The sequence below is a fragment of the Myxine glutinosa genome, unplaced genomic scaffold, assembly GCF_964187855.1.
Source record: "Myxine glutinosa unplaced genomic scaffold, kmMyxGlut1.1 SCAFFOLD_544, whole genome shotgun sequence".
NCBI classification, from domain to species: domain Eukaryota; kingdom Metazoa; phylum Chordata; class Myxini; order Myxiniformes; family Myxinidae; genus Myxine; species Myxine glutinosa.
Window position 1 is genome coordinate 151,505 of NW_027616641.1, and position 71,496 is coordinate 223,000.

The following is a 71,496-nucleotide window of genomic DNA, read 5'->3' on the forward strand; positions in this document are numbered from 1 at the left end:
GGTTTTTCAACACTAACACAAGTGCGAAAAGTGGTTTTTCAACACTATCACAAGTGCAAAAAGTGTTTTTTCCACACTAATACAAGTGCGAAAAGTGGTTTTTCAACACTAACACAAGTGCGAAAAGTGGTTTTTCAACACTAACACAAGTGCGAAAAGTGGTTTTTCAACACTAACACAAGTGCGAAAAGTGTTTTTTCCACACTAATACAAGTGCAAAAGTGGTTTCCTGCACCAACACAAGTGCGAAAAGTGGTTTTTCAACACTAACACAAGTGCGAAAATTGGTTTTTCAACACTAACACATGTGCGAAAAGTGGTTTTTCAACACTAACACAAGTGCGAAAAGTGCTTTTTCCACACTAATACAAGTGCAAAAGTGGTTTCCTGCACCAACACAAGTGCGAAAAGTGGTTTTTCAACACTAACACAAGTGCAAAAAGTGTTTTTTCCACACTAATACAAGTGCGAAAAGTGGTTTTTCAACACTAACACAAGTGCGAAAGGTGGTTTTTCAACACTAACACAAGTGCGAAAAGTGGTTTTTCAACACTAACACAAGTGCGAAAAGTGTTTTTTCCACACTAATACAAGTGCAAAAGTGGTTTCCTGCACCAACACAAGTGCGAAAAGTGGTTTTTCAACACTAACACAAGTGCGAAAATTGGTTTTTCAACACTAACACATGTGCGAAAAGTGGTTTTTCAACACTAACACAAGTGCGAAAAGTGTTTTTTCCACACTAATACAAGTGCAAAAGTGGTTTCCTGCACCAACACAAGTGCGAAAAGTGGTTTTTCAACACTAACACAAGTGCGAAAAGTGGTTTTTCAACACTAACACAAGTGCGAAAAGTGGTTTTTCAACACTAACACAAGTGCGAAAAGTGTTTTTTCCACACTAATACAAGTGCAAAAGTGGTTTCCTGCACCAACACAAGTGCGAAAAGTGGTTTTTCAACACTAACACAAGTGCGAAAAGTGGTTTTTCAACACTAACACAAGTGTGAAAAGTGGTTTTTCAACACTAACACAAGTGCGAAAAGTGTTTTTTCCACACTAATACAAGTGCAAAAGTGGTTTCCTGCACCAACACAAGTGCGAAAAGTGGTTTTTCAACACTAACACAAGTGCGAAAAGTGGTTTTTCAACACTAACACAAGTGCGAAAAGTGGTTTTTCAACACTATCACAAGTGCAAAAAGTGTTTTTTCCACACTAATACAAGTGCAAAAGTGGTTTCCTGCACCAACACAAGTGCGAAAAGTGGTTTTTCAACACTAACACAAGTGCGAAAAGTGGTTTTTCAACACTAACACAAGTGCGAAAAGTGTTTTTTCAACACTAACACAAGTGCGAGAAGTGGTTTTTCAACACTATCACAAGTGCAAAAAGTGGTTTTTCAACACTAACACAAGTGCGAAAAGGGGTTTTTCAACACTAACACAAGTGCGAAAAGTGTTTTTTCCACACTAATACAAGTGCAAAAGTGGTTTCCTGCACCAACACAAGTGCGAAAAGTGGTTTTTCAACACTAACACAAGTGTGAAAAGTGGTTTTTCAACACTAACACAAGTGCAAAAAGTGTTTTTTCCACACTAGTACAAGTGCAAATGTGGTTTCCTGCACCAACACAAGTGCGAAAAGTGGTTTTTCAACACTAACACAAGTGCGAAAAGTGGTTTTTCAACACTAACACAAGTGCGAAAAGTGGTTTTTCAACACTAACACAAGTGCCAAAAGTGGTTTTTCAACACTATCACAAGTGCAAAAAGTGTTTTTTCCACACTAATACAAGTGCAAATGTGGTTTCCTGCACCAACACAAGTGCGAAAAGTGGTTTTTCAACACTAACACAAGTGCAAAAAGTGGTTTTTCAACACAACACAAGTGCGAAAAGTGGTTTTTCAACACTAACACAAGTGCGAAAAGTGTTTTTTCCACACTAATACAACTGCAAAAGTGGTTTCCTGCACCAACACAAGTGCGAAAAGTGGTTTTTCAACACTAACACAAGAGCGAAAAGTGGTTTTTCAACACTAACACAAGTGCGAAAAGTGTTTTTTCCACACTAATACAAGTGCAAAAGTGGTTTCCTGCACCAACACAAGTGCGAAAAGTGGTTTTTCAACACTAACACAAGTGCGAAAAGTGGTTTTTCAACACTATTACAAGTGCAAAAGTGGTTTCCTGCACCAACACAAGTGCGAAAAGTGGTTTTTCAACACTAACACAAGTGCGAAAAGTGGTTTTTCAACACTAACACAAGTGCGAAAAGTGGTTTTTCAACACTAACACAAGTGCGAAAAGTGTTTTTTCCACACTAATACAAGTGCAAAAGTGGTTTCCTGCACCAACACAAGTGCGAAAAGTGGTTTTTCAACACTAACACAAGTGCGAAAAGTGGTTTTTCAACACTAACACAAGTGCGAAAAGTGGTTTTTCAACACTATCACAAGTGCAAAAAGTGTTTTTTCCACACTAATACAAGTGCAAAAGTGGTTTCCTGCACCAACACAAGTGCGAAAAGTGGTTTTTCAACACTAACACAAGTGCAAAAAGTGGTTTTTCAACACTAACACAAGTGCGAAAAGTGGTTTTTCAACACTAACACAAGTGCGAGAAGTGGTTTTTCAACACTATCACAAGTGCAAAAAGTGGTTTTTCAACACTAACACAAGTGCGAAAAGGGGTTTTTCAACACTAACACAAGTGCGAAAAGTGTTTTTTCCACACTAATACAAGTGCAAAAGTGGTTTCCTGCACCAACACAAGTGCGAAAAGTGGTTTTTCACAACACTAACACAAGTGTGAAAAGTGGTTTTTCAACACTAACACAAGTGCAAAAAGTGTTTTTTCCACACTAGTACAAGTGCAAATGTGGTTTCCTGCACCAACACAAGTGCGAAAAGTGGTTTTTCAACACTAACACAAGTGCGAAAGTGGTTTTTCAACACTAACACAAGTGCCAAAAGTGGTTTTTCAACACTATCACAAGTGCAAAAAGTGTTTTTTCCACACTAATACAAGTGCAAATGTGGTTTCCTGCACCAACACAAGTGCGAAAAGTGGTTTTTCAACACTAACACAAGTGCAAAAAGTGGTTTTTCAACACTAACACAAGTGCGAAAAGTGGTTTTTCAACACTAACACAAGTGCGAAAAGTGTTTTTTCCACACTAATACAACTGCAAAAGTGGTTTCCTGCACCAACACAAGTGCGAAAAGTGGTTTTTCAACACTAACACAAGTGCGAAAAGTGTTTTTTCCACACTATTACAAGTGCAAAAGTGGTTTCCTGCACCAACACAAGTGCGAAAAGTGGTTTTTCAACACTAACACAAGTGCGAAAAGTGGTTTTTCAACACTAACACAAGTGCGAAAAGTGGTTTTTCAACACTAACACAAGTGCGAAAAGTGTTTTTTCCACACTAATACAAGTGCAAAAGTGGTTTCCTGCACCAACACGAGTGCAAAAAGTGGTTTTTCAACACTAACACAAGTGCAAAAAGTGGTTTTTCAACACTAACACAACTGCGAAAAGTGGTTTTTCAACACTAACACAAGTGCGAAAAGTGTTTTTTCCACACTAATACAAGTGCAAAAGTGGTTTCCTGCACCAACACAAGTGCGAAAAAGAGGTTTTTCAACACTAACACAAGTGCGAAAAGTGATTTTTCAACACTAACAAGTGCGAAAAGTGTTTTTCCACACTAATACAAGTGCAAAAGTGGTTTCCTGCACCAACACAAGTGCAAAAAGTGTTTTTTCAACACTAACACAAGTGCGAAAAGTGGTTTTTCAACACTAACACAAGTGCGAAAAGTGTTTTTTCCACACTAATACAAGTGCAAAAGTGGTTTTTCAACACTAACACAAGTGCGAAAAGTGGTTTTTCAACACTAACACAAGTGCGAAAAGTGGTTTTTCAACACTAACACAAGTGCGAAAAGTGTTTTTTCCACACTAATACAAGTGCAAAAGTGGTTTCCTGCACCAACACAAGTGCGAAAAGTGGTTTTTCAACACTAACACAAGTGCGAAAATTGGTTTTTCAACACTAACACATGTGCGAAAAGTGGTTTTTCAACACTAACACAAGTGCGAAAAGTGTTTTTTCCACACTAATACAAGTGCAAAAGTGGTTTCCTGCACCAACACAAGTGCGAAAAGTGGTTTTTCAACACTAACACAAGTGCGAAAAGTGGTTTTTCAACACTAACACAAGTGCGAAAAGTGGTTTTTCAACACTAACACAAGTGCGAAAAGTGTTTTTTCCACACTAATACAAGTGCAAAAGTGGTTTCCTGCACCAACACAAGTGCGAAAAGTGGTTTTTCAACACTAACACAAGTGCGAAAAGTGGTTTTTCAACACTAACACAAGTGTGAAAAGTGGTTTTTCAACACTAACACAAGTGCGAAAAGTGTTTTTTCCACACTAATACAAGTGCAAAAGTGGTTTCCTGCACCAACACAAGTGTGAAAAGTGGTTTTTCAACACTAACACAAGTGCGAAAAGTGGTTTTTCAACACTAACACAAGTGCGAAAAGTGGTTTTTCAACACTATCACAAGTGCAAAAAGTGTTTTTTCCACACTAATACAAGTGCAAAAGTGGTTTCCTGCACCAACACAAGTGCGAAAAGTGGTTTTTCAACACTAACACGAGTGCGAAAAGTGGTTTTTCAACACTAACACAAGTGCGAAAAGTGTTTTTTCAACACTAACACAAGTGCGAGAAGTGGTTTTTCAACACTATCACAAGTGCAAAAAGTGGTTTTTCAACACTAACACAAGTGCGAAAAGGGGTTTTTCAACACTAACACAAGTGCGAAAAGTGTTTTTTCCACACTAATACAAGTGCAAAAGTGGTTTCCTGCACCAACACAAGTGCGAAAAGTGGTTTTTCAACACTAACACAAGTGTGAAAAGTGGTTTTTCAACACTAACACAAGTGCAAAAAGTGTTTTTTCCACACTAGTACAAGTGCAAATGTGGTTTCCTGCACCAACACAAGTGCGAAAAGTGGTTTTCAACACTAACACAAGTGCGAAAAGTGGTTTTTCAACACTAACACAAGTGCCAAAAGTGGTTTTTCAACACTATCACAAGTGCAAAAAGTGTTTTTTCCACACTAATACAAGTGCAAATGTGGTTTCCTGCACCAACACAAGTGCGAAAAGTGGTTTTTCAACACTAACACAAGTGCAAAAAGTGGTTTTTCAACACAACACAAGTGCGAAAAGTGGTTTTTCAACACTAACACAAGTGCGAAAAGTGTTTTTTCCACACTAATACAACTGCAAAAGTGGTTTCCTGCACCAACACAAGTGCGAAAAGTGGTTTTTCAACACTAACACAAGAGCGAAAAGTGGTTTTTCAACACTAACACAAGTGCGAAAAGTGTTTTTTCCACACTAATACAAGTGCAAAAGTGGTTTCCTGCACCAACACAAGTGCGAAAAGTGGTTTTTCAACACTAACACAAGTGCGAAAAGTGGTTTTTCAACACTATTACAAGTGCAAAAGTGGTTTCCTGCACCAACACAAGTGCGAAAAGTGGTTTTTCAACACTAACACAAGTGCGAAAAGTGGTTTTTCAACACTAACACAGGTGCGAAAAGTGGTTTTTCAACACTAACACAAGTGCGAAAAGTGTTTTTTCCACACTAATACAAGTGCAAAAGTGGTTTCCTGCACCAACACAAGTGCGAAAAGTGGTTTTTCAACACTAACACAAGTGCGAAAAGTGGTTTTTCAACACTAACACAAGTGCGAAAAGTGGTTTTTCAACACTATCACAAGTGCAAAAAGTGTTTTTTCCACACTAATACAAGTGCAAAAGTGGTTTCCTGCACCAACACAAGTGCGAAAAGTGGTTTTTCAACACTAACACAAGTGCAAAAAGTGGTTTTTCAACACTAACACAAGTGCGAAAAGTGGTTTTTCAACACTAACACAAGTGCGAGAAGTGGTTTTTCAACACTATCACAAGTGCAAAAAGTGGTTTTTCAACACTAACACAAGTGCGAAAAGGGGTTTTTCAACACTAACACAAGTGCGAAAAGTGTTTTTTCCACACTAATACAAGTGCAAAAGTGGTTTCCTGCACCAACACAAGTGCGAAAAGTGGTTTTTCAACACTAACACAAGTGTGAAAAGTGGTTTTTCAACACTAACACAAGTGCAAAAAGTGTTTTTTCCACACTAGTACAAGTGCAAATGTGGTTTCCTGCACCAACACAAGTGCGAAAAGTGGTTTTTCAACACTAACACAAGTGCGAAAAGTGGTTTTTCAACACTAACACAAGTGCCAAAAGTGGTTTTTCAACACTATCACAAGTGCAAAAAGTGTTTTTTCCACACTAATACAAGTGCAAATGTGGTTTCCTGCACCAACACAAGTGCGAAAAGTGGTTTTTCAACACTAACACAAGTGCAAAAAGTGGTTTTTCAACACTAACACAAGTGCGAAAAGTGGTTTTTCAACACTAACACAAGTGCGAAAAGTGTTTTTTCCACACTAATACAACTGCAAAAGTGGTTTCCTGCACCAACACAAGTGCGAAAAGTGGTTTTTCAACACTAACACAAGTGCGAAAAGTGTTTTTTCCACACTATTACAAGTGCAAAAGTGGTTTCCTGCACCAACACAAGTGCGAAAAGTGGTTTTTCAACACTAACACAAGTGCGAAAAGTGGTTTTTCAACACTAACACAAGTGCGAAAAGTGGTTTTTCAACACTAACACAAGTGCGAAAAGTGTTTTTTCCACACTAATACAAGTGCAAAAGTGGTTTCCTGCACCAACACGAGTGCAAAAAGTGGTTTTTCAACACTAACACAAGTGCAAAAAGTGGTTTTTCAACACTAACACAACTGCGAAAAGTGGTTTTTCAACACTAACACAAGTGCGAAAAGTGTTTTTTCCACACTAATACAAGTGCAAAAGTGGTTTCCTGCACCAACACAAGTGCGAAAAGAGGTTTTTCAACACTAACACAAGTGCGAAAAGTGATTTTTCAACACTAACAAGTGCGAAAAGTGTTTTTCCACACTAATACAAGTGCAAAAGTGGTTTCCTGCACCAACACAAGTGCGAAAAGTGTTTTTTCAACACTAACACAAGTGCGAAAAGTGGTTTTTCAACACTAACACAAGTGCGAAAAGTGTTTTTTCCACACTAATACAAGTGCAAAAGTGGTTTTTCAACACTAACACAAGTGCGAAAAGTGGTTTTTCAACACTAACACAAGTGCAAAAGTGGTTTTTCAACACTAACACAAGTGCGAAAAGTGTTTTTTCCACACTAATACAAGTGCAAAAGTGGTTTCCTGCACCAACACAAGTGCGAAAAGTGGTTTTTCAACACTAACACAAGTGCGAAAATTGGTTTTTCAACACTAACACATGTGCGAAAAGTGGTTTTTCAACACTAACACAAGTGCGAAAAGTGTTTTTTCCACACTAATACAAGTGCAAAAGTGGTTTCCTGCACCAACACAAGTGCGAAAAGTGGTTTTTCAACACTAACACAAGTGCGAAAAGTGGTTTTTCAACACTAACACAAGTGCGAAAAGTGGTTTTTCAACACTAACACAAGTGCGAAAAGTGTTTTTTCCACACTAATACAAGTGCAAAAGTGGTTTCCTGCACCAACACAAGTGCGAAAAGTGGTTTTTCAACACTAACACAAGTGCGAAAAGTGGTTTTTCAACACTAACACAAGTGTGAAAAGTGGTTTTTCAACACTAACACAAGTGCGAAAAGTGTTTTTTCCACACTAATACAAGTGCAAAAGTGGTTTCCTGCACCAACACAAGTGCGAAAAGTGGTTTTTCAACACTAACACAAGTGCGAAAAGTGGTTTTTTCAACACTATCACAAGTGCAAAAAGTGTTTTTTCCACACTAATACAAGTGCAAAAGTGGTTTCCTGCACCAACACAAGTGCGAAAAGTGGTTTTTCAACACTAACACAAGTGCGAAAAGTGGTTTTTCAACACTAACACAAGTGCGAAAAGTGTTTTTTCAACACTAACACAAGTGCGAGAAGTGGTTTTTCAACACTATCACAAGTGCAAAAAGTGGTTTTTCAACACTAACACAAGTGCGAAAAGGGGTTTTTCAACACTAACACAAGTGCGAAAAGTGTTTTTTCCACACTAATACAAGTGCAAAAGTGGTTTCCTGCACCAACACAAGTGCGAAAAGTGGTTTTTCAACACTAACACAAGTGCGAAAAGTGGTTTTTCAACACTAACACAAGTGCAAAAAGTGTTTTTTCCACACTAGTACAAGTGCAAATGTGGTTTCCTGCACCAACACAAGTGCGAAAAGTGGTTTTTCAACACTAACACAAGTGCGAAAAGTGGTTTTTCAACACTAACACAAGTGCCAAAAGTGGTTTTTCAACACTATCACAAGTGCAAAAAGTGTTTTTTCCACACTAATACAAGTGCAAATGTGGTTTCCTGCACCAACACAAGTGCGAAAAGTGGTTTTTCAACACTAACACAAGTGCAAAAAGTGGTTTTTCAACACTAACACAAGTGCGAAAAGTGGTTTTTCAACACTAACACAAGTGCGAAAAGTGTTTTTTCCACACTAATACAACTGCAAAAGTGGTTTCCTGCACCAACACAAGTGCGAAAAGTGGTTTTTCAACACTAACACAAGAGCGAAAAGTGGTTTTTCAACACTAACACAAGTGCGAAAAGTGTTTTTTCCACACTAATACAAGTGCAAAAGTGGTTTCCTGCACCAACACAAGTGCGAAAAGTGGTTTTTCAACACTAACACAAGTGCGAAAAGTGGTTTTTCAACACTATTACAAGTGCAAAAGTGGTTTCCTGCACCAACACAAGTGCGAAAAGTGGTTTTTCAACACTAACACAAGTGCGAAAAGTGGTTTTTCAACACTAACACAAGTGCGAAAAGTGGTTTTTCAACACTAACACAAGTGCGAAAAGTGTTTTTTCCACACTAATACAAGTGCAAAAGTGGTTTCCTGCACCAACACAAGTGCGAAAAGTGGTTTTTCAACACTAACACAAGTGCGAAAAGTGGTTTTTCAACACTAACACAAGTGCGAAAAGTGGTTTTTCAACACTATCACAAGTGCAAAAAGTGTTTTTTTCCACACTAATACAAGTGCAAAAGTGGTTTCCTGCACCAACACAAGTGCGAAAAGTGGTTTTTCAACACTAACACAAGTGCGAAAAGTGGTTTTTCAACACTAACACAAGTGCGAAAAGTGGTTTTTCAACACTAACACAAGTGCGAGAAGTGGTTTTTCAACACTATCACAAGTGCAAAAAGTGGTTTTTCAACACTAACACAAGTGCGAAAAGGGGTTTTTCAACACTAACACAAGTGCGAAAAGTGTTTTTTCCACACTAATACAAGTGCAAAAGTGGTTTCCTGCACCAACACAAGTGCGAAAAGTGGTTTTTCAACACTAACACAAGTGCGAAAAGTGGTTTTTCAACACTAACACAAGTGCAAAAAGTGTTTTTTCCACACTAGTACAAGTGCAAATGTGGTTTCCTGCACCAACACAAGTGCGAAAAGTGGTTTTTCAACACTAACACAAGTGCGAAAAGTGGTTTTTCAACACTAACACAAGTGCCAAAAGTGGTTTTTCAACACTATCACAAGTGCAAAAAAGTGTTTTTTCCACACTAATACAAGTGCAAATGTGGTTTCCTGCACCAACACAAGTGCGAAAAGTGGTTTTTCAACACTAACACAAGTGCAAAAAGTGGTTTTTCAACACTAACACAAGTGCGAAAAGTGGTTTTTCAACACTAACACAAGTGCGAAAAGTGTTTTTTCCACACTAATACAACTGCAAAAGTGGTTTCCTGCACCAACACAAGTGCGAAAAGTGGTTTTTCAACACTAACACAAGTGCGAAAAGTGTTTTTTCCACACTATTACAAGTGCAAAAGTGGTTTCCTGCACCAACACAAGTGCGAAAAGTGGTTTTTCAACACTAACACAAGTGCGAAAAGTGGTTTTTCAACACTAACACAAGTGCGAAAAGTGGTTTTTCAACACTAACACAAGTGCGAAAAGTGTTTTTTCCACACTAATACAAGTGCAAAAGTGGTTTCCTGCACCAACACAAGTGCAAAAAGTGGTTTTTCAACACTAACACAAGTGCAAAAAGTGGTTTTTCAACACTAACACAACTGCGAAAAGTGGTTTTTCAACACTAACACAAGTGCGAAAAGTGTTTTTTCCACACTAATACAAGTGCAAAAGTGGTTTCCTGCACCAACACAAGTGCGAAAAGAGGTTTTTCAACACTAACACAAGTGCGAAAAGTGATTTTTCAACACTAACAAGTGCGAAAAGTGTTTTTCCACACTAATACAAGTGCAAAAGTGGTTTCCTGCACCAACACAAGTGCGAAAAGTGTTTTTTCAACACTAACACAAGTGCGAAAAGTGGTTTTTCAACACTAACACAAGTGCGAAAAGTGTTTTTTCCACACTAATACAAGTGCAAAAGTGGTTTCCTGCACCAACACAAGTGCGAAAAGTGGTTTTTCAACACTAACACAAGTGCGAAAAGTGGTTTTTCAACACTAACACAAGTGCGAAAAGTGGTTTTTCAACACCAACACAAGTGCGAAAAGTGTTTTTTCCACACTAATACAAGTGAAAAAGTGGTTTCCTGCACCAACACAGTGCGAAAAGTGGTTTTTCAACACTAACACAAGTGCGAAAAGTGGTTTTTCAACACTAACACAAGTGTGAAAAGTGGTTTTTCAACACTATCACAAGTGCAAAAAGTGTTTTTTCCACACTAATACAAGTGCAAAAGTGGTTTCCTGCACCAACACAAGTGCGAAAAGTGGTTTTTCAACACTAACACAAGTGCGAAAAGTGGTTTTTCAACACTATCACAAGTGCAAAAAGTGTTTTTTTCCACACTAATACAAGTGCAAAAGTGGTTTCCTGCACCAACACAAGTGCGAAAAGTGGTTTTTCAACACTAACACAAGTGCGAAAAGTTGTTTTTCAACACTAACACAAGTGCGAAAAGTGGTTTTTCAACACTAACACAAGTGCGAAAAGTGTTTTTTCCACACTAATACAAGTGCAAAAGTGGTTTCCTGCACCAACACAAGTGCGAAAAGTGGTTTTTCAACACTAACACAAGTGCGAAAAGTGTTTTTTCCACACTAATACAAGTGCAAAAGTGGTTTCCTGCACCAACACAAGTGCGAAAAGTGGTTTCCTGCACCAACACAAGTGCGAAAAGTGATTTTTCAACACTAACACAAGTGCAAAAAGTGGTTTTTCAACACTAACACAAGTGCAAAAAGTGTTTTTTCCACACTAATACAAGTGCAAAAGTGGTTTCCTGCACCAACACAAGTGCGAAAAGTGGTTTTTCAACACTAACACATGTGCGAAAAGTGTTTTTTCCACACTAATACAAGTGCAAAAGTGGTTTCCTGCACCAACACAAGTGCGAAAAGTGGTTTTTCAACACTAACACAAGTGCGAAAAGTGGTTTTTCAACACTAACACAAGTGCGAAAAGTGTTTTTTCCACACTATTACAAGTGCAAAAGTGGTTTCCTGCACCAACACAAGTGCGAAAAGTGGTTTTTCAACACTAACACAAGTGCGAAAAGTGGTTTTTCAACACTAACACAAGTGCCAAAAGTGGTTTTTCAACACTAACACAAGTGCGAAAAGTGTTTTTTCCACACTAATACAAGTGCAAAAGTGGTTTCCTGCACCAACACGAGTGCAAAAAGTGGTTTTTCAACACTAACACAAGTGCAAAAAGTGGTTTTTCAACACTAACACAACTGCGAAAAGTGGTTTTTCAACACTAACACAAGTGCGAAAAGTGTTTTTTCCACACTAATACAAGTGCAAAAGTGGTTTCCTGCACCAACACAAGTGCGAAAAGAGGTTTTTCAACACTAACACAAGTGCGAAAAGTGATTTTTCAACACTAACAAGTGCGAAAAGTGTTTTTCCACACTAATACAAGTGCAAAAGTGGTTTCCTGCACCAACACAAGTGCGAAAAGTGTTTTTTCAACACTAACACAAGTGCGAAAAGTGGTTTTTCAACACTAACACAAGTGCGAAAAGTGTTTTTTCCACACTAATACAAGTGCAAAAGTGGTTTTTCAACACTAACACAAGTGCGAAAAGTGGTTTTTCAACACTAACACAAGTGCGAAAAGTGGTTTTTCAACACTAACACAAGTGCGAAAAGTGTTTTTTCCACACTAATACAAGTGCAAAAGTGGTTTCCTGCACCAACACAAGTGCGAAAAGTGGTTTTTCAACACTAACACAAGTGCGAAAATTGGTTTTTCAACACTAACACATGTGCGAAAAGTGGTTTTTCAACACTAACACAAGTGCGAAAAGTGTTTTTTCCACACTAATACAAGTGCAAAAGTGGTTTCCTGCACCAACACAAGTGCGAAAAGTGGTTTTTCAACACTAACACAAGTGCGAAAAGTGGTTTTTCAACACTAACACAAGTGCGAAAAGTGGTTTTTCAACACTAACACAAGTGCGAAAAGTGTTTTTTCCACACTAATACAAGTGCAAAAGTGGTTTCCTGCACCAACACAAGTGCGAAAAGTGGTTTTTCAACACTAACACAAGTGCGAAAAGTGGTTTTTCAACACTAACACAAGTGTGAAAAGTGGTTTTTCAACACTAACACAAGTGCGAAAAGTGTTTTTTCCACACTAATACAAGTGCAAAAGTGGTTTCCTGCACCAACACAAGTGCGAAAAGTGGTTTTTCAACACTAACACAAGTGCGAAAAGTGGTTTTTCAACACTATCACAAGTGCAAAAAGTGTTTTTTCCACACTAATACAAGTGCAAAAGTGGTTTCCTGCACCAACACAAGTGCGAAAAGTGGTTTTTCAACACTAACACAAGTGCGAAAAGTGGTTTTTCAACACTAACACAAGTGCGAAAAGTGTTTTTTCAACACTAACACAAGTGCGAGAAGTGGTTTTTCAACACTATCACAAGTGCAAAAAGTGGTTTTTCAACACTAACACAAGTGCGAAAAGGGGTTTTTCAACACTAACACAAGTGCGAAAAGTGTTTTTTCCACACTAATACAAGTGCAAAAGTGGTTTCCTGCACCAACACAAGTGCGAAAAGTGGTTTTTCAACACTAACACAAGTGCGAAAAGTGGTTTTTCAACACTAACACAAGTGCAAAAAGTGTTTTTTCCACACTAGTACAAGTGCAAATGTGGTTTCCTGCACCAACACAAGTGCGAAAAGTGGTTTTTCAACACTAACACAAGTGCGAAAAGTGGTTTTTCAACACTAACACAAGTGCCAAAAGTGGTTTTTCAACACTATCACAAGTGCAAAAAGTGTTTTTTCCACACTAATACAAGTGCAAATGTGGTTTCCTGCACCAACACAAGTGCGAAAAGTGGTTTTTCAACACTAACACAAGTGCAAAAAGTGGTTTTTCAACACTAACACAAGTGCGAAAAGTGGTTTTTCAACACTAACACAAGTGCGAAAAGTGTTTTTTCCACACTAATACAACTGCAAAAGTGGTTTCCTGCACCAACACAAGTGCGAAAAGTGGTTTTTCAACACTAACACAAGAGCGAAAAGTGGTTTTTCGACACTAACACAAGTGCGAAAAGTGTTTTTTCCACACTAATACAAGTGCAAAAGTGGTTTCCTGCACCAACACAAGTGCGAAAAGTGGTTTTTCAACACTAACACAAGTGCGAAAAGTGGTTTTTCAACACTATTACAAGTGCAAAAGTGGTTTCCTGCACCAACACAAGTGCGAAAAGTGGTTTTTCAACACTAACACAAGTGCGAAAAGTGGTTTTTCAACACTAACACAAGTGCGAAAAGTGGTTTTTCAACACTAACACAAGTGCGAAAAGTGTTTTTTCCACACTAATACAAGTGCAAAAGTGGTTTCCTGCACCAACACAAGTGCGAAAAGTGGTTTTTCAACACTAACACAAGTGCGAAAAGTGGTTTTTCAACACTAACACAAGTGCGAAAAGTGGTTTTTCAACACTATCACAAGTGCAAAAAGTGTTTTTTCCACACTAATACAAGTGCAAAAGTGGTTTCCTGCACCAACACAAGTGCGAAAAGTGGTTTTTCAACACTAACACAAGTGCGAAAAGTGGTTTTTCAACACTAACACAAGTGCGAAAAGTGGTTTTTCAACACTAACACAAGTGCGAGAAGTGGTTTTTCAACACTATCACAAGTGCAAAAAGTGGTTTTTCAACACTAACACAAGTGCGAAAAGGGGTTTTTCAACACTAACACAAGTGCGAAAAGTGTTTTTTCCACACTAATACAAGTGCAAAAGTGGTTTCCTGCACCAACACAAGTGCGAAAAGTGGTTTTTCAACACTAACACAAGTGCGAAAAGTGGTTTTTCAACACTAACACAAGTGCAAAAAGTGTTTTTTCCACACTAGTACAAGTGCAAATGTGGTTTCCTGCACCAACACAAGTGCGAAAAGTGGTTTTTCAACACTAACACAAGTGCGAAAAGTGGTTTTTCAACACTAACACAAGTGCCAAAAGTGGTTTTTCAACACTATCACAAGTGCAAAAAGTGTTTTTTCCACACTAATACAAGTGCAAATGTGGTTTCCTGCACCAACACAAGTGCGAAAAGTGGTTTTTCAACACTAACACAAGTGCAAAAAGTGGTTTTTCAACACTAACACAAGTGCGAAAAGTGGTTTTTCAACACTAACACAAGTGCGAAAAGTGTTTTTTCCACACTAATACAACTGCAAAAGTGGTTTCCTGCACCAACACAAGTGCGAAAAGTGGTTTTTCAACACTAACACAAGTGCGAAAAGTGTTTTTTCCACACTATTACAAGTGCAAAAGTGGTTTCCTGCACCAACACAAGTGCGAAAAGTGGTTTTTCAACACTAACACAAGTGCGAAAAGTGGTTTTTCAACACTAACACAAGTGCGAAAAGTGGTTTTTCAACACTAACACAAGTGCGAAAAGTGTTTTTTCCACACTAATACAAGTGCAAAAGTGGTTTCCTGCACCAACACAAGTGCAAAAAGTGGTTTTTCAACACTAACACAAGTGCAAAAAGTGGTTTTTCAACACTAACACAACTGCGAAAAGTGGTTTTTCAACACTAACACAAGTGCGAAAAGTGTTTTTTCCACACTAATACAAGTGCAAAAGTGGTTTCCTGCACCAACACAAGTGCGAAAAGAGGTTTTTCAACACTAACACAAGTGCGAAAAGTGATTTTTCAACACTAACAAGTGCGAAAAGTGTTTTTCCACACTAATACAAGTGCAAAAGTGGTTTCCTGCACCAACACAAGTGCGAAAAGTGTTTTTTCAACACTAACACAAGTGCGAAAAGTGGTTTTTCAACACTAACACAAGTGCGAAAAGTGTTTTTTCCACACTAATACAAGTGCAAAAGTGGTTTCCTGCACCAACACAAGTGCGAAAAGTGGTTTTTCAACACTAACACAAGTGCGAAAAGTGGTTTTTCAACACTAACACAAGTGCGAAAAGTGGTTTTTCAACACCAACACAAGTGCGAAAAGTGTTTTTTCCACACTAATACAAGTGAAAAAGTGGTTTCCTGCACCAACACAAGTGCGAAAAGTGGTTTTTCAACACTAACACAAGTGCGAAAAGTGGTTTTTCAACACTAACACAAGTGTGAAAAGTGGTTTTTCAACACTATCACAAGTGCAAAAAGTGTTTTTTCCACACTAATACAAGTGCAAAAGTGGTTTCCTGCACCAACACAAGTGCGAAAAGTGGTTTTTCAACACTAACACAAGTGCGAAAAGTGGTTTTTCAACACTATCACAAGTGCAAAAAGTGTTTTTTCCACACTAATACAAGTGCAAAAGTGGTTTCCTGCACCAACACAAGTGCGAAAAGTGGTTTTTCAACACTAACACAAGTGCGAAAAGTTGTTTTTCAACACTAACACAAGTGCGAAAAGTGGTTTTTCAACACTAACACAAGTGCGAAAAGTGTTTTTTCCACACTAATACAAGTGCAAAAGTGGTTTCCTGCACCAACACAAGTGCGAAAAGTGGTTTTTCAACACTAACACAAGTGCGAAAAGTGTTTTTTCCACACTAATACAAGTGCAAAAGTGGTTTCCTGCACCAACACAAGTGCGAAAAGTGGTTTCCTGCACCAACACAAGTGCGAAAAGTGATTTTTCAACACTAACACAAGTGCAAAAAGTGGTTTTTCAACACTAACACAAGTGCAAAAAGTGTTTTTTCCACACTAATACAAGTGCAAAAGTGGTTTCCTGCACCAACACAAGTGCGAAAAGTGGTTTTTCAACACTAACACATGTGCGAAAAGTGTTTTTTCCACACTAATACAAGTGCAAAAGTGGTTTCCTGCACCAACACAAGTGCGAAAAGTGGTTTTTCAACACTAACACAAGTGCGAAAAGTGGTTTTTCAACACTAACACAAGTGCGAAAAGTGTTTTTTCCACACTAATACAAGTGCAAAAGTGGTTTCCTGCACCAACACAAGTGCGAAAAGTGGTTTTTCAACACTAACACAAGTGCGAAAAGTGGTTTTTCAACACTAACACAAGTGCCAAAAGTGGTTTTTCAACACTAACACAAGTGCGAAAAGTGTTTTTTCCACACTAATACAAGTACAAATGTGGTTTCCTGCACCAACACAAGTGCGAAAAGTGGTTTTTCAACACTAACACAAGTGCAAAAAGTGGTTTTTCAACACTAACACAAGTGCGAAAAGTGGTTTTTCAACACTAACACAAGTGCGAAAAGTGTTTTTTCCACACTAATACAACTGCAAAAGTGGTTTCCTGCACCAACACAAGTGCGAAAAGTGGTTTTTCAACACCAACACAAGTGCGAAAAGTGGTTTTTCAACACTAACACAAGTGCGAAAAGTGTTTTTTCCACACTAATACAAGTGCAAAAGTGGTTTCCTGCACCAACACAAGTGCGAAAAGTGGTTTTTCAACACTAACACAAGTGCGAAAAGTGGTTTTTCAACACTATCACAAGTGCAAAAAGTGTTTTTTCCACACTAATACAAGTGCAAAAGTGGTTTCCTGCACCAACACAAGTGCGAAAAGTGGTTTTTCAACACTAACACAAGTGCGAAAAGTTGTTTTTCAACACTAACACAAGTGCGAAAAGTGGTTTTTCAACACTAACACAAGTGCGAAAAGTGTTTTTTCCACACTAATACAAGTGCAAAAGTGGTTTCCTGCACCAACACAAGTGCGAAAAGTGGTTTTTCAACACTAACACAAGTGCGAAAAGTGTTTTTTCCACACTAATACAAGTGCAAAAGAGGTTTCCTGCACCAACACAAGTGCGAAAAGTGGTTTCCTGCACCAACACAAGTGCGAAAAGTGATTTTTCAACACTAACACAAGTGCAAAAAGTGGTTTTTCAACACTAACACAAGTGCAAAAAGTGTTTTTTCCACACTAATACAAGTGCAAAAGTGGTTTCCTGCACCAACACAAGTGCGAAAAGTGGTTTTTCAACACTAACACATGTGCGAAAAGTGTTTTTTCCACACTAATACAAGTGCAAAAGTGGTTTCCTGCACCAACACAAGTGCGAAAAGTGGTTTTTCAACACTAACACAAGTGCGAAAAGTGGTTTTTCAACACTAACACAAGTGCGAAAAGTGTTTTTTCCACACTAATACAAGTACAAATGTGGTTTCCTGCACCAACACAAGTGCGAAAAGTGGTTTTTCAACACTAACACAAGTGCAAAAAGTGGTTTTTCAACACTAACACAAGTGCGAAAAGTGGTTTTTCAACACTAACACAAGTGCGAAAAGTGTTTTTTCCACACTAATACAACTGCAAAAGTGGTTTCCTGCACCAACACAAGTGCGAAAAGTGGTTTTTCAACACTAACACAAGTGCGAAAAGTGGTTTTTCAACACTAACACAAGTGCGAAAAGTGTTTTTTCCACACTAATACAAGTGCAAAAGTGGTTTCCTGCACCAACACAAGTGCGAAAAGTGGTTTTTCAACACTAACACAAGTGCGGAAAGTGGTTTTTCAACACTATTACAAGTGCAAAAGTGGTTTCCTGCACCAACACAAGTGCGAAAAGTGGTTTTTCAACACTAACACAAGTGCGAAAAGTGGTTTTTCAACACTAACACAAGTGCGAAAAGTGGTTTTTCAACACTAACACAAGTGCGAAAAGTGTTTTTTCCACACTAATATAAGTGCAAAAGTGGTTTCCTGCACCAACACAAGTGCGAAAAGTGGTTTTTCAACACTAACACAAGTGCGAAAAGTGGTTTTTCAACACTAACACAAGTGCGAAAAGTGGTTTTTCAACACTATCACAAGTGCAAAAAGTGTTTTTTCCACACTAATACAAGTGCAAAAGTGGTTTCCTGCACCAACACAAGTGCGAAAAGTGGTTTTTCAACACTAACACAAGTGCGAAAAGTGGTTTTTCAACACTAACACAAGTGCGAAAAGTGGTTTTTCAACACTAACACAAGTGCGAGAAGTGGTTTTTCAACACTATCACAAGTGCAAAAAGTGGTTTTTCAACACTAACACAAGTGCGAAAAGGGGTTTTTCAACACTAACACAAGTGCGAAAAGTGTTTTTTCCACACTAATACAAGTGCAAAAGTGGTTTCCTGCACCAACACAAGTGCGAAAAGTGGTTTTTCAACACTAACACAAGTGCGAAAAGTGGTTTTTCAACACTAACACAAGTGCAAAAAGTGTTTTTTCCACACTAGTACAAGTGCAAATGTGGTTTCCTGCACCAACACAAGTGCGAAAAGTGGTTTTTCAACACTAACACAAGTGCGAAAAGTGGTTTTTCAACATTAACACAAGTGCCAAAAGTGGTTTTTCAACACTATCACAAGTGCAAAAAGTGTTTTTTCCACACCAATACAAGTGCAAAAGTGGTTTCCTGCACCAACACAAGTGCGAAAAGTGGTTTTTCAACACTAACACAAGTGCGAAAAGTGGTTTTTCAACACTAACACAAGTGCGAAAAGTGTTTTTTCCACACTAATACAAGTGCAAAAGTGGTTTCCTGCACCAACACAAGTGCAAAAAGTGGTTTTTCAACACTAACACAAGTGCGAAAAGTGGTTTTTCAACACTAACACAAGTGCGAAAAGTGGTTTTTCAACACTAACACAAGTGTGAAAAGTGTTTTTTCCACACTAATACAAGTGCAAAAGTGGTTTCCTGCACCAACACAAGTGTGAAAAGTGATTTTTCAACACTAACACAAGTGCAAAAAGTGGTTTTTCAACACTAACACAAGTGCAAAAAGTGTTTTTTCCACACTAATACAAGTGCAAATGTGGTTTCCTGCACCAACACAAGTGCGAAAAGTGGTTTTTCAACACTAACACAAGTGCGAAAAGTGGTTTTTCAACACTAACACAAGTGCCAAAAGTGGTTTTTCAACACTATCACAAGTGCAAAAAGTGTTTTTTCAACACTAACACAAGTGCAAAAAGTGGTTTTTCAACACTAACACAAGTGCGAAAAGTGGTTTTTCAACACTAACACAAGTGCGAAAAGTGTTTTTTCCACACTAATACAAGTGCAAAAGTGGTTTCCTGCACCAACACAAGTGCGAAAAGTGGTTTTTCAACACTAACACAAGTGCGAAAAGTGGTTTTTCATCACTAACACAAGTGCGAAAAGTGGTTTTTCAACAATAACACAAGTGCGAAAAGTGTTTTTTCCACACTAATACAAGTGCAAAAGTGGTTTCCTGCACCAACACAAGTGCGAAAAGTGGTTTTTCAACACTAACACAAGTGCGAAAAGTGGTTTTTCAACACTATCACAAGTGCAAAAGTGTTTTTTTCCCACTAATACAAAGGCAAAAGTGGTTTCCTGCACCAACACAAGTGCGAAAAGTGGTTTTTCAACACTAACACAAGTGCGAAAAGTGGTTTTTCAACACTAACACAAGTGCGAAAAGTGGTTTTTCAACACTAACACAAGTGCGAAAAGTGGTTTTTCAACACTATCACAAGTGCAAAAAGTGGTTTTTCAACACTAACACAAGTGCGAAAAGTGGTTTTTGAACACTAACACAAGTGCGAAAAGTGGTTTTTCCACACTAACGCAAGTGCAAAAAGTGGTTTTTCAACACTAACACAAGTGCGAAAAGTGTTTTTTCCACACTAATACAAGTGCAAAAGTGGTTTCCTGCACCAACACAAGTGCGAAAAGTGGTTTTTCAACACTAACACAAGTGCGAAAGTGGTTTTTCAACACCAACACAAGTGCGAAAAGTGGTTTTTCAACACTAACACAAGTGTGAAAAGTGTTTTTTCCACACTAATGCAAGTACAAAAGTGGTTTCCTGCACCAACACAAGTGCGAAAAGTGGTTTTTCAACACTAACACAAGTGCCAAAAGTGGTTTTTCAACACTAACACAAGTGCGAAAAGTGTTTTTTCCACACTAATACAAGTACAAATGTGGTTTCCTGCACCAACACAAGTGCGAAAAGTGGTTTTTCAACACTAACACAAGTGCAAAAAGTGGTTTTTCAACACTAACACAAGTGCGAAAAGTGTTTTTTCCACACTAATACAAGTGCAAAAGTGGTTTCCTGCACCAACACAAGTGCGAAAAGTGGTTTTTCAACACTAACACAAGTGTGAAAAGTGGTTTTTCAACACTATCACAAGTGCAAAAAGTGTTTTTTCCACACTAATACAAGTGCAAAAGTGGTTTCCTGCACCAACACAAGTGCGAAAAGTGGTTTTTCAACACTAACACAAGTGCGAAAAGTGGTTTTTCAACACTATCACAAGTGCAAAAAGTGTTTTTTCCACACTAATACAAGTGCAAAAGTGGTTTCCTGCACCAACACAAGTGCGAAAAGTGGTTTTTCAACACTAACACAAGTGCGAAAAGTTGTTTTTCAACACTAACATAAGTGCGAAAAGTGGTTTTTCAACACTAACACAAGTGCGAAAAGTGTTTTTTCCACACTAATACAAGTGCAAAAGTGGTTTCCTGCACCAACACAAGTGCGAAAAGTGGTTTTTCAACACTAACACAAGTGCGAAAAGTGTTTTTTCCACACTAATACAAGTGCAAAAGAGGTTTCCTGCACCAACACAAGTGCGAAAAGTGGTTTCCTGCACCAACACAAGTGCGAAAAGTGATTTTTCAACACTAACACAAGTGCAAAAAGTGGTTTTTCAAAACTAACACAAGTGCAAAAAGTGTTTTTTCCACACTAATACAAGTGCAAAAGTGGTTTCCTGCACCAACACAAGTGCGAAAAGTGGTTTTTCAACACTAACACATGTGCGAAAAGTGTTTTTTCCACACTAATACAAGTGCAAAAGTGGTTTCCTGCACCAACACAAGTGCGAAAAGTGGTTTTTCAACACTAACACAAGTGCGAAAAGTGGTTTTTCAACACTAACACAAGTGCGAAAAGTGTTTTTTCCACACTAATACAAGTACAAATGTGGTTTCCTGCACCAACACAAGTGCGAAAAGTGGTTTTTCAACACTAACACAAGTGCAAAAAGTGGTTTTTCAACACTAACACAAGTGCGAAAAGTGGTTTTTCAACACTAACACAAGTGCGAAAAGTGTTTTTTCCACACTAATACAACTGCAAAAGTGGTTTCCTGCACCAACACAAGTGCGAAAAGTGGTTTTTCAACACTAACACAAGTGCGAAAAGTGGTTTTTCAACACTAACACAAGTGCGAAAAGTGTTTTTTCCACACTAATACAAGTGCAAAAGTGGTTGCCTGCACCAACACAAGTGCGAAAAGTGGTTTTTCAACACTAACACAAGTGCGGAAAGTGGTTTTTCAACACTATTACAAGTGCAAAAGTGGTTTCCTGCACCAACACAAGTGCGAAAAGTGGTTTTTCAACACTAACACAAGTGCGAAAAGTGGTTTTTCAACACTAACACAAGTGCGAAAAGTGGTTTTTCAACACTAACACAAGTGCGAAAAGTGTTTTTTCCACACTAATATAAGTGCAAAAGTGGTTTCCTGCACCAACACAAGTGCGAAAAGTGGTTTTTCAACACTAACACAAGTGCGAAAAGTGGTTTTTCAACACTAACACAAGTGCGAAAAGTGGTTTTTCAACACTATCACAAGTGCAAAAAGTGTTTTTTCCACACTAATACAAGTGCAAAAGTGGTTTCCTGCACCAACACAAGTGCGAAAAGTGGTTTTTCAACACTAACACAAGTGCGAAAAGTGGTTTTTCAACACTAACACAAGTGCGAAAAGTGGTTTTTCAACACTAACACAAGTGCGAGAAGTGGTTTTTCAACACTATCACAAGTGCAAAAAGTGGTTTTTCAACACTAACACAAGTGCGAAAAGGGGTTTTTCAACACTAACACAAGTGCGAAAAGTGTTTTTTCCACACTAATACAAGTGCAAAAGTGGTTTCCTGCACCAACACAAGTGCGAAAAGTGGTTTTTCAACACTAACACAAGTGCGAAAAGTGGTTTTTCAACACTAACACAAGTGCAAAAAGTGTTTTTTCCACACTAGTACAAGTGCAAATGTGGTTTCCTGCACCAACACAAGTGCGAAAAGTGGTTTTTCAACACTAACACAAGTGCGAAAAGTGGTTTTTCAACATTAACACAAGTGCCAAAAGTGGTTTTTCAACACTATCACAAGTGCAAAAAGTGTTTTTTCCACACCAATACAAGTGCAAAAGTGGTTTCCTGCACCAACACAAGTGCGAAAAGTGGTTTTTCAACACTAACACAAGTGCGAAAAGTGGTTTTTCAACACTAATACAAGTGCGAAAAGTGTTTTTTCCACACTAATACAAGTGCAAAAGTGGTTTCCTGCACCAACACAAGTGCAAAAAGTGGTTTTTCAACACTAACACAAGTGCGAAAAGTGGTTTTTCAACACTAACACAAGTGCGAAAAGTGGTTTTTCAACACTAACACAAGTGTGAAAAGTGTTTTTTCCACACTAATACAAGTGCAAAAGTGGTTTCCTGCACCAACACAAGTGTGAAAAGTGATTTTTCAACACTAACACAAGTGCAAAAAGTGGTTTTTCAACACTAACACAAGTGCAAAAAGTGTTTTTTCCACACTAATACAAGTGCAAATGTGGTTTCCTGCACCAACACAAGTGCGAAAAGTGGTTTTTCAACACTAACACAAGTGCGAAAAGTGGTTTTTCAACACTAACACAAGTGCCAAAAGTGGTTTTTCAACACTATCACAAGTGCAAAAAGTGTTTTTTCAACACTAACACAAGTGCAAAAAGTGGTTTTTCAACACTAACACAAGTGTGAAAAGTGGTTTTTCAACACTAACACAAGTGCGAAAAGTGTTTTTTCCACACTAATACAAGTGCAAAAGTGGTTTCCTGCACCAACACAAGTGCGAAAAGTGGTTTTTCAACACTAACACAAGTGCGAAAAGTGGTTTTTCATCACTAACACAAGTGCGAAAAGTGGTTTTTCAACAATAACACAAGTGCGAAAAGTGTTTTTTCCACACTAATACAAGTGCAAAAGTGGTTTCCTGCACCAACACAAGTGCGAAAAGTGGTTTTTCAACACTAACACAAGTGCGAAAAGTGGTTTTTCAACACTATCACAAGTGCAAAAGTGTTTTTTTCCCACTAATACAAAGGCAAAAGTGGTTTCCTGCACCAACACAAGTGCGAAAAGTGGTTTTTCAACACTAACACAAGTGCGAAAAGTGGTTTTTCAACACTAACACAAGTGCGAAAAGTGGTTTTTCAACACTAACACAAGTGCGAAAAGTGGTTTTTCAACACTATCACAAGTGCAAAAAGTGGTTTTTCAACACTAACACAAGTGCGAAAAGTGGTTTTTGAACACTAACACAAGTGCGAAAAGTGGTTTTTCCACACTAACGCAAGTGCAAAAAGTGGTTTTTCAACACTAACACAAGTGCGAAAAGTGTTTTTTCCACACTAATACAAGTGCAAAAGTGGTTTCCTGCACCAACACAAGTGCGAAAAGTGGTTTTTCAACACTAACACAAGTGCGAAAGTGGTTTTTCAACACCAACACAAGTGCGAAAAGTGGTTTTTCAACACTAACACAAGTGTGAAAAGTGTTTTTTCCACACTAATACAAGTGCAAAAGTGGTTTCCTGCACCAACACAAATGCGAAAAGTGGTTTTTCAACACTAACACAAGTGCGAAATGTGGTTTTTCAACACTAATACAAGTGCGAAAGTGGTTTTTCAACACCAACACAAGTGCGAAAAGTGGTTTTTCAACACTAACACAAGTGCGAAAAGTGTTTTTTCCACACTAATACAAGTGCAAAAGTGGTTTCCTGCACCAACACAAGTGTGAAAAGTGGTTTTTCAACACTAACACAAGTGCGAAAAGTGGTTTTTCAACACTAACACAAGTGCGAAAAGTGGTTTTTCAACACTAACACAAGTGCGAAAAGTGTTTTTTCGACACTAATACAAGTGCAAAAGTGGTTTCCTGCACCAACACAAGTGCAAAAAGTGGTTTTTCAACACTAACACAAGTGCGAAAAGTGATTTTTCAACACTAACACAAGTGCGAAAAGTGTTTTTTCCACACTAATACAAGTGCAAAAGTGGTTTCCTGCACCAACACAAGTGCGGAAAGTGATTTTTCAACACTAACACAAGTGCGAAAAGTGGTTTTTCAACACCAACACAAGTGCGAAAAGTGGTTTTTCAACACTAACACAAGTGCAAAAAGTGTTTTTTCCACACTAATACAAGTGCAAAAGTGGTTTCCTGCACCAACACAAGTGCGAAAAGTGGTTTTTCAACACTAACACAAGTGCAAAAAGTATTTTTTCAACACTAACACAAGAGCGAAAAGTGGTTTTTCAACACTAACACAAGTGCGAAAAGTGTTTTTTCCACACTAATACAACTGCAAAAGTGGTTTCCTGCACTAACACAATTGCGAAAAGTGGTTTTTCAACACTAACACATGTGCGAAAAGTGGTTTTTCAACACTAACACAAGTGCGAAAAGTGGTTTTTCAACACTAACACAAGTGCGAAAAGTGTTTTTTCCACACTAATACAAGTGCAAAAGTGGTTTCCTGCACCAACACAAGTGCGAAAAGTGGTTTTTCAACACTAACACAAGTGCGAAAAGTGGTTTTTCAACACTAACACAAGAGCGAAAAGTGGTTTTTCAACACTAACACAAGTGCGAAAAGTGTTTTTTCCACACTAATACAACTGCAAAAGTGGTTTCCTGCACTAACACAATTGCAAAAAGTGGTTTTTCAACACTAACACAAGTGCGAAAAGTGGTTTTTCAACACTAACACAAGTGCGAAAAGTGGTTTTTCAACACTATCACAAGTGCAAAAAGTGTTTTTTTCCCACTAATACAAAGGCAAAAGTGGTTTCCTGCACCAACACAAGTGCGAAAAGTGGTTTTTCAACACTAACACAAGTGCGAAAAGTGGTTTTTCAACACTAACACAAGTGCGAAAAGTGGTTTTTCAACACTAACACAATTGCGAAAAGTGGTTTTTCAACACTAACACAATTGCGAAAAGTGGTTTTTCAACACTATCACAAGTGCAAAAAGTGGTTTTTCAACACTAACACAAGTGCGAAAAGTGGTTTTTGAACACTAACACAAGTGCGAATAGTGGTTTTTCCACACTAACGCAAGTGCGAAAAGTGGTTTTTCAACACTAACACAAGTGCGAAAAGTGTTTTTTCCACACTAATACAAGTGCAAAAGTGGTTTCCTGCACCAACACAAGTGCGAAAAGTGGTTTTTCAACACTAACACAAGTGCGAAAGTGGTTTTTCAACACCAACACAAGTGCGAAAAGTGGTTTTTCAACACTATCACAAGTGCAAAAAGTGTTTTTTCCACACAATTCACAAGTTTTTTCACAAATTCCACAAGTTTTCACCTGTTTGTTTGTTTGTTACTTGCAAAATTGAAGATTTTTCAAGTATGTTGGTTGGTCTTGTGCGTTATTCTGTCTGTTTGTCTGTCTGTCAATTGCCTACAGGTCACAATTTTAAACCGATCTTCACGAAACTTCCCCAGATGGTAGAGTTGGTCATACGGAAGAAGCCTATTGATTTTGAGGTCAAAGGTCATCTTGAGGTCAAATTTCTAAAATTGTCATTTTTCATCCAATTGACCTGAAAATTAAACAGCAATTGTTTTGCTGTTTAAGTACCTCACTGAATTGGGAAACCAACTATTTTAAGGTCAAAGGTCAAATCAAAGTCAAACTTCTAAAATCAATTTTCATTTGAAAATCATCAATTTTTATCCTATCAAATTGAAAATTAAACAGAAATTACATAGTGCATCACTGAATTGCAAAAGCAACTATTTTAAGGTAAAAAGGTCAAAGGTCAACGCAAGGTCAAACTTCTAAAATCAATTTTCATTTGAAAATCATCAATTTTTATCCTATCAAATTGAAAATTAAACAGAAATTACATAGTGCATCACTGAATTGTAAAAGCAACTATTTTAAGGTAAAAAGGTCAAAGGTCAACGCAAGGTCAAACTTCTAAAATCAATTTTCATTTGAAAATCATCAATTTTTATTCTATTAACTTGAAATTAAACAGCAATTACATAGTTCGTAATTGAATTGGGAACCCAACTATTTTTGAGGTCAAAGGTCAAAGTACAACTCAAGGTCAAACTTCTAATATCAATTTTCATCTGAAAAATCATCAATTTTAATCTGATTGACCCGATCTATGATCAAGATGGTCAATTTTAATCTTAATGAAATGGACAATTTGATGTAACTATGGCAACTTTTTTTGGGGGGTGGAGGTGGATTTTGCAAGTAGTGCTCTGCATGGCATCTTCCTGTTTGTTTGTTTGTGAGCATGATATTTCTGGTTATCTCCCTTTGTAAATTGCTATTTAAACATGCGACTAGCTGTGCTCGTACAATGATGTTTTTTCAGCGTTTAAGGGTTACGCGTGTGTTAGCAAGACTTTCCCTAAACGCCTTTCATATATTTGGCCCTTAGTGTTTATCTAAAACCGAGTACAAAACGTCCCTCAGACCTTTCATTGTGTAATAGGTCATCTTGTTTAAGTCATTTAAATTTTGTTTATTATTTTCACGTCATTTTGTTTCTTTTTTTGAAAGAAGAACATCAAATATGACCAGACTTTCTTCTCGATATTCAATAGAAATCGTGAGCAAGCTTTAATACCACACCTTACTACTGGCATCAGAGATTAAGTTGGGATTCTGTACCAGCAATGTTATAACTGATTGTCATTTGTGTCATGCGTATTCATTATGCAAAATGTTAGATATTTCATGTCATGGCAAGAAGGAAATCACAAAACAATATTTATCCATGCCAATCAAACAACTTTCCATCTTTGACAACAAGCAGATATGAAAAGAATCCATCCTAAATTGATTTTCTCGACTATGTATACAAAAACTAGAGGTTCCAGGGAACCTGAACAAAACTGGTCTATGGTTAGAATATGCATAATAGAACCACAAACTATATAGTTTATATGTGCTAAAAATATATGACAAAAATTGATTTTTCAATATGGCCGTCCTGCCGTGCCCATTTTTGGGCGTGTAACGCCCAAATGCAATCCCAAATTAGTTTATGTCTTAAAGATGCTGCATAACAAGTTTCATCAAATTTCATCAATATTTGTGTCTTTCAGAGCGTAGACGTCAAATTGTTTACAGACGACAGACAGACAGACAGACAGACGGACGACGGACACTGGGTGTCGACAAAAACTCAGCTGGACATAGTCCAGTTGAGTTTTTTAAAAGTACAACTACAAAACCACACCACCACAACCACCACCCTGAAAAATTTGGTTGGTATGCGGCAAATGTCAATTATATTGTCTCACCGACAGCACAAATACGTTTAATTACAGCTAGAACAGCGCTCGGTAGAACACATAGCTCGGATCTGGATCTGGACCTGAACAAAAATCGAATCGGCTTGTTCTGGACACCTACCCAACTCATTGACCTAGTTTTGTCACAACTCGTCAATAACTTTATGGTATATCGTGCTATTTATCGTTTTACACTCAATGGTGTCGATTAATTTACAAAATTAAAAACATCTCTTATGCAGAGCAGGTTTGGATCTTCATGAAAATCAAATCGATTCCTCTCTGTCACACATCCTGTTCGTCCGAATCGTCCATAACTTTTTGAGATATTGTGCTACATATTATTATTGGCCCGAACTCAAAATGGTGAAGAATCACTTGTAAATTCTAGTATCCAGATCTGGATCTTCACCAAAATCTAATGAATTTGTCCTCACATACCAAACCTTTCGACCAAATTTCGTACGAATCCGTCCACAACTCTTTGAGATATCCTGCTCACAGACAGACAGGGGTGAAAACATAACCTCCGTCCATCCACCTTAGGTGGTGGAGGTAATAACAATATGGTCATAATGATACAATTTTATACTGAAATTCAATCAAAAATCAAGTTGATATTAAACCCTAAGATTTGAGTGAGTGAAATCCTCATTAATCTACTTCCTATACAAGTACATACACCACACTTCAAACAGGCAAACGTGTTCTCACCCTGATAACATTCAGTTTGGGTAGGAGAGTGCAGTCTGCCAGTGTGAGATGGTTTCCATCTAGAAACGAACGTTTTGATGGACCTTCACCAGGTTCTCCGGGCAGTGGACTCGTCAGGTACAAATCAAGGATCTCCAAGGTATGCATGAGTGCCCGCTGCTGTGCTATAGCCATAGAACCGGAAAGAAAACACAAAACCAAAATGGACAATGTGAAAATGAATGTTTGACTGAAATTATCATCTCTGAAAAAATTCTCTGAAAACAGATGTGTTTCTGGGTCACTGGTCATCATCAGTGTAGAGTTTATTTACCAGAAATTGAGCTACTAACCTGTCCCTCTTAAGATTATATCTATAGATGACACATTAAATGTTGAGAGCATTGACTCTGTGCCACACCAACACTTGACTCCAAACATCATGACCAGTGGGACATCTGCCACCCGTCCATCCTGTTTGCGCATCAATTATATAGTTAAGCGGCTTTCTGAATTTCAAGCGGGAAAGCAGATATTAAAGATAAAGTGCACTTTTGGCTTAGTTGCTGTCAGTTAAAGACACAGAGACATCCATTGCACATAATCTACATAAAAGTGGCTTTTGCTTGAATTATTCAATAAATAAATCAATTAATTGAAGAATGCGTGAGCAGTACTCGTACTCTTTAAAAACTGTGTGTACAATCCAAGGCCCACTCTCCCTCCCCCCAAACTCCTTTCTCCCGGCTGAGGTACGCACAACTCGCACAGTCCCAGGTCCACCACTCTCCCAGCCGAGGGAGCGAAGCTCGACTGGCCAATTTGTATTTACGGATATTTTCATTTATGGAGTTTTGTGATTTTTTCTCCTGGAATTGTGTTTTGGAGTTACATCAGTATGTGAAATTTATACTTTCTAGCCCATCTAGAAGGCACTAAACATTTATATCAGTGAGTGGGTGGTTATGTCATGGAGCTTTATCTATAAGATACACATCTATAAATGGATTGAGGTGTTTGCTGGAATGTTTGTACCAGCATTGCTCGCCAGGCTGGTGTTCCGAATGTATGCCGAAAATATTGAGAAGATGTCACGACCTGCAGAGTTTGATCCTGGGTACTGCACCGCCAGCTTGGGATACCTTGAAGGAAAACAGGGTTGTGAAAGGCAGAGACATGTGCAGTTAATTTGAGTGTTTTTGAAAATGCAAAATAAAAACGAAAGGTAATTTTTTTTATAGCAGGGCTGTTTGGGGGGGTGGGGGGGGGGAAATATAGATATGATAAATAAATAAACTAAAACAATTAAAATATAATAGATATTTAAAATAGGAGAGAACAGAAAGGAGAAATGTGAAGGGGAGAGAGAGAGAGAGAGAGAGAGAGAGAGAGAGAGAGAGAGGAGGAAAGATATATATAAAATAAAAGTGGAAAAACAGAGTGGGGAAAAAGATTTTTCACGACAGCGGATCTAACTTTCCACCATCAACTTTTCCATCCTCACCAAAGAATCATGCACTTAAATCTATCTGGAAATGGGAGAATGCCATCAAACAGGGGACAAAGGCACTCCAGTGGTAGAGTGGCGACAATATTCAATATCTACCCGACATAATCAAGGATACCCATCACATCAACCTGGACTTATTCAATATCTTCCCCACATAATCAAGGATACCCATCACGTAAACCTGGACTTATTCAATATCTACCCGACATAATCAAGGATACCCATCACGTAAACCTGGACTTATTCAATATCTTCCCAACATAATCAAGGATACCCATCACATCAACCTGGACTTATTCAATCTCTTCCCAACATAATAAAGGATACCCATCACATAAACCTGGACTTACTCAATCTCTTCCCCACATAATCAAGGATACCCATCACGTAAACCTGGACCTATTCAATATATACCCGACATAATCAAGGATACCCATCACATAAACCTGGACTTACTCAATCTCTTCCCCACATAATCAAGGATACCCATCACGCACCCAGGATCTTATTCAATCTCTTCCCAACATCATCAAGGATACCCATCATGTAAACCTGGACTTATTCAATATCTACCCGACATAATCAAGGATACCCATCACGTAAACCTGGACTTATTCAATATCTACCCGACATAATCAAGGATACCCATCACATAAACCTGGACTTACTCAATCTCTTCCCCACATAATCAAGGATACCCATCACGCACCCAGGATCTTATTCAATCTCTTCCCAACATCATCAAGGATACCCATCACGCACACAGGATCTTATTCAATCTCTTCCCAACATCATCAAGGATACTCATCACGTAAACCTGGACTTATTCAATCTCTACCCTACATAATCAAGGATACCCATCATGCACCCAGGATCTTATTCAATCTCTACCCTACATAATCAAGGATACTCATCACGTACCCAGGATCTTATTCAATCTCTACCCTACATAATCAAGGATACTCATCACGTACCCAGGATCTTATTCAATCTCTACCCTACATCATCAAGGATACCCATCACGCACACAGGATCTTATTCAATCTCTTCCCAACATCATCAAGGATACTCATCACGTAAACCTGGACTTATTCAATCTCTACCCTACATAATCAAGGATACCCATCATGCACCCAGGATCTTATTCAATCTCTACCCTACATAATCAAGGATACTCATCACGTACCCAGGATCTTATTCAATCTCTACCCTACATAATCAAGGATACCCATCACGCACCCAGGCTCTGATTCAATCCTCTACCCTACATAATGAAGGATACCCATCACGTAAACCTGGACTTATTCAATCTCTACCCTACATAATCAAGGATACCCATCATGCACCCAGGATCTTATTCAATCTCTACCCTACATAATCAAGGATACTCATCACGTACCCAGGATCTTATTCAATCTCTACCCTACATAATGAAGGATACCCATCACGTACCCAGGATCTTATTCAATCTCTACCCTACATAATCAAGGATACCCATCATGCACCCAGGATCTTATTCAATCGCTTCCCTACATCATGAAGGATACCCATCACGTCCCCAGGATCTTATTCAATCTTTACCCTACATAATCAAGGATACCCATCACGCACCCAGGATCTTATTCAATCTCTACCTTACATAATGAAGGATACACATCACGTACCCAGGATCTTATTCAATCTCTTCCCTACATAATCAAGGATACCCATCATGCACCCAGGATCTTATTCAATCTCTACCCTACATAATGAAGGATACCCATCATGTACCCAGGATCTTATTCAATCTCTACCCTACATAATGAAGGATACCCATCACGTACCCAGGATCTTATTCAATCTCTACCCTACATAATCAAGGATACCCATCATGCACCCAGGATCTTATTCAATCGCTTCCCTACATCATGAAGGATACCCATCACGTCCTCAGGATCTTATTCAATCTTTACCCTACATAATCAAGGATACCCATCACGCACCCAGGATCTTATTCAATCTCTACCCTACATAATGAAGGATACACATCACGTACCCAGGATCTTATTCAATCTCTTCCCTACATAATGAAGGATACCCATCATGCACCCAGGATCTTATTCAATCTCTACCCTACATAATGAAGGATACCCATCATGTACCCAGGATCTTATTCAATCTCTCCCCTACATAATGAAGGATACCATCACGTACCCAGGATCTTATTCAATCTCTGCCCTACATAATCAAGGACACCCATCACGTAAACCTGGACCTATACAATCCTTACCCTACATAATCAAGGATACCCATCACGCACCCAGGATCTTATTCAATATCTTCCCAACATAATCAAGGATACCCATCACATCAACCTGGACTTATTCAATCTCTTCCCAACATAATAAAGGATACCCATCACATAAACCTGGACTTACTCAATCTCTTCCCCACATAATCAAGGATACCCATCACGTAAACCTGGACTTATTCAATATATACCCGACATAATCAAGGATACCCATCACATAAACCTGGACTTATTCAATCTCTTCCCCACATAATCAAGGATACCCATCACGCACCCAGGATCTTATTCAATCTCTTCCCAACATCATCAAGGATACCCATCATGTAAACCTGGACTTATTCAATATCTACCCGACATCATCAAGGATACCCATCACGTAAACCTGGACTTATTCAATATCTACCCGACATAATCAAGGATACCCATCACATAAACCTGGACTTACTCAATCTCTTCCCCACATAATCAAGGATACCCATCACGCACCCAGGATCTTATTCAATCTCTTCCCAACATCATCAAGGATACCCATCACGCACCCAGGATCTTATTCAATCTCTTCCCAACATCATCAAGGATACTCATCACGCACCCAGGCTCTGATTCAATCCTCTACCCTACATAATGAAGGATACCCATCACGTAAACCTGGACTTATTCAATCTCTACCCTACATAATCAAGGATACCCATCACGCACCCAGGATCTTATTCAATCTCTACCCTACATAATCAAGGATACTCATCACGTACCCAGGATCTTATTCAATCTCTACCCTACATAACGAAGGATACCCATCACGTACCCAGGATCTTATTCAATCTCTACCCTACATAATCAAGGATACCCATCATGCACCCAGGATCTTATTCAATCGCTTCCCTACATCATGAAGGATACCCATCACGTCCCCAGGATCTTATTCAATCTTTACCCTACATAATCAAGGATACCCATCACGCACCCAGGATCTTATTCAATCTCTACCTTACATAATGAAGGATACACATCACGTACCCAGGATCTTATTCAATCTCTTCCCTACATAATCAAGGATACCCATCATGCACCCAGGATCTTATTCAATCTCTACCCTACATAATGAAGGATACCCATCATGTACCCAGGATCTTATTCAATCTCTACCCTACATAATGAAGGATACCCATCACGTACCCAGGATCTTATTCAATCTCTACCCTACATAATCAAGGATACCCATCATGCACCCAGGATCTTATTCAATCTCTACCCTACATAATGAAGGATACCCATCATGTACCCAGGATCTTATTCAATCTCTACCCTACATAATGAAGGATACCCATCACATACCCAGGATCTTATTCAATCTCTACCCTACATAATCAAGGATACCCATCATGCACCCAGGATCTTATTCAATCGCTTCCCTACATCATGAAGGATACCCATCACGTCCTCAGGATCTTATTCAATCTTTACCCTACATAATCAAGGATACCCATCACGCACCCAGGATCTTATTCAATCTCTACCCTACATAATGAAGGATACACATCACGTACCCAGGATCTTATTCAATCTCTTCCCTACATAATGAAGGATACCCATCATGCACCCAGGATCTTATTCAATCTCTACCCTACAGAATGAAGGATACCCATCATGTACCCAGGATCTTATTCAATCTCTCCCCTACATAATGAAGGATACCCATCACGTACCCAGGATCTTATTCAATCTCTGCCCTACATAATCAAGGATACCCATCATGCACCCAGGATCTAATTCAATCGCTTCCATACATCATGAAGGATACCCATCACGTACCCAGGATCTTATTCAATCTCTACCCTACATAATGAAGGACACCCATCACGTAAACCTGGACCTATACAATCCTTACCCTACATAATCAAGGATACCCATCATGCACCCAGGATCTTATTCAATATCTTCCCAACATAATCAAGGATACCCATCACATCAACCTGGACTTATTCAATCTCTTCCCAACATAATAAAGGATACCCATCACATAAACCTGGACTTACTCAATCTCTTCCCCACATAATCAAGGATACCCATCACGTAAACCTGGACTTATTCAATATATACCCGACATAATCAAGGATACCCATCACATAAACCTGGACTTACTCAATCTCTTCCCCACATAATCAAGGATACCCATCACGCACCCAGGATCTTATTCAATCTCTTCCCAACATCATCAAGGATACCCATCATGTAAACCTGGACTTATTCAATATCTACCCGACATAATCAAGGATACCCATCACGTAAACCTGGACTTATTCAATATCTACCCGACATAATCAAGGATACCCATCACATAAACCTGGACTTACTCAATCTCTTCCCCACATAATCAAGGATACCCATCACGCACCCAGGATCTTATTCAATCTCTTCCCAACATCATCAAGGATACCCATCACGCACCCAGGATCTTATTCAATCTCTTCCCAACATCATCAAGGATACTCATCACGCACCCAGGCTCTGATTCAATCCTCTACCCTACATAATGAAGGATACCCATCACGTAAACCTGGACTTATTCAATCTCTACCCTACATAATCAAGGATACCCATCACGCACCCAGGATCTTATTCAATCTCTACCCTACATAATCAAGGATACTCATCACGTACCCAGGATCTTATTCAATCTCTACCCTACATAATGAAGGATACCCATCACGTACCCAGGATCTTATTCAATCTCTACCCTACATAATCAAGGATACCCATCATGCACCCAGGATCTTATTCAATCGCTTCCCTACATCATGAAGGATACCCATCACGTCCCCAGGATCTTATTCAATCTTTACCCTACATAATCAAGGATACCCATCACGCACCCAGGATCTTATTCAATCTCTACCTTACATAATGAAGGATACACATCACGTACCCAGGATCTTATTCAATCTCTTCCCTACATAATCAAGGATACCCATCATGCACCCAGGATCTTATTCAATCTCTACCCTACATAATGAAGGATACCCATCATGTACCCAGGATCTTATTCAATCTCTACCCTACATAATGAAGGATACCCATCACGTGTCAAGTAGTAGATTTGTTATTGCCTAAAGTTCAGTTATAGACGTTGGTTGCTAATGTGTTATGATTTAAATGTTGTTTAAAAATGCTATTTTCATAAAGTTAATAAAGGGTTTTTGCTTCGTTTTAGTTTTGGATGAGGAAAGGCTCGCTGAGGTCATGCTGGACAAATTGTATACGTGTGCTTTTTCGAGGCTAGATAACATAAACCTGTTGTTTTTACCATATATATTTTGTATTAATCACAGCGACGCCTGACTCTGTATAAACATGCTTTGAATTACTCATGTGAACCCATATATTTGCTCTGGGCTTATCTGGCCAAGCATGCACTCTTTGTGAGTTACATTTCTGTTTTCTCGGAGCCCAGAGAAACATTTGGTCCGAATGATAAGGAAGGGCTGACTCCCCCGAATAACAGAGCGGATGACGGTGGGGGCTTGGCCCACCGGGGAGGAACCTCTCCCAGTTTTGTTTGTTCCCTCGGAGATTTCCTGATAAAACGTGTCCCTATATAAATGGACTGGGAATCAATGTGTTTTCAGGAAGGCTTGACTTGGCATGAGACTGGCTCTTGCTGTAGATGTCTTGGCTTCTTCCGGATCTGTATAAGTTGGTTTTAATTAAAAAGCTGCGTCATTTTTCAGGCTATTTGTGGACTTCTTTTCCAAACGAAGAGCTGATTCTTCACAGATGGTACCAGGAGTGGGGTCAGCACCGGACGACGGGAAACGGAGCCCGAGGGACAGGAGGAAGGCTGCCTGAGGCGCGCCGGCACGCGGATTTGATTAAAGGTGGGAGTTGTTTTATATCAGAGGGCTATTATTCCAAATTCGTACCTTCCTCCCTCAAGCGGGTTCAGTCTCCTTGTCTTCCGCGCTGCCTGCACTCGAACAGAGATTGTAAGTAAAGGCTCATTTTAGGCCTCAGAATGACGTAGCTTTGTTAAAGCCAGGATAAACAAGTAAGGACTTAACAGTAAGCTTAAAGTTACAGTTAGCACCAGGAGGGGAAAATGAGGTCGGACAGCCATATAGGCTGAAGCCAGGTGGCCAAGATTTTTCCAGGAAGGAACAGCCCAGAGACAAGATGGGGTATGCCATTGCATGCCAGGGAACGAAGGGCTGTGGCTAACTTAGATAGAAGGCCATAGGAACATAGAGGGCCATAGGAACATGGCCAGTAAAAGGATTTGCGCAGGATATCGGTGAAGATAACGTTCGGTACAAGCAGCCCGGAGCAATAAGATGGGAAGCAAGCTAATGAAAGAAAGGGAACCCCTTAAGGGAACCCCGGCATCTTTCATGTTTAAGAGGCATCATTTTGCCGCGGTAAGACCATTAAAGGACTGGGCTGGGTTAACTAAAGATTTAAATAATCCCTGGCCAGAGGACAAGTAAGTAAGCAGTTAAACAAGTAAAACAGCGAGTGATGCCGCTGGACCAGATGCCAGACCAAGACCCCCCAACCCCCCCAAGACCTGAGCTCAGTCCCGGGGCTCTAGGCAACACCCCCCAACCCCCCAAGACCTGAGCTCAGTCCCGGGGCTCTAGGCAACACCCCAACACCCCGCCCTGCCTTCCTTTTTTTTCACCTCAAACCACCCCCGTCCAACCCGTCCCAAAAATCCTTTTCCTTGAATGAGAGACGTAACATGAATGAGCAAAGATTGTTTGGGAGTGGCTGGAGAAAGGCATGATTTGAGTCGATCTGAGTTTCGCGCGAAGTCTGGGAGACTTCTATGAGTATATGAATGAGGAATGAATGTATATTGGGATGTTAATTGACGTGTGTATCTGGCCAATGTACCTGTCTGTATGACATATGCAAAGCAGAGGGTTTCGGTGTGAAGCTTTGTAAGTGGTCTGCTCGACATGGGGGAAATTCAGGCCGGGAATGTCCATTTTAGCGTCTATCCGAGAGAACAGGCGAGGTCCTGAACTGAGTCCGGATTTTCATCTGTTTGGGAGTTGTTTGGGAAGCGAATTGATATAAATCGGGTCAGGAAAGCACTCGGAGTGCCCTTGTCGATCTACTGTTGATATGAAGCGGTTTCTTGGAGATGGTTGCAGGATGGGCTGTTTTTTTCGCTAAATTCAGAATTCGAATCAATATGTGTGTTTTACTTGAATTGAAGAGTTCATTCAATGGCAGATATTGTGGATTGTATGTGTGGGATGTATCGCTGAGGCAGCTCACCTTTGGAATTGGTGTCATATAGTGCATTTTGGGTCAGAGAGGTTAAGCGTCGGAGATCCTGTTTTTTGCGATGTTTACGAGCTAGGGATGAGTTCTGACAGCTCAATGTTCTGACAGCTCACTACATGTCAGGTCGCAGATTTGTTATGACAGCTTTTCGCACTTTGTTATGACAGCCGACTGCATGTCCCAACGTGAGGTAAACCCCGCCGTGAACGCGAATAGAGCGGCGTGCAGGGAGTGTTGGGATTCGTGTGGAGGCACGAGGGTGCGCGCCAAGACGGGGGGCGGCGTGGCGTCGTCGCGTTGAGATGGTTGTGCCAGGTCGATCGGCGATCTCTGAATTTAAATCGGATCTTTGTCATGTGTGTTGTGAAATTAACGTCTATCCGAGAATCCTGGCGATGTTCGTTTAATTAAAGTGTGGTACAAACCTGTGTTTCCGCCGTGCGGCTCCGTGGAAGTTTGGGTAGAGGGATATTGTGCGTTCGGGCAGGAGCCGAGCGAGCCGCGAGTCACGGGTGTGCTGTATGAGATTTGCTCAGAGTGCCGGCGATAACTCGCCCACTCTCAGAGGAGGATGTGTGCCCAAATGCATTGTGGGTCATTTCGACTTTGCTGGATGTCGGACGTTCATGTCAGACGAGCCATGTCGGAATAGTGGCCGGCTGCGACATATATGCCAGGCAATGTCACAGGACGAATACGTTATAAGATGGATTTTTATTTAAGATGGATTTATAAGATGGATAGATGGATGGATTTATTTAAGATGGCTAAAATAAACGATTTCAAGACAGAGTAATTAATTTCCGGAGCCAAGTTCCAACAGGAAGTCTTGTTCATACAGTAAGGTACAGTGCGGAGTGGCGGCTGGAAGATGCATCGATGCATTTGTGTTGATCGATGCGGACACAGATTTAGTATGCTGGTAAGGTTAAGTTATTAAAATTGGAAATTCAATAATTTGAGCAGAAATGTCACGTTTCAACAGAACGCTGATCCGAGGAAGGAGGACGGTTGAGGTTTCAACTGTCGGTATGTGGTGTGGCTTGTGCCAAGGTGTGGGCGCGAGGAGGTGTGTTGATGAAGCGTTGTGCGAACGAGGAGGGATGTGCGAAAGGTGCACTAGGTAGCAAGGGTGCTGCATTGTGAAGCACGCCTCGTACGGAAGTTCCTGGACGGATTGTGACGGTTGTTGGATTCGTAGGAGCTAGCATTTTGCGATGTAGAGCCTCAATAAGGGTCATTTGTCTGTCTGGATGTGGTTCTTGCAGGGAATGACGCCGGACTTGTATTATTTGCGGAAAAATAAAGTGCTGGTTACCCCAATTCGAAGTTTGACCTTTTAAAGTTTAGTTGACCTTTGTTCGAGATATGCAAGGGAAAGGTCAGAGGTAATTCACTAACCTTGGAAGAACGACAGGCGGAGTCAGTCTACAGGGTGTTGCTTTAACGACAGGATATATAGGACTTAAATCTGGAGAATATCGGGACATTATATTGTGGGTAAAACCAAAATCATGTACATAATTAGTGGACAGAGAATATCGAGTTTTTTGTTGTTGTGGAAGCGTCAGGTACAGTACGCTTGGAATTTAATTTAACCGGGCCGAGTACAGTAACGTGTTCGATCGAGCTGTGGGGATTTGAGATGGATTTGAGTCACGTTAAATGGAGGACATTTGGGAGGATGAAGAGATGCAAGTAACGTGGATTAAATTGTGGTATCACGAGTTGGGTGCCAGAGATATTGTGGTTATTATAACTCACTGATTATAGGGGGCGCCGGGCGCACCGAGTACAGATCGGGTTGCATGATGGAGCACGCATGCATGGATTTTGGCTTTGCGAGGCTCCGGATAGAAATTGGCATTTCGATGCTGTGGATTATATTGTGCCTGCCCGGAAAGGTGATGTCCTGTGCTGGGGCTGGCGACATGCCTCTGTTATTTGTCTGTCTGTCGGTCTGATTGTAAGTCTTTGGTACTGGGAGGGCTAATTGAGTGCTTAGGCGTCATTGTTCCATGGAGGCAGGATCTGCGAGTCACAAAATGTAAACGGGAACTTTGTGTAACTTTGCACCGGATCCACAAACAGAGAGATGGACAGGACAACAATGGAGTTTATATGGACGGGTTTGGGGCAGGTTCAATCTGACGATTACAGAGTGCTTTGTTCTGTTCACGAAACATGTAAAATTCATGGAGTTGAAGTGGTTTGCAAGAAGGTAGCAGAGTCAGTACTGGGATGCAACCTCGTCCAGGGGTTTTGGTCCAGCCTGCAAGGAGTCCAGGGGCTTGTTTCAGGGCTGGGTCGCCAAAAACGGGATGCTGTGCCCATCTGGATGTAAAATTATCCATCAAGGACGGGGAATGATGTGCAGTGTGATTGATTGGAGGTAATAAGGATTTGTGTTGATTTCCTGATTTGAGTTCATCTGGAAACAAAGACAGATGGGATTAATGTGTATATCAGGAACAATTTGGAAAAGAAATATGGATATATGACATTACTAAAATATAACCAAGCAATTGAGAGTTCTTGGGTTAATGGGATATAAATAAATGCATCTACAAATTGACGGTTTAAAAAAAAAAAAAATTTAGTTCTGGATGATACTTAAACGATGAACAATGTTGGCAATATACAAAGAATGTGACTTGTTTTTTGGGGGGAAAACATGTGGTTTAAAATTGGTTGGCTAAGTTTTAAAGATGGAGATGTTTCGCAGAACTCTTATGATTATTTATATGAGTGGTGGACTATTCCATGGCGAAGCATTTTCCAGTTTATTGAAAGTTGGATTTTGTAAAATAATGGTTTAATATAACCACAGTAGAAAATAATATACAGATTTGGGACATTTTGTAAACTTTCAAATAATGAGAAGATTAAAAAAAATTCATTTTATTTATTTCATGGAAAATATTTGGGTTGCAAGTGGAGAAGCATGGTATGGTATAAAAATAAAGAGGGAGTATCCAGGAAAAGGATGTTCAAGTGAACTTTGTGCTGTGAAAAGAACGTCGAGTTAATGGAAGTGTTTTGTTCGATTAATTTTGTTCAATTTGTGTTCAAATGACCATCGATGTTGGGGGCAAAGTTATGGGTGGATTTGGTGAGTGGTTGTGGGCAAACGAAGATTAATTTAGATTTATCATAGTTAAGGTCGAGGAAGTTGATTTGAAGCCAGAATTTCATTTGGATGCCAGAAAGGAGAAAGGAGATGCTGAAAGCCAGAAAGGAGATGCTGTTGTCTACTCTGAATGACAGGTGGTGGTATCCAGGGCGCTGAGGAGTTTTGTTCACGCTGTAAAGTTTGTTTATTTATTTGTTTATTTAGTTTGTTTATTGTAGAGAAGAGTGCTTTTGGGATTCCGGAGCCAGAGTGGATAATTTGAGAGTAGTAGGTGGTCCTTGTGGGCTTGGGAGTGAACTGATTTGGGTTTAATAGGCACAAGCTGGTCTAAACAGGGTGAGGAGGATGGTGTGATTGATGATGTCAAAGGAGGCGTTGAGGTGAGGAGGATGAAAATGTTGAGGTTGCCGGCATCAGAGGAGAGAAAAGGTCGCTGGTGATTTTGAGGAGAGCAGTTTCAGTACTGTGGCTGGAGCAGAATCCGGATTGGGATGTTTCATATAGGTTATTGGCAGAGTGGTGATGTTTGAGTTGAGTGGCCACAGCACGTTCCAAAACTTTTGACAGAAAGGGTAGATTGGAGATGGGTCTGAAGTTATTTAGGGTGTCAGGGTTTAGTCCAGGGTTTTTCCAGAATGGGGGTGAAGTTTCACGAGTTTTTGGGGAAATCGGTATGTGAAGCTGGATTAAGTTGGAACTGCTTGATGAGCCATGGAGATGGATTGGGTTTTGTTGTTGGTTGTCTGGGAGTTCGGTTGTTGCATTGCCAAAGGTTTCTGTGTGGTGGACACACTGGTTGGCTGTTGTCTTGTGTGACGTGGGTGGAGATGTATGTGGCTGTGTGTGGCTGCCTGGAGGGGAAGGCGGCTACAGTGGTTGATATTGGTTGTGGGTTGTCCGGGGTGCTTCGATTTGCATAGGGGGTGAAGATTGGGATATTACATTATTTTAAGTAAGTATTGGTATGAGTAATTACATAAGTAATTATGAGTTATTATGAGTAATTAGTGGTATGAGTATTAGTTATGAGTAAGTGATTATTTTAGTAAAGTTACATGTTTCGCTGTGTTGTGGATCTGGGGATAAGCTAGTTTGATGGGTACCCTGGGGTCTTCAGCGTGTCTATGTGTTTGGCTATCTGTTACACCGGACTCTTGAATGGGTTTTCATGAGACGAATTTCAGACATAACAGTGAGAATCTATTTTGAGCGAATCACAGTGGGTGAGGAAAACATTGTGTGTGACCAGACACCAGAACTGACCAGAATTGAAATTGGAAGTAGACCAGGTTATTTCTATTATTTGTTTATTCGTGAAAATAAATAAATAATAGGGGGAGGTTAATGGAGGTTAATGGTGGTTTGTTTGTGTTAATGGAGGTTAATGGTGGTTTGTTTGTGTTAATGGAGGTTAATGGTGGTTTGTTTGTGTTAATTCTAGTTGAAACTCTCGCTGAAGTAATTTTCGTTTATTTTTATTTTTTGATTCGATTTGAGAGTTGAGATGATTGATTTTTTATTAATTTTATAATCTTATTTTTATTGATGTTGGAAACAGGTAATGGGATGCTGAGAGAAGGATTGAATTTAATTTGAATTGGACTGGATTAAATGGGATTGAATTTAAAAATTGAATATTGGATAAAATTGGATCCACTTGAAAAAAAGTGGATTAGGAAATTGGAGAAAAGGTGTTCTATGAAACTATGAATTGAATGAATTGAATCTATGAATTGGAGACCTGTAGACCAGGCGCTCCCAGGAGACTTGTGGACCAGGTGTTCCACCAGAGGAAAAAGACCAGGTGTTCGTAAAACACTTCACCCGCAAGAACGCCTTGGAACCAAGGTGGAAGGGACCAGTCCAGGTGTTGCTGACTACACCAACGGCAGTCTTTTGCGAGGGCAAGACCTCGTGGATCCACGCCACGCACTGTAAGTTGGCCATACAAGCACCAGACACTACACCACAGCAACCACAGTAAGGATGGGCCTAATCATAGGTACAATACTATTGATAGCGACAGCAGCTAGGGGAAACTCCGATTCCAATAGATGCGAAAACGAAACCCGACACCTCACCGTAACATGGGGACAAAGAGTATCACTACCATGTTTCGAACAGAAAGCCCTGCACACAAATTGGGTGAACATAAATTGGCTAGCACTGTCGGCAGGGCCTGGACGCGTTGGCATGGTACTACAAAAGCAACGAGAGTTCCGGGAAGACGGGCAAGCTAGCATTAAGACCTTGGCCCAACCAGGATACCAATGGGGAACCCCTGATTTTAAGCTACAAACACGCACACGCCTAGGGAAAGACATGACCATGCAGGTCCGGTGCAGCGTCTGGACCCCTGGCGCGGCCGGTGGCGAAAAGAACTACATACCATGCATCGAATACATACTCACGCCACAACCCCAGAATAAGGCCCCAAAGAAGGGTGAAAACACATATTGGAAAGTGGCCAGGGAAGTGGCAACAATTCAAAATAGGACACACTGCTGGTCGTGCATGCGCTTTCCCCAAGCAGGCACCACAGGAATACACATGATAGTGCTACCTCTGTCCCTCAATGACCTCTGCTCACAACCTATCGATTCCCCATGTTTAGTCACCACGCTGGAAAGAGAAGGGGTTGACAACGGCAAGAGTTGCAATCGACAATTTAATTATCGCCCGCCAATGATTGCCCATGTGGCCGAGAGGCCTGCCCCCGTCTGGGTCAAACCACAGAAAGGGAGGGTCTGCCTCCAGGGTTCCGGCCACTTGCGTATGGGAGAATCAGAATGCGCCTACACTCTCCCCGGGAAGCTGGGACAAGGGAGCTCGGGGATTACATTACGAATAGTACTGCAAGATAAACACAACCACAACATAACGGCTATAACATTCTCTAGGGGGGTTAGTAGGATTAATGGGGTGGTAAAGGGACTCCAGTGCTTATCCACCCACCTGGTCCCACCCCATGGGACAATGTTTATATGCGGCGACAAGGCTTACCCCTATTTACCAAATAATTGGGGGGGCACATGTTATCTGGGTTCAGTCCTTCCTGACGTTGAGATACTGGATGAGCTAGACCCAAAGTCCTTGGACAGGCGTTATAAGAGGTCAGTCATGAACGAAGATGGAACCACTAAACTACACGGGAGTCTATGGGAAAAGGTGTTTGGTTTCTTCTTCCCAGGAGCGGGCACAGTCATGGATAGTTTCCGGATAGATAAATTGGCTTTGGCCCTAGAAAAGGTGGCAAACGACACCGCTACGGCTCATGACATACTATTGGACACGGTAATTCACATGCGTACAATGGTGATGCAGAATCGGGTGGCTTTGGACATGCTCCTGGCAGAGAAAGGAGGGGTATGCGGAATTAAGGGAAACTAGCCACACCCTGACGATCGATCGGATCGCGCGCGAAAATTCTTATAAATTTAGCTGGCTCACTGACTGGTTCCAGGGATGGACGGGCACCATAGTGAAGTGGTTATTGACCGCACTGGCTGTGATAATCGGGGTAGTAATTTGGGGGGCACTAATGAAATCTCTAGTCCTCCTCTGTATGAGAAAGTATTTTACAGGATGGAAAGTGAAGAAGCCGCCGACAACGACTATGGCTCTGACCACAGAGGCCGTCGACCTGAACGGGTCCTTCAACAAGGCAGTTGCGACCGGCGCTCCAGAAAATTGCATTGAATTTTGTAATGACTGTGATACTTGTGCGGATCCCATGTGGGAACTGGCTGCTGCCTGTAACGGTGTATGAAATGACTGTGATACTTGTGCGGATCCCATGTGGGAACTGGCTGCTGCCTGTAACGGTGTATGTGATGACTGTGATACTTGTGCTATAAACCCCTTGCGTGTACTGGCTAACGCTGCTTATGTATTACAAGCTGACAGCTGCACGCCCCCTTCCGACCCAACTATGGATCTGATTGCGACACTGGGTCTGGCGGTCGAGGGACCCGACGTGGATATCCTAGACCCGCAAGCCGACCAGGCGCCCAAGGGAGACTTTGACATAAAGGAAGTTCCTCTCTTTGCTTCATATGTATTAAGTTCAAATGCTTCAAGTGAATCGGATTTTTACGCTCTGTACCCTGACCAGGAAATTGAGACACAAGATACTGACAATATTATGTATTCCCCAGAACAGCAGCACGTGAGGGACCTCATGGGCATGATCGTTGATTAACTTCGAAGATCTGCAAGGACTGGGTCTGCAAAGGGTGGGGGGAGCAAGTTCCGCAGGGGAGGTGGTGGCCCTCTGGCGGAGCAGAACCTCATCTGGACCAGACACCTTCGTTGTGGATCCGAAACGTTAATGGACTTTCATGTTCTGAGCCCTCAGGCTCCGAGCACGCACCACACGACACGTTCGCCAAATGCACGGGCGAGGCGCTTTGGGCGCACGATATGCCCTTGGGAGATACCCGCATTACACAATTATTTTTTCAATACCCGCATTACACAATTATTTTTCAATAAAGCCCGATGTGGCACGTTGTCTCTTAAGATACTTTGTCTCGACGAGACAAGAGGAAGGAATGTCAAGTAGTAGATTTGTTATTGCCTAAAGTTCAGTTATAGACGTTGGTTGCTAATGTGTTATGATTTAAATGTTGTTTAAAAATGCTATTTTCATAAAGTTAATAAAGGGTTTTTGCTTCGTTTTAGTTTTGGATGAGGAAAGGCTCGCTGAGGTCATGCTGGACAAATTGTATACGTGTGCTTTTTCGAGGCTAGATAACATAAACCTGTTGTTTTTACCATATATATTTTGTATTAATCACAGCGACGCCTGACTCTGTATAAACATGCTTTGAATTACTCATGTGAACCCATATATTTGCTCTGGGCTTATCTGGCCAAGCATGCACTCTTTGTGAGTTACATTTCTGTTTTCTCGGAGCCCAGAGAAACATTTGGTCCGAATGATAAGGAAGGGCTGACTCCCCCGAATAACAGAGCGGATGACGGTGGGGGCTTGGCCCACCGGGGAGGAACCTCTCCCAGTTTTGTTTGTTCCCTCGGAGATTTCCTGATAAAACGTGTCCCTATATAAATGGACTGGGAATCAATGTGTTTTCAGGAAGGCTTGACTTGGCATGAGACTGGCTCTTGCTGTAGATGTCTTGGCTTCTTCCGGATCTGTATAAGTTGGTTTTAATTAAAAAGCTGCGTCATTTTTCAGGCTATTTGTGGACTTCTTTTCCAAACGAAGAGCTGATTCTTCACATCACGTACCCAGGATCTTATTCAATCTCTACCCTACATAATCAAGGATACCCATCACGCACCCAGGATCTTATTCAATCACTTCCCTACATCATGAAGGATACCCATCACGTCCCCAGGATCTTATTCAATCTTTACCCTACATAATCAAGGATACCCATCATGCACCCAGGATCTTATTCAATCTCTACCCTACATAATGAAGGATACACATCACGTACCCAGGATCTTATTCAATCTCTTCCCTACATAATCAAGGATACCCATCATGCACCCAGGATCTTATTCAATCTCTACCCTACATAATGAAGGATACCCATCATGTACCCAGGATCTTATTCAATCTCTCCCCTACATAATGAAGGATACCCATCACGTACCCAGGATCTTATTCAATCTCTGCCCTACATAATCAAGGATACCCATCATGCACCCAGGATCTAATTCAATCGCTTCCATACATCATGAAGGATACCCATCACGTACCCAGGATCTTATTCAATCTCTACCCTACATAATGAAGGACACCCATCACGTAAACCTGGACCTATACAATCCTTACCCTACATAATCAAGGATACCCATCACGCGCCCAGGATCTTATTCAATCTCTACCCAACATAATCAAGGATACTCATCACGCACCCAGGATCTTATTCAATCTCTACCCAACATATTCAAGGATACCCATCACGTAAACCTGGACTTATTCAATCCCTACCCTACATAATCAAGAATACCCATCACGCACCCAGGATCTTATTCAATCTCTACCCAACATATTCAAGGATACCCACCATGCACCCAGGATCTTATTCAATATGTAACCTCCATATTGCTTTCATTGCAAAAATAAATTTTGAGTGCTTTATCATTCAGAAACCGTTGTGGCCTGTTTCAAGTTCCATTGCATTGCTGCACGGACCGAACAGCAAGAAAAAGGCAAGCCACAAAGTATACCAAAACAACAACCACAAAGGTTTATCTCTCGAGTTCTTTAAAAGTGAAATTCAAGTGGGAAATTGGTGAATTAAATTCAAATATTTATCAAGCCACAGAGCTCACAAAATGTGTTCACAGCTAGAACCAACATGGCAGAGTTCCGAACATGAGGTTTGATTCGATGTTGGGCATTTTGGGGTTTTTTAAAATCGGTATCTATATATAATGAAAGCAGATCGCACAAAAAGATGAAAAAAATGTTTATTAAATAAATTTAATTAAAGAATACCAAATGCGCCCAACCAGTTCCACCAGGCATGAAAAAAGGCCTGCAACAAAATGGCGGCTTAAGACTCCTGCGAGGTGACAGTAGACTGACCAAGATGGCGCACCGCAATCCTGGTAAGGATTTCTTTTGTATTTTGATGATGATCATCTCGCTGATTATCTTCAAAAGGTGTGTTTAAATTCACCCATACATCCGGTTTTCATTCCTGCACTCCCGTGGAGGTCCGTTCATATGCATGCAAAGCTTGGGGCCGCTAGGTTTCATGGTTTTGGAGTTATGGAGGAGACACACTGATACACATGCACACTTTATCTTTTATTATTATAGAGATGGTTGGGAGACAGTGGCCATAATTATATAATAATATGATCCCTGACAAAAGGAACTTCATTGCAGGAGAAGGCCATCAGCACCTGCACAAGGGTTGCCAACCGATGGCTGTTTGTCCATGCTATATCCTTTTTAAATGCTGAGCATCAAGCAAGTAAGCAACAAGTAGCATTTTCAAATCCATTGGTAAACTAGAACGCCACTCAGTAGAGCGCATATTCCCGCCGTGGGTTTAGTTGGAATAATACTGTTGTGGTTTTTAGAACCCTCCACTTTGTAAATATTGTAATATCCCTTATAAATAATCCCCTGTAAATATTCCCATTTTTGTGTAAAGGTCAGAGGTCGCACCCTAGCTCGGTCATATTGCAACAAGTAGGACACCATAGGCTTCTTCTTTAGTTATCTCATTAGTGTGTGTTCTAGTTAAGGATCTGTTCCCAATAGTTGAATCTGCGTTGCATTAATCAAATAAGATAGGCCCATTTCGCTCATTATGCACTCTCTCTCTCTCTCCAAATTATCATGTGGCTGGGTTAGCAGCATTCGCTGCATTGAACCGTCATCGCTGCCTCAGCGCTGGCTCCAAACGCCATTGAACACGAGGTCAGGCTTGGAGAAGAAAGGGGCGGAGCGGCAAGAACGAGGTGTGGCCATGTCAACTCACCACCAGGGCGTGGCAGGTAAGCCCCCACCAGCCAACCAGGGCTGAGGTGAGCTCGTTAGTGGGCGTAGCCCTATGAAGGCGGCTTCATTTCAACGTGCGATCATATAAGCACGAGCGCCAAGCCCTTTGACGGACTGCGCGAGGGGAGGTCATTGTGAACGAACTGCGCGGGGAGCGCTCAATTGATTGTCACTGCATTGAGCGATCTGCGCGAGGGTACCCTCTGAGACGAACGTTGGGCGAGAGAGAGTTGGCCCGAAGATTATGTACGCAGCATCCCAGTCCCTCGCATAATTATAAGGTCCGGTCGTGCGCCAACGATACGCGAAGCTGCCTGCCATTCTTTGCGGCGGATCCGGAGCCTGGACCGGACCCCATCACCTGGACCTTTCATCCCTGCTATTCCCCATTCGTGTAAGTGTGTTTGTACTGTCCTGGGCATGTGATAAAATAAGAGTGTTTAAGGATTGCCCTGTGTATCTGCTTCTTCCTCTTCCTGTACAGTCTTACCTTTCGTTTCTTCCTTGGTTTTGGTTTTGTACATAATTAATAAACCTGTGTTCTTCCTTCTTATTCTTTTGGGTTTCCTCTCATCCGGTCGCTTTAGTGATTTCTCCATTGATATACGTGGCACGATTTGGCCAACGCTCAGGAACGGGTTTGTTTTATTGCTAACGGCTCGAGCCTCGGATTGCTAAACCGCTCGGCAATCTTCCATCTTGTCCGTGGCTCGAGCAGAAGTATCGCCCTGCTTTGCAGAGAGTTTGGTAAAGGTATCTGGGAACCCGTTGACCAGTCACCCTGGTCAACCTCAACCCCGCAAAGGAGCGCGATATCTTCTAGGACTCGGACGGCCAGCTTAAAAGACGAGGGGATTAAACATCCCTCGGTAAGGGGGGCGCCGTAATCCGAGATCCGCAACAATTGGTGTCAGGGAGTGGGATTGGACCCGAACCACAGTTTTTAATTCATCTAAAAAATTTGGTCGAAAAAATTAGGAGAGGCCAAAATTATTTTTAAAACCCAAATTAAGGTCGTGCCATGGATAATCAAGGCGATTGGATGCCGGTAGGGGAGAATGAGGAGGTAGAATCGACCCAGGACCCCAGGGAAGAGGTGGGAGTAATGCAGGAGGAAAGCAAAGAAGGTGCGGTAGCGGGGGTTGCAGGTGCACAAGATGGCGGCGCCTCACACGTGGCAACGAGGGCCGCGCCCGCTGCACAAATCGGGGGGATGAATGTGCAGGACCTCATGGCGCAGATTCATGCAGCCATACAAATGGGGAATATGGGATTGAGAAATGAATTGAGGAATGATATGGCAGACCAAATTGGCAGACTAAAAAATGATTTGGGAAGCAAATTGGGGGGATTAGGAAGCAAATTGGGGGGATTAGGAAGCAGATTGGGGGGATTAGGAAACTAAATTGAGGGGTTTGGAAACAGAATGAGTGACCGCATACAAAAATGTGGGGAGAACCGAGACCACATGGCAGGCGGGAGAGGCGCATCGGTACGCAGCGAGGTAAAGCGACTCGAGGAGCGCGGGGTTGAGCGAGGCAGAGCAGAGCGCAGTTAAAATGACCGGGATAGAGATCGCGACCTGGGGTATGGGGAAGCCGGCGACCGCCGAAGTAGAAAAAATTGTAAGCGCGCCAGCGGTCGTCGGGCTTCACAAGGAAAAATAATTAATTCAAATTGGAAAAGAAATAGTGGAAATTGGGTTAGAAAAGACGCCGGACGTAGAAAAGCACTCGCGACAGGGAGAAATGGAATGTGCCCAAGGTCCATGTTCGCATCATGATGCCGTGCTTATTAACCCCAATGAAAGTTTGCAGGTGGTGGAGGAACAAAGAAGAGGAAGCGCCCAGGTGAGTCGGGTTGTGTTTGGTGCAAAAAGAATTTTCGCGTGCTTGGGGTGCAGGCGTAACCCGGGAGCTCGTAAAAGGTCCGTGGTGCGCGTTATGAATGGCAATGGCGCGCGTGTGCGAACGGCGCCGAAGCGCAAGTGTGATACCGAGTGCGAGGGAGAATGTACGGCAGAGTGTGATAGTGGGAGTGATTGTGATACAGAGGGTGAGTTGGTTGTGGCGGGTGTGCGAGAACGCACACCTGAGTTGGTTGTGGCGCATGTGCGGGAGGGCACACCAGAGCGCGTGAGTGGGTATGTGCAAGAGTAAGAGTGCACACCGTGAGTGTGGTAAGAGTGCACACCCATGAGTGAGTGGTAAGAGTGCACACCCACGAGTGTTACGGAGGACGTAACGGAGGAGAGGTGTGGAATGGAGTCTGTGAGCGGAATGAGTGTGCCTGGGTGGTGTGCACGGAGAGAGAGGGCGGTGACGAAATGTACGGAGTGTATGGAGACACCTGGATGTGTGAGTGTAAAAGGGGTCGCGTATGCATGTGAGCATGCAAGTCAAGCATCGACGTTGACCGGGACAGCGTTTAGGCCGACGTATAGCCGACGCGAGCCCTCGGTGCACGGTGTTCGTTGTGTACTGGGGGAACCGGCGAGGGTCGTAATCACGGCGGTTTCAAAAGAACCGCCGTGCGCGATCCGCGCCGGGCCCCGCCCTGCACGGTCGGTTCCGCGCTTTGCCAGGCAAAGCGGGCGGCCCGATTTGAGGGGAGGTAGGAGGGGCCGGCGTGGCGCCCCCTTGTGGTGGTGGCGCTCCACCCGGGGAAGGCTGGGCCATCGCGCGTGGCAGCACAAAGCCTTGCACCGGGATGGTGCCTTGAGCCTTGGCCCGACGAAACCTCCTCCCCTGAATCGAATGCCGGACGGACTCAACCTACAGTAGACCCAAACCACCCGCATGCATTGCTCAGCTTTGCGAAGCCGAGCTGTAAAGAATGCATGGACATACCGAGGAGGCTCAGATATAGCGGACTGTGATGATGATGGTGTTATTGTTTGGAATTGATAGGGAATTGGCTTGAAATTACTAGTGATTCGAAATTCGGAATGGTGATGGTTGGAAATTGATACCCAGTGTCGGGGGGTGATATCCCTACCATCCCTCACACGCCTGGGGCAAAGGAGCTATATTTTTATGGGGATTGGCTGTGTAAACTAGCCCGGGATGGTCAGGTTAATGATTCGGGAAATAGCTGACAATAGGTAACTGTAGCTTTAAGTAGCGACATTTATACCTGTAGTGGGGACGCAGAATAGCTTAGTTTGGATGATAACGATGAGGGAGTGATTAGTATAAGGGAAGATGGGGAGCACGAGTTTCAGAAGGGAGTAGTCAGCTTAGATGATGCTGTGTGTTTGTGGTGAGGGTGATGAAGTGAGGCAATGCTCGTGAGAGATGTGTGTCATTGCTTGGATTGAGTGAATGTGCCTGGAGGAAAGGAGGGTGCAAGTGCCACCAGGTGTGTGTGCACAAGGTGTGCAAGTGAAAGTACAGGTGTATGGAGAATGGTTGTATGGAATAGATGGTATGGAATAAATGGAGTATGGAATCGATGGTGTGGAGTGAGTAGTGTGGAATATGTGGAGTGGAGTGCATGGTGCGGAAGAGTGGATGTGGGAAGATGGACCCCTTCACGAATACCCGGGGAGGGTAGTTTAAAAGTAGGTAGAGGGAGTAGGTAAATTGTGGTTGGATATTGACATCTGTGGTGCGAGAGAAGCAGAGTACTGCTTTGAGGGGTGCATTAGTGGAGTAAATTGGCTGGGCGTGTGGCCTGTTAGTACGTATGGTTAAATGGGCACTCCGCCACTGTTAGTCTGTCGGCCAGGTGAGGCCGCAGGTAGGCTCTGGGAGCCAGTAGAGTTCAATGGGGCCTGAGGATCCGGAGGACGGACCCGGGTAGCCCGACGCCAGAGAGGGCGGTAGTGGGGTGAGAGTGCCAGAGGGCCTTCCCCATGTAGGTTAGGGTAAGGAGCAGGTAAGCTCGGGAGACAACTACAGTGGCGGAGGTGTGCAGGTGAGCAGACCTGCTGGGAGCGCCACACGACCCAGCCCTGAAATTGTGTGAGGGCACAGGGAGTAGGATCGGGGGAGTGAGACCCCAAATTGGTGAGCACCACAGTTTGGTCAATGGGAGTTCGGTTCTTAGAACCACATAGTGTAAAATGGCCAATGGTTTTGCAGGGAAAGTACCCGGCTAGAGTAAAAGTTTTAAAGTCATTTAGAAGGTAGTTAGGATTGGAAGTCTCTTGGCACCATCTGCATCCACTCACCAGGGTGACAGGACTCCCCACCACCGGTTTGTGCAAATGTCTGGTATGTAAGACGCATCATGACGTGGGTGTGACATTGCTCATTGTTCCATCTCTTCCTCCTTATGAGAGATTGATGGTAAATTTGGAATAGAGGGATTAATGAGAAATTGGGATTGATGACGAATTTGGTATAGAGGGGAGATATGGGGAAGACAAGACGTAGCGACGAATTTGTAAATTGTGTAAATACGGGGTAAGGGCAAGGGTAGATTAGGTGACAGGGGGGGGACATATGGTAGGGACGAGCTTTCTCGGCTCGCTCTCCTGCGCACCTCACCTCTGCATTACCTTGTGTTGATGTGTGCTCTTGCGCCCTTGCACCCCGCTAACCCTGCTCTGTCGTCTTTCCTCACTCATGGACCGTGGTCTTTGTGTGCAGAGGGGAAAGTGTGCAGGTGTCGCAGTTGTGTGCCCGCGCCCTCACTGCTGCCTGCCTGGACCGGTACCACACGTATGGACCGCACGTTGTTGTGGCCAAGCACCACCATATGGACCACAGGTCTGTGGCCAAGTACCACATTCATGGACCCCACATTTTGGGGCCTGGCACCTCTGCTGGGGACCGGCTATTGTGGCCAGGGAGAGCTTGCTTGCGGACCACGGTAAAGGTGGCACCTAAGCCATGCAGGTGGACCACCTTAGTTGGCCCCTGCTGGCCATAATTAAAGAAATGGACATGTTTTGTGCCTTCTTTTTAGTACCAACTAGGCAGCAAGCAAGAAGTCGTCCAGGAACATCGGCCCAGCAGCCAAAAACATCGGCCCAGCAGAGAAGACATCGCACGTCATCTGCTGATTATTATTTGAACTGTGATGACTGTGCACTGGATGGTGCTTTTTGGCATTTTGGTGCTTTGGTGCTTATTGGTGCTGGTGGTATCGGTGCAGTGCGGTGTATGCCTTTCCTCTTCTCAAAAGATCTTCTTTTTGTTTCCAAAAACACAGGTCCTGGGTTCGCGTGTAAATACCAACTAGTGTCTTTGTAAATAATGCTCCCCACCGTCAATGTGTAGTTTGAAAATTAATTCCGTGATTCTGTTATTCTGTGGGCATGAGTCTGATAGACAGAATGCAATGCAGCAGGCGGGACATACTTAGTTGTTTTTAGAAATGTCGCACTCAGGGTGAAGTTAATAGTAGAGGGTTACCACACCTGAGTGTCACACTAAGTTAAAGTTCTGTCGGGCCGGGACGGCCCTGGAGGTAATGAGGGTGCAGTGTTGTGGTTTTTAGAACCCTCCACTTTGTAAATATTGTAATATCCCTTATAAATAATCCCCTGTAAATATTCCCATTTTTGTGTAAAGGTCAAAGGTCGCACCCTAGTTAGGTCATATTGCAACACGAAGGACACCATAGGCTTCTTCTTTAGTTATCTCATTAGTATTTGTTCTAGTTAAGGATCTGTTCCCAATAGTTGAATCTGCATTGCATTAATCAAATAAGATAGGCCCCATTTCGCTCATTATGCACTCTCTCTCTCTCTCTCCAAATTATCACGTGGCTGGGTTAGCAGCGTTCGCTGCATTGAGCCGTCATCGCTGCCTTAGCGCTGGCTCCAAACGCCATTGAACATGAGGTCAGGCTTGGAGAAGAAGGGGGCGGAGCGGCAAGAAGGAGGTGTGGCCACGTCAACTCACCACCAGGGTGTGGCCTGTAAGCCCCCACCAGCCAACCAGGGCTGAGGTGAGCTCGTTAGTGGGCGTAGCCCTATGAGGGCAGCTTGATTTCAACGCGCGATCATATAAGTGCGAGCGCCAAGCCCTTTGATGGACTGCGCGAGGGGAGGTGATTGTGAACTAACTGCGTGGGGAGCACTCGATTGATTGTCACTGCATTGAGCGATCTGCGCGAGGGTACCCTCTGAGATGAACGTTGGGCGAGAGAGAGTTGGCACGAAGATTATGTACGTGGCGTCCCAGTCCCTCGCATAATTATAAGGTCCAGTCGCGCGCCAACGACACGCGAAGCTGCCTGCCATTCTTTGCAGCGGATCCGGAGCCTGGACCGGACCCCATCGCCTGGAACTTTCATCCCTGCTATTCCCCATTCGTGTAAGTGTGTTTGTACTGTACTGGGCGTGTGATAAAATAAGAGTGTTTAAGGATTGCCCTGTGTAGCTGCTTCTTCCTCTTCCTGTACAGTCTTACCTTTTGTTTCTTCCTTGGTTTTGTACATAATTAATAAACCTGTGTTCTTCCTTCTTATTCTTTTGGGTTTCCTCTCATCCAGTCGCTTTAGTGATTTCTCCATTGATATACATGGCACGATTTGGCCAACGCTCAGGATCGGGTTAATTTTATTGCTAACGGCTCGAGCTTCGGATTGCTAAACCACTCGGCAATCTTCCATCTTGTCCGTGGCTCGAGCAGAAGTATCGCCCTGCTTTGCGAAGAGGTTGGCAAAGGTATCTGGGAACCCGTTGACCAGTCACCCTGATCAACCTCAACCCCGCAAAGGAGCGCGATATCTTCTAGGACTCGGACGGCCAGCTTAATAGACGAGGGGATTAAACCCCCCTCGGTAAGGGGAGCGCCGTAATCCGAGATCCGCAACAATACGTTTTGTCTAACATCCCCTCTCCCCAAAACAATAAATGAAAAAGAAAGTAAGCCCTAACGGTCAGAGAATTTGTTTTGATATATCTCGGGATTAGAGGAGAAAAACATCATTTAAGAATAAGAATAAAAGCTTTAATGCAGTAAAACAGAAAAAAATATTTCCCAAAAAAATTCCTGGATCCGGAATAATATCCTGAGCTTCACCAAAAACTAATCAATTCTTCCTTATCCCAAGGGCAATCATCCCACCAACTTTCATCCAAATCCGTTCAGAACTTTTCCAGATATCTTGTTCACAAACACACAAACACACACACACACGGACGGACAGGATCGAATGCGTTACTCCCTGGCAGGAGTAATAAACCCGAAAACCGCAGAGCCAGAACCAGAATGATTTCTTTGGCCTGGGAAGGCCATGCGAGGTTCCTTCTTCTTCAGCCTCTAACAACCCTGGGTGAATATGCGATCTTTTAAAAAAAAGTTGGAATTTTGCCAAATCTGTTTTATTTGTTTGTTAATATACCTCAGCCATTGACAAATCTGGAACTAAGTCTTTATACGTTCATCAAATACTGACACCGTGAATGAAATTCGCTGAGATAAATGTTGATATCTCTTCTGAGGTTAAAAAAAACAGTTTTAAAGCATTATACGTATCAAACGATACATTTTATGAAACGGGGAAACCTAATACACACTTTGGTGGTTTTAAAATGACAGAATATGTCTTTATTAGAAAAGAAAAAAAAGAACCTTGAAGACGACGCTGCTAACAAAATACACCGCTCTAATGCGTAACCACGAGTTTAAACGACATTTACAACAAATATGAAAACTATTTTCATATCACAATGTTAAATATAGAATATATAGAAGATAATGTTAAAAAAAAATGAGCCCTGTCTTCCAATGGTAAACAATCCTTCAAAAAATTCCTGGATCCGGAATAATATCCTGAGCTTCACCAAAAACTAATCAATTCTTTCTTATCCCAAGGGCAATCATCCCACCAACTTTCATCCAAATCAGTTCAGAACCTTTGCAAATATCTTGTTCACAAACACACGAACACACACACGCACACACACACACACACACGGACACGGACACGGACACGATCGAATGCATTACTCCCTGGCGGGAGTAATAATAACATTGATATTACAATGAATAAATTCATGTTACATGTTGTGTAGTCTTTGTATCTCGACTTTGAAGTGTTATCATAACTAGGATGCTAAAGTTACGTATTGCTCAAATTACTTCATACGATGCCAGGCATGTATGACTGACTGCTGTCATATATGCTCGACATAACTGCTTCCATTGCATTGTTTATGAAAGTTGTTGCATTCTCCATAAGGGAATACACCATGGTAGCCAAACATTCAAGCAGGTATGTTACAGAGAGAGAGAGACAGAGACAGAGACAGAGACAAACAAACCTTGGAGGGCAAAGGATATCTTCAAGGAACTCTTCAATCTTGAGTGTGTCTGTTTTCACTCCACCATTGAAGGTCAGGAAAGGTGGCTGGGTACCAGGTGCTAAGTTGGCAAGATTAGCAGATTTTCTGGAAGAGTAATTAAAAAAACAGTTTTGAAATCTCTAGAGCAATTATTTATTTATTTTTTTGCTTTGTCCCCACACACATCCCTTCTTCCCTTGATGACAAATTTCAATGGGTAAAGCTCAAAACTGAATTGGTCGTTCAATAACAAAGTGGAACATTAAAGTTGAGATGTGCTTGTCATGTTCAGAAAATACACACATCCATGCTGTGAGACACACCATGCAGAAAAACACCTCACCACCACATAATTAAAAAACACCTCATCACCACGTAATTATAAATACCTCACCACCACGTAATTAAAAACACCTCACCACCACATAATTATAAACACCTCACCACCACGTAATTCAAAACACCTCACCACCACGTAATTATAAATACCTCACCACCACGTAATTCAAAACACCTCACCACCACATAATTAAAAACACCTCACCATCACGTAATTATAAACACCTCACCACCACATAATTATAAACACCTCACCACCACATAATTATAAACACCTCACCACCACGTAATTCAAAACACCTCACCACCACGTAATTATAAATACCTCACCACCACGTAATTCAAAACACCTCACCACCACATAATTCAAAACACCTCACCACCACATAATTAAAAACACCTCACCATCACGTAATTAAAAACACCTCACCACCACATAATTATAAACACCTCACCACCACGTAATTCAAAACACCTCACCACCACGTAATTATAAATACCTCACCACCACGTAATTCAAAACACCTCACCACCACATAATTAAAAAACACCTCACCATCACGTAATTAAAAACACCTCACCACCACATAATTATAAACACCTCACCACCACGTAATTCAAAACACCTCACCACCACGTAATTATAAATACCTCACCACCACATAATTAAAAACACCTCACCACCACGTAATTAAAAACACCTCACCACCACATAATTATAAACACCTCACCACCACGTAATTAAAAACACCTCACCACCACATAATTAAAAACACCTCACCACCACATAATTATAAACACCTCACCACCACATAATTATAAACACCTCACCACCACATAATTCAAAACACCTCACCACCACGTAATTATAAATACCTCACCACCACGTAATTCAAAACACCTCACCACCATGTGATTTAAAAACACCTCATCACCATGTGATTTAAAAACACCTCACCACCACGTGATTATAAACTCCTCACCACCACATAATTCAAAACACCTCACCACCCCGTAATTATAAATACCTCACCACCACATAATTCAAAACACCTCACCACCACGTAATTCAAAACACCTCACCACCACGTAATTATAAATACCTCACCACCACATAATTAAAAACACCTCACCACCATGTAATTATAAATACCTCACCACCACGTAATTCAAAACACCTCACCACCACGTAATTATAAACACTTCACCACCACATAATTAAAAACACCTCACCACCACATAATTAAAAACACCTCACCACCACATAATTCAAAACACCTCACCACCACATAATTAAAAACACCTCACCACCACATAATTATAAACACCTCACCACCACATAATTCAAAACACCTCACCACCATGTAATTATAAATACCTCACCACCACATAATTCAAAACACCTCACCACCATGTGATTTAAAAACACCTCACCACCACGTGATTATAAACACCTCACCACCACATAATTCAAAACAACTCACTACCTCTTAATTATAAATACCTCACCACCACGTAATTCAAAACACCTCACCACCATGTGATTTAAAAACACCTCACCACCATGTGATTTAATAACACCTCACCACCACGTCATTTAAAAACACCTCACCACCACATAATTCAAAATACCTCACCACCACGTGATTCAAAACCACCACAACGTTATTAAAAACACTTCACAACCACGGAAACAAAAGTTTTAGGGCGTCGTTAAGTGAGAACACAGACACTGCCCAGATGTGTAGATATATAGACAAATGACTGTACCCGAGTTGCCGTTTTGTCATGGTTTAAACCAATCATAATTCAAACAATAATTCAAAATATTCAATATTCAAATGTATTTGTAATATACGTGATATCACATTTTATAAACAATTGAAGTTGAAAACTTAAGTTGAAAAAAAAGATTTTCCCCCAAAAAATAAAATAATAAATCCCAGCCAATCGGTCCTCGGCTTCCTTCTCAGCCTTCCTTCCACCAATCAGAGGGAAGCTTCTTGCCCCACCCTCTACCAATCGGCGGGCTTCATCCTGCCTCGTCTCCCTATTAGTGGTGTCTCGTCCAATAGCTGCCCTCTGGGCATGTCTATTGCCTGCTTGCTCAATGTTTTATTGCCATGTTGGCGCAATGCGTGGGCGCTTCCTGCCTGCACTTCCGGTGAGTTTTATTGTGGGGGGAATTTTATTAGTGTGTGTGCTGCTATTGGGCATACCTAGTGTCTGTTGGTGTAGTGCCATAAGGGACAATGGATAAATCACAAGGTCTCACACACAGGGGAATTAGCATAATCCCTACTCGAGTGAACACGAGGCCATCCTTGTATGACCACAAATGTACGAGCTTAATCCGACATCCGGGCTAGACAAGTCCTCTACTTATGTACATCAAAATGCTTGTTCTTCTTCACAACAATCGGGAGCATGATATCGACACAGATCTACCTGATCTATATATTACTCTACCCCAAAATTCACAACAGTATTGTATTTTTAAAAGTCCATTCTCCTGCAGAAGAAAACACTTATGCCAAAACAAAAATACTGACAATAAACATAATAATACAGGATGAATTGCATATAATGACCACTCAACTGCCACACGCCACAGTGTGCAACAAAATTATGATGTCACTTAAAAATACACTCTTATGGTTTAGTTTTGGAAGAATAAAGTGCACTGTGCAGAATTATAGCTTATAAACAGGGAGGAACAACTGACAATAATCGCAAAGGTCTAACTAGAGTGGCCTCAAAATGAATATCGCTGGTTAGATTTCTACCTCCAGGGTGATGTCGTGGAAGTGGTTTGGGACTCAAGACCAATGACTGGAAAACAGGTTTACAAAGATCCAGACTTTATTAACTAGTTGTTCACTTCATTCAAATACTAATAACTACCGTTAACTCAATGGACCAGATAGCTCTATCCGCATAGTCCCTCTTTCTCAGCCGATGTTTCTCCGTAGCGCCGTACTCGTTGGTATTCGTTCGTTCGTCGGGCAGGGCTTCTGAGGACAAGTGCTCCTGAATCAAAGTCTGTTCTGGTTTATATCGGCACACTTGAGTTAATCCCTTCTCCGCTGAAAGGTTGCTCCGTCATCCCGCTCGCCTTACTGGCACCAACTCGCTCCCCTCCTGCTGTGAGTTATATTTGCCTTACAATAGGAGAGTGCTCTAGCCTGGGGCTGTGACCAGGTGAACAAGTCATTACTACTTTCGTGCACATTCCTGACATTAATTTCAAGTCGTTGGTTCTTCCTCGTTACCAGTTCCAATCAATGAGTTACCAGTTCTAATCAATGAGTTACATTTCCACAATTCCCTCATCTTTTTGTTTTTGTTTATATTAACCATTAAACTAAACATCAATATAAGTAAACAATCAATCACTCCATGTAAACATCAATACAAGTATAAGTAAATAATCAATCACTACAGGTAAATATCAATACAAGTATTCAAACCATAACTTTGGTAATCCACTTCCCTTAGGCATACACCGTCCTCCTGCAAGAATGACAAAACATTTCGTTGGTCATTGACTCCTTCCATATTGTTCGATCTATTGCATTTGCATCACAAATATCTTTTCAAAACAACACTTCACCATCACCAAGATACAACAATTTCACTTCATCTTCAAGTTTTGTAAAGCATCTGCAACATCTGGCAAAAATGTTTGCCTCTACACAAATGTTGACTCTTTGTTTGAAAGGAAGGGCTGATCACTTGTGTTTGAATCCAGGTATGAAACATTTTCTCCTAATGTCTTCATAGCACCTGCACTACTTCGTGTAGGGTCTTGCTGTTGTAATAACTGCACGGAGTCATAGACTGACCCTGCTCTCCATGTAGCATTCTTGCCACTCTTGCTGTAGCATAGTAATTTCCTGAACAAGGCCTTTGCCCAGTTGTAGTCGACTTGCCTCCTCCCTCATTGTGAGTGGGCAGCAAGTATTGGTGTGACGTTGATTGGCCAGCAAGATGTGGAACAGGGATGCCGGATGCATCCACAATGATGTTGGGACTATGGTGTTCAGGTCATTCATGGTCCATACCAGGAGCAACCAGCAGAATCGCGCACAGCTGTTGTGACAAGGGCACAGCCGTTTGTTTGCAGCTCCATGCTGGTTCCCCGGAAGTTGGTGAAGTAATAACATATGTCCCCGCATTTCACAGAGGTTGCAGGTAAAATGTCGTTGTCCTGCAACTTCTGATGTGATGAATGTTCGAAGCCTTCAAACAAGAGTAAGTGATCGCCTTCCTTTCATATGTTGCAGTGTGATCCAGGCAAATGGTCACATAAATTTCCTTGGTGAAGGTAAGCATCCATCTCCAAGTTACACGGGAGAATGTCTTCATCATTCTTTGAGAAAGAGGGTGTATGCCGCGATTAACTTCATTTTAGCCACAAATTTTCTTTCTGGAACTTCTTCCCACTTCCGTTAGCACTCCCTTCAAAATGTGATCTCGTCTTATCCTTATGCTCAGTCACATCTGAATCTGCTTTCCACACACACTGAATCAGATAGGGTACATCTTACCATGAAATCAGCATAATCATGTATGTCTTCCGACAGTTTCACATTCAACAATTTGTTGTTTTTCCTTAAAACATTTAAAAGTTATATTCATTTATATGCGTCACACAAATAATATTCAATCAGGTATGTATTTCACTACTAAACTAAGAATAGCATCCACAAATGCTTTCAGGTTAATATAGTTCAAAAATTAACTCATGCAGGTATTTTAGCACTACTCTAAGAAAATAAATTGTATATGATTACAATCACAAACGGGAATATCTAATTCCCAACAACAATTTTCCCAAACCAACAAATTAAGCATAATGTATTATTACCATAATTCCTCTCCACTTTTTCTTTTCCCTTTTTTTTTTTTCTTTTCTAACAGTGTGTCAGTCGTGGTGATATGAGTTCACTGGTCTTGTAATTGACACAACTCATAACATTGTCGTTATGCCATTATCTTAATTCTACTGTATTCATTTGCAACATCACTTGATTTAATCTTTTAATCTCAGTATTTATGTCGCCATAAAAGTCTTCCTTTTCTGGTTCCACATTTCTTTCCTCATTTGTAACTTCATGCGTTATCATCGTGTTGTTGGTTACCTTATTCAAACACACCGTCACAAAGGCTTTCAAGCAAGCCACCACTAAAACAATTGCCAATATAACTACTAAACCCACAAACAAGTCTGCTACTCCTTGTATATATTCATACCTATGACATAATTATATGTCGATGACATTCAACATTATATACCAAACTAACAAGCTTCCTAAAAGGTAAATAAAGAAAATCCCTTAATATGTAACATAAATCAGATTATTTGTCTTACCCTGATCCCCCTATCTCCCGTGGTCGAACTAAATCCCCTAATCATGAGTGTAGTTGTGATACATTATCCCTCATGTTGCGCTAATATCAGTAGATAATGGTATGTCATGTAGGCAAATAAATGTCACTATCTTCCCTAATTCAAGTCGGAATATTAAATGTTGAAAATGTAATGTTTATCAATGCAAGAGGTGTTAAAATGTAATTCAAATGAATGTAAATCACGACTATCATTTATCCGCCACTGAATGTTCTGCTGGGCTGCTAGGTGCAGCCTCATTTTCTGTGGGATCGTCCATCTTAGCCCCATGTGCTTGCTTGCAATGAGAGGCATGAATCCAACTTTCTATTTTGGGTCCATATTTGTTCCTATTCTTATCAATCTCCTATGGTTTATCAATTTGTTCCAAGATACCGCAACCAAAGGTTTTAACCAAAGCTCTACCAAACTATTTCCAATGTGAACAAAAATGCCAGTGAAACAATGATTCGAAGAATTATCTTCAAGGGGTCAATAAATTTATTCTATAACCAGATCTAATTTTCCCATCCAATAGTTTGCCTTGCCACATGCCATATTATAACACTTTAATAAACCTTCGAAAAATGTTTCCCATCTCAACAAATTTCCTTTTTACAAATAGCCATGTGTAACTTACGTATTTAACTACAATATCCTCTCAATTTGTTTGGCCTAACTGGCCGCAAAAGTGGCTGCCAGCATGCAGTACCGTTTTTTATCTACCAAGGAAGTGCTCGTCCACACAAGACCTCTACCAAAATGTTGTTTGTAAAAACAAATCTGGGATTTCTGATTACATGGATGCACTCTCAGGACATTTTCAGGCTGCTGTTAACAATCCACTATGATAAATTAATTCCTTTACCCAGAATCAAATAATTAGTACAAATTGAGGATATTATCCCTATCACATTCATTTATAGATTCATTATGTTGGATCTAAATTTTCAATAATTTCCCACTGCTGCAAGGAAGAACAATAGCTCTCATAAGTCTTAGTAATATCGTACTTAATTTACCCAGCATCGAATAATTTATTTACTATCCTTTCTCATCTGTTAACCAGTGACTTTGTTTGAACTCCAGAACTCAAAACTCACAATAGTTCAAACCAGCAAAATTTTCTTTACTATTTTCCCATATCATCTATGCCTAATACACATCCATACATACAGCACAATTTATATGCTGATAAAATTCAAGTTTATATATATAAAAATCCATGAGCAGAGTACTCTGGGAAGTCAGTGTAAGACCTCTCCCAAATTTGGCTAATTGTGTACTCCCACATTTTTATGAAGCTCATATCCATAAATAGCTTTGATTCTCATATAAATTCTATCAAAATGGAATCTCAAGATTACTCCCAATTTTTACTATCAATGAATTTACTATCAATGAATGGCTGCTCATAACTCAGCAAATCAAATTCTTTTATATTCCATCTCCCTTGACAAAAATGATAATGTTCATAATCAAATTATATTTCTATTTTATTTTACGAATTCTCTCGATATGTGATCCCATCCACATGGAACTATCTATTTTCAGACAAGGCACACTGTCGGTGTCAACAATCTTGTAAGATTGATACACAAAAACACACACACACATGCATTATGCATATTTGTTTGCGTTGGAACCATTATTTACAGATCAAGATGGGTGTCAATTTTATTTCAATTTCATAAAATTTGTCCATCAAATTTAAAATGCTAATACACAAATAGACTAAAAGTCTATTCTTAGAAAACCCCTATGATGTCACATTGAAATTACCCTTTCAGTTTCCACAATAATTTATCCAAATTTGACTACCCACCCATTTGTATGTCAGTCGACCACTGACCTATCAATCGTGCGGAACAATAGTCCGAAATTCCCACCTGATCATCATGTGACTCTTGTCACTTGGTTTGCCAAAAAAAAATTGCAAAGCAATTGTTCCAAACTTTGTAAATTTAAAATTTTGTGCCCAACATAAAAGATCCAATTTCAGCATTTGATCAATTAATTATCAATTTGCTTACAAGCAAAAGAAAAAATGAATAATTCTTGCTCCGAAAACTTTTCAGACACAAGAATCATCGACAGTTATTCATGTTTGTCCAGTAATCTAATTTGTTGAGGCCAATCATCATTTGGGATTTGTCACAATGAAGGCCTAATCGTTGTCTGAGGTATCGGTCAGCACTGGTACCCTTGATCTTGGTTTACCCTATGAACTCGTCTTCCTTTTGGAATACGGACATCCTCTTTTCCAATGTCCCATCCGTCCACACTTGAAACACCGGTTTCTGTCGTCGCCTGGTCTGTGCACCTGTGCACTTGTATTGCTGGGCTGCATCTCTACATCCCTGAGTTGCCACTGCAATCTCTCGTTATCTCCTGAAACACGAAAAAATTCTCTGTATCGTCCTTTTTGGGGAGACAACTGGAAATCAGATGGGACAACTGTCATTTTCATTCCTAATTTCGAGGGCAGTTGTGCATTTGTCTCCTCCACTGTATCCTGTATCCTTTTTATTTTAAATTCTAGATCCGTTATCCGTTCTTGCTGTTCCCGTTGTCTGGATTCACCATCCCAAAGATGGAATGCAAGCCAGTCTACCGTTAGATTCTGTCTCTCCCTGGCTTTCAATCTTTGTCCCAATCTTTCCAATCGACTTCGCTCAAATGTACCATCTCTTGGAAACTCCTCAGCATTTCCCTTTGTCCACAAATACCAATTCTCGACCTGCCTTATAGCTTCGGCACCATAACGGTCGTACATATGATATGTACAAGTACCTTTTTGTGGAATCTCTGGTTGTCCTTGTGTATTCTTGCAGGTTCCATTTCCCATTCTGCCTTTTATCAAAGTAGCGTTGGATGTGTTGTAGCTTGTTCCTCTAAAGCTTCACTCGTACCTCCAGGAAGGATCTCTCCACCTGTTCAAATGGTGATTTCCAGAGAATCTCTCTCACCTGTGGCTTTTGCACAATCCAATCTCACAGATCAGTATTTGCAGATGAGCCAGAGGGTCAGTATGAAATGGGTGAATCCTCAGGTGTCCGCTCTGTTGAAGGGGAAATCACACAATGGTAACCGCACATATATATCTATATATAAACTCACCACCTTGCTCAATTTTCCAAGGTTGTCTTCACATTGATAATATCTCACAAAGATATCAAAACTTCTTTCTTGAGGCCGCATTTTCATCAATCAAACAATCAATATATTCAATTCAATTTATTCAGTTCAATTTATTCAATTAAATTCATTCAATTAAATTTATTCAGTTCAATTTATTCAGTTAAATTTATTCAATTAAATTTATTCAGTTTAATTCAATTATTCAATTTCAATTAATTTATCAATATTCATCAATAAATCAAATTAATCATTTTGGATGACTCCTTGCATAAGCCCTTTCCCCAATGATGTCAGGACAGGTCCATCTATTGACTGAGATTGAAGATCATCGGTCGTCACCTCTAGTTCATACCTCATGTCAATTGACGAATCACTGTTCTGTCCTAGGGTCATATCTGACATATTTTCCCATTTTGTCTGGTCTCCACAAATTTTCTTTGCAACCACTAAAGGCAACTCATCCTTCATTCGTGAGACAGCCAAAATGGATGGCAGATATTAAAGTTCTTTGGGAAAAATATCTCATCATTTTTCTTTTAATAGTACCCAAAATCTCTTGGCAATATAAATTTCGTAAAACTCCTGAAATGGGACTGTCAAATTCCTTCAATCATGCTAAATTTTGAAACTCCATCACTTGTAATACCCAATTTATCCCATAGGGCTTGAAAGTTCTTTCCCAAGTTCGTGCAATCATTCTGCATCGGAACCCTATGATATCATTCATAATAATCATCATGATTTTATAATCATGGTCATATCATAATCATCTATTTGAAAAACAAACATTTCCTTTATCACCACAGCTATGTGGTATACTCAACAATAAATAAACTGTACATAGCAAAAGGCTACCTCCTGACCACTTAGTATTCCTATTGACAATAAGTCATAACAATATCGAATAATCATTAAACAATTAAAAGAAAAATCGCTTCTACTGCTCCAGCCGCAGCATTCGTCATTTTGTCTGCTCATTCGCGTGACCAAAACGAAATAAAGGGAGCTCAACCATTACACGGCGCTTTTAATGGCGCATGCCATAGGAACTCAACGCAATTTCGATTCGGCCAGAAAAACGAGCAAATTTTGGAGGATGTTAACTGGAATTTGTCGTGAAAATATATACAAAATATACAAAAATATACCCACAAAAATAAACAAACCCAAACAAACCCAAGGTCGACCATATTACACAATATTACACCATTTCAGGTGACATGAGAAAATCGTCATGATTGCTGAAATGTTCCAGGGTTTATGCACAGCTTAAAAGAGGTATGCTTTGTGGTGTTGCCCACCTACCACATTTAATTAAATTACCACATTGAATTAAATTACACCATTTCAGCATCGTATTGATTGCTGGAATGTTCCAGGGTTTATACACACCTTAAAAGAGGTATGCTTTGTGGTGTTGCCCACCTACCACATTGAATTAAATTACCACATTTAATTAAATTACACCATTTTAGCATCGTATTGATTGCTGGAATGTTCCAGGGTTTATACACACCTTAAAAGAGGTATGCTTTGTGGTGTTGCCCACCTACCACATTGAATTAAATTACCCATAAACATTTCTTCCGTTCAACAGAACAAACATTTCCTATATCATGACATGTGCATGTCTTCAAAAAATTGTATGACCACAACAACAATGAACAGAAAGAGTGAAAGGTAAAAGTAAAACGAATTAAAACTGCGGGCAGTGATGATCCGGGGACCATACCGCTCCATCCTGATTGGACGGGTGCATGCCAGAGTCGTTAACAATGACAGTGCAGATCCGATTGTTCAAAATTTCAACTCAATTGATCGGAAAATGAACGCAGGGATGCATTTTAAAGGTTTTCAAGAAATCCACCATGGCCGCCATGTCACGTGACTTATGATGTCATAATTAATATATGCATCCAATCAAGTGACTTACGATGATTGGTCAAGGTATCAAGCTCATCTGACCAACGGTTTGGCCTGCAGGTCGACACCAAGTTCATGGTCAGAAGAGAAAAAATGTAATTAATTAAATAAGTACTTCATTAATTTCCAATAATTAAATAACTCGTGAATTCTCATCCGATTCACTTAACATTTGAGTGTTCCCAAAACGTTGCAACAACGAAAGTGAAACGTTGTAGCGACGTTGTGGAAACGTTAGCAAAACCCAACATTTGAATGTTCCCAAAACGTTGGAGCAAAACGTTGCAACAACGAAAGTGAAACGTTGTAGCGACGTTGTGGAAACGTTAGCAAAACCCAACATTTCAATGTTCCCAAAACGTTGGAGCAAAACGTTGCAACAACGAAAGTGAAACGTTGTAGCGACGTTGTGGAAACGTTAGCAAAACCCAACATTTGAATGTTCCCAAAACGTTGGAGCAAAACGTTGCAACAACAAAAGTGAAACGTTGTAGCGACGTTGTGGAAACGTTAGCAAAACCCAACATTTGAATGTTCCCAAAACATTGGAGCAAAACGTTGCAACAACGAAAGTGAAACGTTGTAGCGACGTTGTGGAAACGTTAGCAAAACCCAACTTTGAATGTTCCCAAAACGTTCCAACAACAAGGTCCAACAACAAGTTCCAACAACAAGTTCCAACAACAAGTTCCAACAACAAGTTCCAACAGCAAGTTCCAACAGCAAGTTCCAACAGCAAGTTCCAACAACAAGTTCCAACGGCATGTTCCAACAACAAGTTCCAACAACAAGTTCCAACAACAAGTTCCAACAACAAGTTCCAACAGCAAGTTCCAACAACAATTTCCAACAAGAAGTTCCAACAACAAGTTCCAACAGCAAGTTCCAACAACAAGTTCCAACAACAAGTTCCAACAACAAGTTCCAACAACAAGTTCCAACAACAAGTTCCAACAACAAGTTCCAACAACAAGTTCCAACGGCATGTTCCAACAACAAGTTCCAACAACAAGTTCCAACAACAAGTTCCAACAACAAGTTCCAACGGCATGTTCCAACAACAAGTTCCAACAACAAGTTCCAACAACAAGTTCCAACAACAAGTTCCAACAGCAAGTTCCAACAACAAGTTCCAACAACAAGTTCCAACAACAAGTTCCAACAACAAGTTCCAGCAACAAGTTCCAACAGCAAGTTCCAACAACAAGTTCCAACAACAAGTTCCAACAACAAGTTCCAACAACAAGTTCCAACAGCAAGTTCCAACAACAAGTTCCAACAACAAGTTCCAACAACAAGTTCCAACAACAAGTTCCAACGGCATGTTCCAACAACAAGTTCCAACAACAAGTTCCAACAACAAGTTCCAACAACAAGTTCCAACAACAAGTTCCAACAGCAAGTTCCAACAACAAGTTCCAACAACAAGTTCCAACAGCAAGTTCCAACAACAAGTTCCAACAACAAGTTCCAACAACAAGTTCCAACAACAAGTTCCAACAACAAGTTCCAACAGCAAGCTCCAACAACAAGTTCCAACAACAAGTTCCAACAACAAGTTCCAACAGCAAGTTCCAACAACAAGTTCCAACAACAAGTTCCAACAACAAGTTCCAACGGCATGTTCCAACAACAAGTTCCAACAACAAGTTCCAACAGAAAGTTCCAACAACAAGTTCCAACAACAAGTTCCAACAGCAAGTTCCAACAACAAGTTCCAACAGCAAGTTCCAACAACAAGTTCCAACAACAAGTTCCAACAACAAGTTCCAACAACAAGTTCCAACAGCAAGTTCAAAAATCCTCAATTTTCATCCGATTCACCATTTAATTTGTTCAAAGAACGTTCATTTCGTAAAATCGACCCAACCACAACAACCCATTCTATCTGTCTGACAAATTTCATCAAAAAACAACAGCACTGGTTTTGCTTCCTGGAAGCTTCCTGCAAAACGCTTTGCTTCTCGCAAAACGTCCGCCAATGGGAACTAGAGGGAGGGGGAAGGAGCGGGAGCAAGAGACAGGTAGCCGGAATGGACATGAGGGACAATGAGGGACAGTGAGGGAGTGTCAGTATGCAATTTTCATCCAATCGCCATCTTTCATAATAATTCTGGACCGGCATGAGATGGCGTTGTCTGTCATTAATTTATATGTTGATCGAACGATTTTTAGGTGTTATAAAATGGTGGGAAAAAATTGGCGAAAATTTTCCCTCTCCTCCACCCCCCCCCCCCCTTTTTTTTTTTTTTTTTTTTTTTTTACTTTGGACCCACGGCTTTCGTCCTACACAATTCCGTTTAATTTGTCTACATCCGACCAGCCGTTCCAAAGATATAAGCCGTTTTGTTGCAATACAATAAATTGGAATGAGGGAAAATATATATATATATATAAATATAACTCCATTTCCCTGCTCCCTGTCGCACGCCGAGCAAGTCGCGTGCTTTGAGCAAGTGCAAAAAAACAAGTGTAAACTACTTTACACATGTACGGGTATGTAAACGAGTGTACCGGCCTTACACGACCTGGAAGCAAATGGTCGCATGGTGCACTCATGCCCCGTTTGCTCCCAGGTCACAGTAAGGCCCTTAATGACCAGCGCCGACCTGGCGTATTTTATTTAGACAGCGCAAAAAATACGTATTTACAGAAATCATTTAGAAAAACACGAATAATAGCTACAATCGTTTGTCGATGTTCCATCCGTGACTTCGTTACACCACCTATATCGCGGCATCGGTGCGCAAGGAAGCCCCACACCACGTCCTCCACCATGTATGTACAAAAACTATTCCCAGGTTCGGAAATCATACTGGACAAAAACAAGACACACTTACCTTTTAAAGATCTTGTTTGTGTCCAATTGATGCCAGCGGTGCCTCCATATTGTCGTGGAAGTGGTTTGGGACTCAAGACCAATGACCGGAAAACAGGTTTACAAAGATCCAGACTTTATTAACTAGTTGTTCACTTCATTCAAATACTAATAACTACCGTTAACTCAATGGACCAGATAGCTCTATCCGCATAGTCCCTCTTTCTCAGCCGATGTTTCTCCGTAGCGCCGTACTCGTTGGTATTCGTTCGTTCGTCGGGCAGGGCTTCTGAGGACAAGTGCTCCTGAATCAAAGTCTGTTCTGGTTTATATCGGCACGCTTGAGTTAATCCCTTCTCCGCTGAAAGGTTGCTCTGTCATCCCGCTCGCCTTACTGGCACCAACTCGCTCCCCTCCTGCTGTGAGTTATATTTGCCTTACAATAGGAGAGTGCTCTGGCCTGGGGCTGTGACCAGGTGAACAAGTCATTACTACTTTCGTGCACATTCCTGACATTCATTTCAAGTCGTTGGTTCTTCCTCGTTACCAGTTCCAATCAATGATTTACCAGTTCTAATCAATGAGTTACATTTCCACAGTGACCATCCTCACGAAGGCTACCATCCCCACAAGAGCAACGTACAAAACGGCCATGCAGACTTCACCGTGCTGTTTAACCCTCCGGGGATCTTTGGATGGCCAAGGGTTAACCATGACCATCACCGCCGCGCCTCGGCACAATGTACCATTTCCTGTGTGTTTTATATTTCACGGCGATGGCCCCGCTTCACACAGGGGTGACAAAGGCTTCATTGGCTTGATATGGGTGAGAGAGAGAGAGAGTGAGAGTGAGAGTGTGAGAGTGAGAGTGTGAGAGTGAGAGTGAGAGTGAGAGTGAGAGTGAGAGTGAGAGTGAGAGAGAGAGAGAGAGAGAGAGAGAGAGAGAGAGTGAGAGAGAGAGAGAGAGAGAGAGAGAGAGAGAGAGTGAGAGTGAGAGTGAGAGAGAGAGAGAGTGAGAGTGAGAGAGAGAGAGAGAGAGAGAGAGAGAGAGAGAGAGAGAGAGATAGAGAGAGATAAAGAGGGAAGGAGGGGTGGGACAGAGACAGAGACAGAGAGGTGGGAGAGAGGGAGAGAAGGAGATAGAGGGGTGGGAGAGAGGGAGAGAGGAGTGAGAGAGAGAGAGAGAGAGAATGAGAGAGAGAGAGAGAGAGAGAGAATGAGAGAGAGAGAGAGAGAGAGAGAGAATGAGAGAGAGAGAGGTGGGAGAGAGGGAGAGAAGGAGAGAGAGGGGTGGGAGAGAGGGAGAGAGGAG

The 71,496-nt window shown here is 41.1% G+C and overlaps 1 protein-coding gene across 1 annotated transcript; it reads right to left on the reverse strand.

Moving 5' to 3' along the window:
- Nucleotides 1-28,489: 28,489 nt before the first annotated feature.
- Nucleotides 28,490-59,339, reverse strand: LOC144889008 (chloride intracellular channel protein 4-like). The gene is made up of 7 exons (XM_078768818.1): nt 59,301-59,339; nt 59,130-59,136; nt 56,803-56,881; nt 56,551-56,676; nt 29,648-29,754; nt 28,634-28,797; nt 28,490-28,510 (listed from the first exon to the last, which is right to left on the reverse strand). The coding sequence occupies exons 1-7, from the start codon at nt 59,337-59,339 to the stop codon at nt 28,490-28,492; spliced, it is 543 nt and encodes a 180-aa protein (XP_078624944.1).
- Nucleotides 59,340-71,496: the final 12,157 nt, after the last annotated feature.

What these genes read in the sequence shown, in the direction of transcription:
- LOC144889008 (XM_078768818.1), bottom strand. Translation starts at nt 59,339, where the DNA reads ATGCTCCCGATTGTTGTGAAGAAGAACAAGCATTTTGAT. An exon ending in GTTATTGAACGACCAATTCA is followed by an intron (nt 56,677 to 56,802) that starts GTTTTGAGCTTT and finishes TTACTCTTCCAG; the next exon opens with AAAATCTGCTAATCTTGCCA. An exon ending in CCAAACTGAATGTTATCAGG is followed by an intron (nt 28,511 to 28,633) that starts GTGAGAACACGT and finishes ATTGAATTTCAG; the next exon opens with TATAAAATTGTATCATTATG.